This window comes from Sorex araneus, chromosome X (assembly GCF_027595985.1).
Source record: "Sorex araneus isolate mSorAra2 chromosome X, mSorAra2.pri, whole genome shotgun sequence".
Classification (NCBI taxonomy): domain Eukaryota; kingdom Metazoa; phylum Chordata; class Mammalia; order Eulipotyphla; family Soricidae; genus Sorex; species Sorex araneus.
In genome coordinates this window covers 108,133,266-108,205,354 of record NC_073313.1, presented here as the reverse complement: position 1 = coordinate 108,205,354, position 72,089 = coordinate 108,133,266, and the positions used below count along the sequence as shown (strand labels likewise).

The window sequence follows — 72,089 nt, the reverse complement described above, 5'->3', positions numbered from 1 at the left end:
TTTCGGATTGTGGTATATGGCTTTGACTATATTGAGGAAAGTTCCTTCAAAACCCATTTTTTAAGCTTTTTTTAAAAAATTTTTTATTTAATCACCATGTGGAAAGTTACAAAGTTTTCAGGTTTATGTCTCAGTTATACAATATGAAAACACCATCCCTTCACCAGTGCCCATATTCCACCACCAAAATCCCCAGTAAACCCACCGCCACCGCCCCCCCACCCCAAACTGTATAAGTGAAGAATTTCACTTCATTTTCTCTTTACCATGATTACGTTCCATATTGCAACACAAAACTCACTATAGTTGTTGGAGTTTCCCCCAGAGAAAGACAGCCCTACAAAGGAAGCATTTGAAAATTGGTTTTCCATTAAAATATTGCATGTTTTCAGATTTTAGAAAAGGTCGCGCGGCCGCATTATTGGTCGTGCAGTTCGGATGTGTCCCAGTCCCGCAAGCCGGAGCCGTGTTAGTTGCTGCTCAGTGTCACCAGGGCTCCATCTGGAGAAGGTGTTGTCAAAAGCCATTTTGGTGAGAGTTTTCATCATGAATGGGTGCTGGATCTTTTCAAATGTTTTCTCTGCATCTATTGATATCATCATATGGTTTTTATATTTTCTTTTGTTGATATGATGGATTATGCTTATTAACTTCCGAATGTTAAACCACCCTTGCATCCTCCGGATGAATCCCACTTGGTCGTGGTGTCTCATCTTTTTTGAGTTGTTGTATTCTATTTGCTAATATTTTGCTGAGGATCTTTGCATCCATATTCATCAGAGATATCAGCCTGTAATTTTCTTTTATTGTGGTGTCTCTGTTTGCTTTTATTATTAGGGTGATGTGTGCCTCATAGAATCTGGGAGTGTTTCTTTTTCCTCAATTTCCTGGCAAAGTTTGAAAATAACTAGCAATGCATCCTCTTTAAATGTTTGGAAGAATTTGCTAGTGAATCCATCTTGACCTGGACTTTTGTTTCTGGGGAGACTTTTGATTACAGTTTCAATTTCCTTGATAATAATGGGTCTATTCAGGCATTGGTTCAGTCTTGGGAGGTTACAGGAATCCAGGAATTTATCTATTTCTTCTAGATTCACTTGTTTCGTGGCATACAGACTTTCCAAGTAGTCTCTGATGATTTCTTGAATTTCTTTGGTTTCTCTTGTGATGCTCCCCTTTTCATTTCTGATTTAGTTTAGTAGGGTTCTATCTCTCTTTCTTTGTGAGTCTTGCTAGTAGTTTATCAGTCCTATTTATTTTCTCAAAGAACCAGCTCTTAGTTTCATTGATCTTTCGGATTGTTTTTTGGGTTTCCATGTTATTGATTTCTACTCTAAGTTTTATTATTTCTTTCCTCCTGCCTGGTGTGGGATCCTTTTGTTGGTCCTTTTCTAAGGTCTTGAGCAGTGAGGTCAAGTTATTTATGTGGGCCCTTTCTTCCTTCCTGAGATATGCTTGCAGAGCTATAAATTTTCCCCTTAACGTGGTGTTAGCTGTGTCCCACAGGTTCTGGTAGCTTGTGTCTTTATTCTCATTTGTTTCCAGGTACCTTTTGATTTCTTCCTTGATTTTCCCCCTGACTCACTCATTGTTCAACATTGAGTTGTTTAATTTCCAGGTGTTTGATTTGGTTCTCTATGTCTGTGTATAATTAACTTCTGTCTTCAGAGCATCGTGGTCTGAGAAGATAGTTGATACAATTTCTATCTTCCTGATTCTATTGAGGTATGCTTTGTGGCCCAGTGCATGATCTATTTTGGAGAATGTTCTGTGTGCACTGGAAAAGAATGTGTATACTTTTTTATGGGGATGCAAAGCCCTGTATAGATCTATTAGCCCTCTCTCATCTATTTCTTACTTCAAGGCCTGTCTTTCCTTGCTGAGTTTTAATCTTGTTGATATATCCAGCGGTGATCAATTGGTGTTGAAGTCTCCAACTACTATTGTGTTGTTAGCAATGTCCTCCTTAAAATCTGTTAGAAGGTTTTTTTTAAGTATTTAGCTGGTCCCTCATTAGGTGCATATATGTTTAGGAGTGTGAATTTTTCCTGCTGTAAATATCCCTTGATTAGTAAAAAATGGCCTTCGTTGTCTCTTCTAGTCTTCCTCAACCTGGAAACTATGCTGTCCGATACTAGTATTGCCACCCAGGCTTATTGAGGTAGTTGTTTGCTTGAAGGATTGTTTTCCATCCTTTGACTTTGAGTTTATGTTTGCTCTGACCATTCAGAAATGCTTCCTGTAGGCAGCAGAATGTTGGGATCAGGGGCTGGAGCAAAAGCACAGTGGGTAGGGCGTTTGCCTTGCACGCAGCCGACCTGGGTTTGATTCTCAGCATCCCATATGGTCCCCCAAGCACCGCCAGGAGTAATTCCTGAGTGCAAAGCCAGAAATAACCCCTGAGCATGCCCGGGTGTGACCCAAAAAGAAAAAAAAAGAATGTTGGGTTCAGTTTGCGAATCCATTTTGCCACTCTGTGTCTCTTGATTGGTGCATTTAGACCATTGACGTTGAGATTACTGTCACTAGGTTTTGTTCCATCTTTCTGTAGGATTTTTTGCGCTTGTAGGGTTTTTTCTTGTCTTACAGTAGTCCCTTTAGTCCTTCTTTAAGTTTGCTTTTGAGTCTATGAAATTCCTGAGCTGTTTTTTATCCACTGAATTGTGTATGGTTCCTTCAAGTTTGAGTGAGAGTTTAGTTGGATAGAGTATTCTTGGTGAGGTGTTCATTTCATTGAGTTTTTTCCACTATATCCCACCATTGCCTTCTGGGTTGGAGGGCTTCCTCTGATAGGTCTGCTGTGAATCTAAGAGGTTCTCCTTTGTATGTGATTTCCTTCTTTGACCTTGCTGCTTGCAGTATTGTGTCCCTATCCGTGGCATCCATCATTCTGACTATGATAGTCTTGGAGTCTTTTTATTAGGGTCTCCTCTAGCTGGCACCCTTCGGGCTGCTAAGATCTGGACGTCTGCATTCTTCAGCTCTGGGAACTTTTCAACAGTGATTTATTTAACTGTGGCTTTTTCATTAGGGCTGCCTCCCTGTCCTTCCAGTACTCCGATGATTCTAATGTTATTCCTCTTGGAATCATCCCCCTAGGTCTCTTTTGAGGTCTTTTTCCATTGTTTGTTGTTGTCTGTGAGCTTCCTGCAGCTCCTCTTCAAGCTCAGTGATTCTGTCTTCAGCTGTGGGGCCATTCTATTATTAAGGGTACCCACTGTGTTTTTTATTTCATGTACTGAATCTTTCATTCGTGACATTTCTGAATGTAGCTTTCCTATTTTGCTCTCAAATCTTCCCATATTTTCTTCGCTGACTGCTCTACTGTTTCTTTAAGTTCATTGAACAATCTCAGCATATCATCTCTGAATTCTTTATTGGAGATATCATATTTGTGGGTAACTCCTGCTAAGGCTTCTGGACTTTTTTCTTCATCTTATCCTTGCAAGAAATTAAACCTCAATCCATATCTCACACCTTACACAAAAGTTAACTCAAAGTGGATCAAAGACTTTGAGATCAGACTTGAATCTATAAAGTACATTGAGTAAAATTTGGGCAGAATGATCCAAGATCTAGACCTCAAAGGAGTTTTCAACAATATGATGTCATTGGCAAAGGCTTCAGAATTAAAACTAAACAAAAGGGACTACAACAAACTTAGTTTTCTGTATGGCAAAATAAACATGTACTAAAACTAAATGACAGCTAACTGAATGGGAAAAATATTCTCACCCAGCACATCAGATAAAGGGTTCATATCCAGGGATCTATAAAGTACTCACAAAGATCAACAAAAAATCTAAAAGTCTCTTAAAAAATCAGGGTGAATGGCCAAAAAGCACATGAAAAAATGTTTATCATCACACGATGTTAGGGAAATACAAATAAAGGTGACAATGAGATATCATCTCACACCAGTGAGACTGGCAGATATCAAAAATATTGAGACTAGGAGTTGGAGAGACAGTACATGCCTTGCATGCAGCTAACCCAGGTTTTATCCCCACATCCCATGTGGTTCCTGAGCACCCTCAGGTATGCTTCCTGAGAGCAGAGTCAGGAGAAACCCTTGAGCACCGTGGGATATGACCTAAAACAAAAAAATACTGGAATCAATCTCTGTTGGCAGGGATCTGGTGAAAAAGAAACTGTTATCCATCCACTGCTGGTGGAAATGTTGTCTCATTCAAGCCCTATGAAAAACATTATGGACTATACTCAGTAAACTCAGAATTGAGCTCCCATATGACCAAGTAATTTCACTTTTGGATATCTATTCTCAGGACAGAAAAACATTCAATTCAAAAGAATGTGTGCACATCATTGTTCATTATTTATATTTGCTTCAGTTTTCTTGGTCATTGGTACTTCATCTTTGAAGATTCATTTGGCTTTATTGTCATGGAGATTCTTTCTACATTTTGTTCCATGAACTTTACTGATTCAGATCTGATATTGAGTCTTTAGTTCATTTTGATTTGACTTTTGTACATGGGATATAAAGAGGTCTGAGTTCATTACTTTTTTTGCATGTAGCTTCCCAGTGTTCCCAGAACAGAACCACTTGTTGAAAGAGGCTTTCCACTTCATTGCTTTGCTTATTGATCAAGTATTTAATGATCATACATTTGAAAGTTGGGCTGGAGTGATAGCACAGGGGTAGGGCATTTGCCTTGCATGTGGCCCACCCGGGTTCAATTCTTCCACCCTTCTCAGAGAGCCCGGCATGCTACCGAGAATATCTCGCCTGCACGGTAGAGCCTGGCAAGCTACCTGTGGCGTATTCAATATGCCAAAAACAATTACAACGAGTCTGAGAATGGAGATGTTACTGGTGCCCACTCGAACAAATCACTGAGCAACGGGATGACAGTGACAGACAGTGATATTTGAGGGTCTGTCTCAGTATATTCATTTCTATTCCATTAGTCTGCAATTTTCTCTTTATTCCAATACTGTGCTATTTTAATTACTACTATTTTGTAGTATAATTTGAACTTGGGAAAGGTGATGCCTCCCATTGTTCATTGTAGCACTCAGAACAATAGTTAAGTTTTGGAAGAAACCTTAGTGCTCAAAAACAGGTAAGTGGATCATGAAGATGTGTTACATATACATATACACAAGGGAAAACTACACAGACATAAGGGATGATGAGATAATGCTATTGGCTGCACACTTTATAGTAGCAAAAATCTGGAGAGAGCCAAAGTGTCCAAGAAGAGGTAACTGGATAAAAAAAAACATAGTACATATGCGCCCTGGAATATCACTTGGCTCTAAGAGGAAATAAAATGGAATTTGCCATTTGAATGTGCCTAGAGTGTCATGTTGAGTGAGGTTATCCAGAAGGGGAGGAGAAGACACCGAATGATCTCTCAAAAGTGGGATATAAAGAAACATAGTAGAGGAATAATAGATGCACAGAGGAAGTAGAAATTGAGAACTGGTTTCCACTAGGAAGTTTACTACAGGGAGAAAGGGTAGGGCGTGTCTCGTGTGGACACTGGGTTGATAGTGGAAGAAAGAAGCTCCCTGGTGAAGGATGTGGTGTTGGAGTTTTATGTATAAAATCATACCAAGTAAAAGTTTTTAAACCTCAGTGTTTACATTCAATTTTTAAAAATAAATAAATAAAAGCTGATACAATTTCGACAAAAACAAAACTAAAAAAAAAGAATACTAGTTTTGGATGCTCTTCCTGATTCTACTTTTTTTGTTCCTATTTGGACCACATATAATATTGCTGACGGATTACTCCTAGCTCTGTATTTAGGTATTATGCTTGGTGGTGCTTGAAGGACCATAGGAAGTGCTAGGGATCTAACCCAGGTCAGCAATATATGAAACAATCACCTTATCCACTGTATTCTCTCCAGTCACCAGGTTCATTGGTTGATTGGTCATTTAATTTTACCAACTTTCCTAGACCTAATGGCAGCACCTTTATGTTTTTGGTATCATTTTATTTTTATCTACTTATTTTGTTATTTTATTATTGTACTGGATTGATAGCACAGCAGGTAGTGCATTTGCCTTGCATGCGGCCAACACGGGTTCAATTCCTCCATCCCTCTCGGAGAGCCTGGCAAGCTACCGAGAGTATTCCGTCCACACAGCAGAGCCTGGCAAGCTACCCATGGAATATTCAATATGCAAAAAACAGTAGCAACAAGCCTCACAATGGAGACATTACTGGTGTCTGCTCAAGCAAATCGATGAACAATGGGACAACAGTACAACAGAGCTATTTTATGATTGAATCACCGTGAGATAGATCTTTACAAAGCTGTTCATAATTAGGTTTCAATCATACAGTGTTCCAACACCCATCCCTCCACCAGTGTACATTTCCCAGCACCAGTGTTCCCAGTTTCGCTCCCATCACCTGCACCCCACTCAACCTACCTCTATGGCAGGCATTTTTCTTCGCCTCTTTTTCTCTTTAGCTTTCTCTCTCTTTTTCTTCTCTTTCCTTTGTTCTCTCTCTCTTTATCTCTCTCTCTTTCCTTACCAGCATTGTGGTTTTCAGTACAGATACTTAAAGGTTATAGTGTATATTCCTTTACATACTTTTACTTATATGCAATACAGGTACCAAGAGGCCATCATGTTTGGTCCTTAGTCTACTTTCAGCACACAACCCCTATCCCAATCTTCAACCATCATTGACTTAGTGGTCACTTCTCCATCCCAACTGCCTTTTCCCCCAAATATTGAGGCAGATTTTCAACTATGGAACAATCCTCATGGCCCTTGTCTCTACTATCCTTGGGTATTAGTGTCATGTTATTTTATATTCCACAAATGAGTGCAATCATTCTATGTCTGTCCCTCTTCTTCTGACTAATTTCACTTACCATAATGCTCTCCATGTTCATCCACTTATGAGCAAATTTCATGACTTCATTTTCCTAACAGCTGGATAGTACTCCATTGTACAGATGTACCATAGTTTCTTTAGCTAGTCATCTGTTCTTGGGCACTTGGGTTGTTTTCCAGATTCTGGCTATTGTTAGCAGTGCTGCAGTGAACATACAGGTTCAGATGTCTTTTCTACTGTGTTTTTTTGCATGCCCCCCACCCCCGGATATACTCCTAGAAGTGGTATTACTGGGTGATATGGAAGATCAATTTCGGTTTTTGAGGAATGCCCATATTGTTTACTAGAAAGGCTGGAACAGTCAGTCAGTATTCCCACCAACAATAAATTATATTCCGTTTCTCCCCACATCCTTGGCAGCAATGTTTGTTCTTATTTTTGATGTGTGCAAGTCTCTGTGATGTGAGATGATATCTCACTGTTTTGATTTGTATCTCCCTGATGATTAGCAATGTAGAGTATTTTTATGTGCCTGTTGGCCATTTGTATTTTTTTTTGAGGAAGTTTCATTTTTTGATCGGGTTGGAGGTTTTATCTTGTAGAACTGATCTGATGGGTAATGGGTAATTTTTCCCTTCTATGGGCTCTCTCTGTGTGTTTGTCACTGTTTCCTTTGAGGTGAAGAAGCTCCTTAGTTTAATGTAGTTCTATTTGTTTCTGTTTGTTTCTACTTGCTACGTCAGTGGTGATTCTTCCTTAAAGATGCCTTAGGTTCAATATCATGGAGGGTTCTGCCTACATTTCCCTCCATGTTCCTTATGGATACAGGTATAATATTTTGGTCTTTAATCCATTTTAATCTGACCTTTGTAGCTGAATTTAGACATAGGTCTCAGTTCAATTTTTTTGAAAGTAGCTGTCCAATTTTCCCAGAACACTTGTTGAAGAAGCCTTCCTTGCTCCACTTCACAATTTTTTCACTTTTGTCAAAGATTAAGTTATCATATACTTGAGGCTCCGCGGCCCTGAGCACCCCACGCTTCCCTCTCCTCCGGACTGCCGGCCGAGTGGCCGGCATGCGGACCCCAGCCCGTTGACCGCTGCCGGGCTGTGGGAAAGGGGCGTGGCCTAATAGGGGCGTGGCCTACAAACGTGGGCGTGGCCTCATTACCAGCCGGCCAACGCTAACGCAGAGGCAGATAGTTTCCTCAACATCCTATCCAAGACTAACATCCTAGCTATTTGCAAGCAGTAGGTCAATAAAACACAAGACTTCGCATAAGAATTGAAGGAAACATCTCAGTAGGAGACCAGGTTCTACAACCAGCAAGTAAAAGGGCAACCACTATTAACTGAGCCTATCCACAATCCTTTTTCGCAACTAAAGGAAACAGGGATACTCATCTCAAGGGCCCTCTTTCATACCACAACAACAACATGAAGAAACAGCGAAAATCCCCAGTGCAAGCAGAGGAGGATCAAAGGAGTCTGGAAACCTCAATGGGCGTTTCCTACAAACTTGACCTCTCTGATCAAGAATTCAGAGTTGAATTCCTCAACATGTTCAATGAACTCAATGCAAAGATGGACAACTTCAAGGAAGACCTCGCAGAAACAATATAACAGACAGCCGACAAAATACGGAAAGAAATGAGAGCAGAAATAAAAAACCTTCAAAAAGAAATGAAGGATTCGGTACATGAAATCAAAAACTCTCTGGCTGCCCTCAACAATAGGATGACTGCAGCCAAAGACAGAATCAGTATGCTTGAAGATGAGCTGCAAGAGGCCTACAGGCAACAACAAACCATGGCAAGAGACCTCAAAATAACTCTAGCCAGAATCAGAGTCCTAGGGGATGATTTCAAGAGGAACAACATTAGAATCATTGGACTACCAGAACCACAGGGAACCAACCCCAATGAAAAAGACACAGTCAAACAAATCATTGCGGAAAACATCCCACAGCTGGACAATGCGGGCATCCAGATTCAAGGTGCCCAAAGAGTGCCAGCTAAAAGAGATCCTAACAGAAAAACACCAAGACATATCATAGTTACAATGATGGACATCCTTCAGAGAGACACAATACTGCAAGCAGCAAGGTCCAAGAAGGAAATTGCATACAAAGGAGCACCCCTTAGACTCACAGCAGATCTATCAGAGGAAACCCTCCAAGCTCGAAGGCAATGGTGGGATATAGTGAAAAAACTCAATGAAATCAACACTTCACCAAGAATACTTTATCCGGCTAAACTCTCATTCAAACTAGAAGGAATCATACACTACTTTGGGGATAAACAACAGCTCAGGAACTTCATATACTCAAAACCAAACCTAAAAGAAGTACTAAAGGGTCTATTGTAAGACAAGAACAACCCCTACAAGTACAACAAACACTTACAGAATGATGGCACAAAACCCTATGACAATAATCTCTCTCAGTATCAATGGTCTTAATTCACCAATTAAGAGACACAGACTGGCAATATGGATTCAGAGACTTAACCCAACATTCTGCTGCCTGAAAGAAACACATCTGAATAGCTAGAACAAACACAGACTCAAAGTCAAAGGATGGAAAACAATCCTGCAAGCAAACAACTCCCTCAAAAAAGCTGGGGTGGCTTTACTAGTATCAGACAACATAGACTTCAGGTTGAAAAAGATTAGAAGGGATAGTGAAGGCCACTTTTAATTAATCAAGTGATATGTAGAGCAGGAACAAATCACACTCCTAAATGTGTGCGCACCCAATGAGGGACCAGCTAAGTACCTACAACAGCTGCTAACAGACCTTAAGAAGGACATCTCGAGCAACAAAATAGTAGTTGGAGACTTCAACACCGCACTGTCTCCTCTGGACAGATCAAGAAGATTAAAACTCACCAAGGAAATACTGGCTTTGAAGGAAGAAATAGAAGAGAGAGGGCTAATAGATCTATACAGGGCTTTATATCCCCCAAAAAAGGAATACACATTCTTTTCCAGTGCACATGGAACATTTTCCAGAATAGACCATGCGCTAGGCCACACAGCATACCTCAACAGAATCAAAAATATAGACATTGTACCAGCTATCTTTTCAGACCATGATGCACTGAAGATAAAACTTAATCGTGGACAGATGCAGAAAACCAAATCAAACACCTGGAAATTAAATAGCTTGATATTGAACAATGAGTGGGTCAGGAAGGAAATCAAGGAATGTAAAAAACTAAAGCTCGCCGAAGGGCGCGTGCACTCGCGGGCTCTCAGGGCGGCTGTGCCTCACCGCCCGCATTCGGTGCTCTGGAACCTCGGTGTATGGGCTGGATCGGGACGGCCGGTGGTCAAGGACAGGCGAAAGAAGAACGAGGACCAAGCTAGTTGCTGATTAGTTACCGTTTATTCAATCTTCCATCTTTCTCATCTCCCGCACTCCCTGCTCAGGCCTCTCTCTGGATCCACTGCTGCTTCTTCCTGGCTTCTCTTTCTCCTCCTACTTGTCTCTCCCACCTTGCCCTCTAGGCTACAACCAGCCAGTAGCAAAATCAACATAAGAAAGCCCTTCCTGAGGGCAGGGCACTCCAAAGCCCTTCTTAACTCTTAAGGTTTTTTTCTTTTCCTTAGTCCAGGAACTTATTAACATCTTAATACTAGTTATTTTTGTATGGACATAGCAAGGGATACATTGAGGCTTGCAAGGCAGCACTCCTGGCAACATCTTGCCACAGGCTCAGACCACAGCACTCAGGCCAGATTAATCATTCCTCACCCTAGCAGGGTCCGAATCTAGTTATCACTGTTTGGATCATGACAACATTTGTCCATGATCAAGCTCTTAACTTATAGTTAAGCATTAGGCACTTTGGCCAGGCCCATCTCGATGCCAGGGTAGAACACAACTCACCGCTTGCCCTGGGTCCTTCTTGTCCCTCGTTGGGACCGTGCTTTGGGGGTGCTAGGAAGTAAGGGCAGCTGAGGCTTAGGTCAAGAGAACAGATGCCCTGGAGGAAAATATCATGTAGAGTCAAATGACTCCCAGGTTACAAAAGCATAACATTTGTTAAGTCTTCCTGTGTCCATACAAAAAGGACTTGCTCTGAATAAACTATGCAAAGGACTCAAGGAGAAGAGAAAAACATTATTTACAAGTCAACAGAACACTAAGAAAGAAGCTACAAATAAACAAAGAGGAATAGGAGCACTGTAATGGGAGTAACCCAATAAACCTAAACTACTTAGGCTATGTTATCCTACAAAGGAAGAAATCAAAAGGTACCTAGAAACAAATGAGAATGAAGGCATAAGCTACCAGAACCTGTGGGACGCAGCTAAAGCCGTTTTAAGGGGAAAATTTATAGTTCTGCAAGCATATCTCAGGAAGGAAGAAAGGGCCCGCATAAATAACTTGACTTCACAGCTCAAGATGTTAGAAAAGGACCAACAAAAGGAGCCCAAACCAGGCAGAATGAAAGAGATAATAAAACTTAGAGCAGAAATTAACGACATGGAAACCCAAAAACAATCCGAGAGATCAATGAAACCAAGAGCTGGTTCTTCGAGAAAATAAACAAGATTGATAAACCACTAGCAAGACTCACAAAGAAAGAGAGAGAGAACCCTTATAAGCCGAATCAAAAATGAAAAGGGGGACATCACAACAGAAACCAATGAAATTCAAAAGATCATCAGAGACTTCTTTGAAAATCTCTATGCCACGAAACAAGAGAACCTAGAAGAAATGGATAAATTCCTAGACTCCTGTAATCTCACAAGGCTGAACCAAGAAGACCTGGAGTACCTGAATAGTCCAATTAACATCAAGGAAATTGAAATGGTAATCAAAAGTCTTCCCAAAAACAAAAGCCCAGGTCAAGATGGATTCACTAGCGAGTTCTTCCAAACATTTAAAGAGGACCTTTTGCCAGTCCTTCTCAAGCTTTTCCAGGAAATTGAAGAAACAGAAACCCTCCCAAACAGCTTATATGAGGCTCATATCTCCCTAATACCAAAAGCAAACAAAGACACCGCAAAAAAAAAAAAACTACAGGCCAATATCCCTGATGAACACAGATGCGAAGATCCTCAACAAAATATTAGCAAATAGAATTCAACAACTCATCAAAAAGATCATACACCACGACCAAGTGGGATTCATCCCGGGGATGCAAGGATGGTTTAACATCCGGAAATCAATCAACATAATCCATCATATCAACAAAAGAAAAGATAAAAATCATATAATCATATCAAAAGATGCAGAGAAAGCATTTGACAAGATCCAGCATCCGTTTATGATGAAAACACTCGCCAAAATGGGCATAGAAGGGACCTTCCTCAATATAGTCAAAGCCATTTATCACAAGCCTATGGCAAGCATTGTCCTCAATGGGGAAAAACTAAGAGCCTTCCCTCTGAGAACAGGGACGAGACAAGGATGCCCACTCTCTCCACTTCTGTTCAATATAGTACTGGAAGTACTTGCAATAGCGATTAGGCAAGGAAAAGATATTAAGGGCATTCAGGTAGGAAAGGAAGAAATCAAGCTCTCACTATTCGCAGATGATATGATACTATACCTAGAGAACCCTAAAACCTCTTCCAAGAAACTCCTAGAAACAATAGAGTTGTATAGTAAAGTTGCAGGCTATAGAATCAATACCCAAAAGTCCATGGCTTTCCAATATGCAAATAATGAGAGAGAAGAAAGTGACCTGAGAAAAGCAATCCCGTTCACAATTGCGCCTCAAAAAATCAAATACCTCGGAATAAGCTTAACAAAGGAGGTAAAGGACTTGTATAATGAAAACTATAAAACACTACTTCAGGAAATAAAAGAGACACGAGGAAATGGAAAGACATCCCCTGCTCATGGATTGGAAGAATTAATATTGTCAAAATGGCAATTCTCCCCAAAGCATTGTACAAATTCAATGTGATCCCTATAGGAATACCCTTGACATTCTTCAAAGAAATGGAGCAAGCGCTCCTGAAATTCATATGGAACAATAAGCCCCCACGAATAGCTAAAGCAATCCTTGGGAAAAAGAAAATGGGAGGAATCAACCTCCCCAACTTCCAACTCTACTACAAAGCGGTAGTCATTAAAACAGCATGGTATTGGAACAAAGGCAGAGCTGCAGACCAATGGAATAGGGTTGAATACTCTGACATACACCCCCAAATATATGATCATCTAATCTTTGATAAGGGAGCAAGAAATGTGAAGTGGAGCAAGGAAAGCATGTTTAACAAATTGTGCTGGAAAAACTGGACAGCTACATGCAAAAAAATGGGCTTAGACCTCCATCTATCACCATGTACAAAAATCAGATCAAAATGGATTAAAGACCTCAACATCAGACCAGAATCCCTAAGGTACATTGAAGATAAGGTCGGCAAAACCCTCCACGACATTGAAGCCAAAGGTATCTTCAAAGCTGACATGCCACTGGCCAAGCAAGTGAAAACAAAGATAAATAAATGGGACTATCTCAAACTAAGAAGCTTCTGCAACTCAAAAGTGACCAAAATACAAAGACAATCTACAGAATGGGAAAGGATATTTATGCAGTACACATCCGATAAAGGGTTGATAACAAGGATATACAATGCACTGGTTGAACTCCACAAGAAGAAAACTGCCAAACCAATCAAAAAATGGGGTGATGAAATGAACAGAAACTTTTCCAAAGAAGAAATCCGAATGGCTGAGAGGCACATGAGAAAATGTTCAACATCACTAATTATCAGGGAGATGCAGATAAAAACAACAATGAGATATCATCTCACACCACAGAGACTGGCCCACATCCCAAAAAACAAAAGAAACCGGTGTTGGAGTGGATGTGGGGAGAAAGGGACTCTCCTTCACTGCTGGTGTGAATGCCAACTGGTTCAGCCCTTTTGGAAAACAATATGGAGGATTCTCAAAAAGTTAGAAATTGAGCTCCCATTTGACCCAGCAATTCCACTCCTGGGAATATATCCCGGAGAGGCAAAAAGGTATAGTAGAGACAACATCTGCATTTCCATGTTCATTGCCGCTCTATTTACAATAGCCACAATATGGAAAAAACCAGAGTGCCCGAAAACAGATGATTGGCTAAAGAAACTCTGGTATATTTACACAATGGAATACTACGTAGCTGTCAGAAAACATGAAGCCATGAAATTTGCATATAAGTGGATCAACATGGAAAGTATCATGCTGAGTGAAATTAGTCAGAAAGAAAGAGACAGACATAGAAAGATCTCACTTATATGTGGAATATAAAGTAGCTGAGAGGTACAAGCTTACAATGTTGCAATTCCTGGCAGACATTTCTCTGGACTTAGTTACTAAAATACTAAAATACAGAAATACAGAAATCCAAAACTATGATGCTGCTAGTGCGGCCTCCTGACCTCATATCTCTTCATTCTCAGCAATGGAAAACAAATTACCAAATGCTTTCTTTTCAGCAGATTGACTATAGGGGGGAGAAACTCCAAATCAATAATAGTGAATTTTTTGTTTAAATATTGAATGTAATCAAAGTAAAGTGAAAGTAAAGTGATATTTACCAGTTACACATGCGGGGTGGGGGGCTGGGGAGGTGGGGGGAAGAGGGGAGGTATATCGTGATTCTTGGTGGTGGAATATGTGCACTGGTGAAGGGATGGGTGTTTGAGCATTGTATAACTGAGACTTTAACCTGAAAGCTTTGTAACTTTCCACATGGTGAATCAATAAAAGAATTTAAAAAAAGAAATAACATAACTCGGGGCCTGAGCAATAAAAAAAAGTTATCATATACTTGAGAGTCTGTGTCACAGTATTCCACTCTGTTCCATTGGTCTGCGGGTCTGTTTCTATTCCAATACCATGCTGTTTTAATTAGTACTGCTTTGTAGTACAGTTTGAAATTGAGGAAGGTGATGATGCCACTCATCTTTTTTCCCAAGGATTGCTTTAGCTATTCACGGGGGTTTATTGCTCCATAGAAATTTCAGATGTGTTTTGTCTATTTATTTGAATAATTTCATGGGTATCCTTATAGGGACCACATTGAATGTGTATAATGCTTTGAGGAGTGTTTCCACTTTGACAATGTTAATACTCCTAATCCATGATCAGGGGTTGTGTCTCCATTTCCTAGTGTATTCTTTTGTTTCTTGAAGTAGTGTTTTGTAACTTTCTTCGTATAGATTCTTCACCTCTTTAGTTAAGCTGGTTCCAAGGTAATTGATTTTTTGAGGCACTATTATAAACAGGACTTTTTAAAATATCTCTTTCTTCTTTTAATTATTTGTATATAACAAAGCCATGGATATGTGGTTGTTGATATTCTTTACTATGAAACACTTTACTATAAAAAACTGTTGTTTCTAGGATCTTTTTTGTAGAGTCTTTATGACTTTCTAAGTATGGTAACGTCATCCGCAAGTAGTGATAGTTTGAACACTTCCTTCCCTATCTGGATGCCCTTGATATCTTTTACTTGTCTAATAGCTAAGGCAAGAACTTCCAGTACTATGTAAAAGAGAAGTGCTGAAAGTGGGCCTTGATTTGTTCCTGATATTAGAGGAGAGGCTTTTAGTTCTTCCCCATTGAGAATAATAGTTGGTGTGGGCTTGCAGTAGATGGCTTTGACTATGTTGAGAAAAACTCCTTCAGTTCCCTTTTTTGAGATTTTACAATGAATGGTGCTGGATCTTTACAAATGCTTTCTCTGCACCTATTAATATGATTATACGGTTTTTATATTTTCTTTTATTGATATGTTGTATTATGCTGATTGACTTGTGAGTGTTAAACCACTCTTGCATTCCCAGGATGAATCCTACTTGGACATGGTGTAAGATCTTTTTGATGAGTTGTTGGATTCTGTTTGCTAGGATTTTGTTGAGGATCTTTGCATCTGTGTTCATCGGGATATTGGCCTGTAATTCTCCTTTTTTGTAGTTACTCTGCCTTTGGTAAGGGGGTGATATTTGCCTCATAGAAACTGGAAGTGTTTCTGATTCTTCAGTTTCCTGGAAAAGCTTGAATGGGATTGGGAGTAAGTTCTCTTCCAAGATTTGGAAGAATCAAAGATTTGGAAGAATTCACTAGTTAATCCATCTGGGTTAGGACTTTTGTTTGGGGGGAGACTTTTTAGTACCATTACCATTTCAATTTCCCCGATAGTGATAGGTCTGTTCAGGTAGTCCAATTCCTCTTGGTTCAGCCTTGAGAGGCTATAGGAATCCAGAAATTTATCCATTTTCTTGAGGTTTTCTTGTTTTGTGGCATAAAGATTCTCAAAGTAATCACTGATGATTCTTTGAATTTCTGTTGTTTCTGTTATGATGTCCCCCATTTCATTTCTGATGCTGTTATTAGGGTTTTATCTCTCTCTTTTTGTGAGTTTTGCTGGAGGTTTATCAATTTTTTTTTATTTTCTCAAAGAACCAGCTTTTGGTTTCATTGATCTTTTGTATTTTGGGGGGGTGGCTTCCATCTTGTTAATTTCTGCTCTAAATTTTATTACTACCTTTGGATTTCTGATACTTTAGCTCAGTTCACAGTCTAGATGCATTTCTGTAAGAAGTCACTCTAGGTGCCAAAATGGGTTAGAAGACCTCTCAGATCATAGTCTTTAAGAGCAGAGGGTCCATATCGTGCACGGCAGCTCCAGATCTTATCTGGGTGGAGAGCGACTCTGTGTCTTTTAACCAGTGAGTTTTTTCTATTGACCTTGAGAGACATTATTGTTATGTGGTTTTATCCCATCTTTCTGCTGAAGTTTGGTGTATTAGAGGGGCTTGTCTTTTCTTTAAGTAGTCCATTTTTCTTGTAACCATAGTTTTGAGCTTATGAAGTTCCTGAGTTGTTGCTTGTTTGTGAAGCTGTACGTCATTCCTTCTGAGAGTCTAGCTGGGTAAAGTATTCTTGGTGAGGCATTTATTTCATTGAGTTTTTTCACTATATCCCACCACTGTCTTTGGGCTATAAATGTTTCATCAGATAAATCTGCTGTAAAACTTAAAGGTGCTCCTTTATAAGCAATTTCTTTCTTTGATCTTGCTGATTTCAGAATTTTATCTCTGTCTGTATTTTGTCATTCGGATAAGAATGTGTCTTGGAAAATTTTTATTTGGATTTAGCTGGTACCCTTCAGGCCTCCTGAATATGTTTGCATGTGCTCTTCAGCTCTGGAAAAATCTCAGCAATGATGTCTTTGACAGTTTCTTCTTCATTGGGGTTTTCTTCCTGTCCCTCTGGGACTCCAATGATTCTTTTGTTATTCCTCTTGACTTCACCCCAATTTTCTCTTAATATCTATTGGTTTATTTTGAGGCTCTTTTCCACTTTCTGCTATTGTCTGGAGATTCTCTGTACCTCATCTTGGAGTTTACTGATTCTTCCTCAGCAGCTGTTACTTTGCTGCTGAGGTCTTCCACTGAATTTTTCAATTGACCTACCATGATTTTCAATCTGTCAGTTTTGTTTGAATTTTCCTCATTTCTGCTCTCAAATATTCCTATATTTTATTGGCAGAGTGTTCTATTGTTTCTTTTAGCTCCCTATGCATCCTTAATATCTCCCTTCTAAATTCCTTGTCAGAGGTTCTATTAATGGTTCTAATAATGGTTCTATTAATGGTTAGTTCACTGTCTAAACCTGGTAGGTTTCTATGTTCCTATACTTATAAACCTGTGCGATTTGGACTTTCACGCTCACAATTACTATAGTGTTTTTGGTGTAGCATTAATTGAGGTAGGGTCTAATGAATTATCAGCCTAATGTGTTTTTGGTGATCAGGCTGCCCTAGTGAAAGTTCAATATAAGAGGCTAATTTATGGTTCTTTTGAGCTATGGAGGGAGAGATTAACAGCTCCTGACACCAAACCCACCAGGCCTCTGACCTGGGTTAGGAAAAATTGGGTTCTTGCAGCTCAATCTTTACCTACTTATAACAGTTCTTGTCCAGCGTGATCATTTCCAGCTATTATTGTTATCCCATTCCCTTCTCCATCTTACCTACCCTCCACCCCAAAGACACTTGTGGTTGATTCCAACCACTAACCAGTCCTCCTAGAGTCATTCCTTTCACTTCTCTATCTTACATACCCTCCATCCCAAACACACTTGAGGTTGATTCCAACCACTAACAATCATCCTAGACCATTTTCCCTGGTTGTGTGTAAATCTTTTACTATATATATTTTATATACCACAAATGAACACAGTAATTCTGTGTCTGTCCCTTTCTTTCTGACTTATTTCACTCAATATTATACTCTCCAAGTAAGTCTATTTATAGGCAAAATTCATGACCTCACCTTTTCTAACAGCTGACTAGTATTCCAATGTGTAGATGTGCCATAGTTTCTTTATTCATCTGTTCTCGGGCACTTAGGTTGTTTCCAGATTCTGCCTATTGTTAATTGTGCTGCCATGAACATAGGAGTGCAGATGATATTTCTTCTAAGTGTTTGGTGGCCCTCAGGTTATAATCAGAGAAGTGATATTGCTGAGTCAAATAGGAGCTCAATTTCTACTTTTTAGGAATGTCCATAAAGGCTGAACAAATCTGTATTCTCACCAACAATGAAGAAGGGTCTGTTTCCTCCCCACATCTGCATCAGCACTGGTTTTTCTTATACTTTTGAATGTGTGCCAGTCTCTGTCTTGTGCGATGATATCTTTTTATCGTTTCAATTTGCATCTCCCTGATGATAAGAAATATGGGGCATTTTTTACTTGCCTTTTGGCCATTCAGTTCTCTTCCTTGAGAAAGTTTCTGTTCATTTCTTCTCCTCATTTTTTGATGGGTTTCAATTTTTTCTTGTAAAGTTCAACCAGTGCCTTTGATAGCTTTGATATTAACCCCTTATCAGAAGGGTATTGAGTGTATAATTTTTACCATTCCATGGGCTGTCTTTGTATCTTTATCACTGTTTTTTAAATTTATTTATTTTTAATTAGTGAATCACCGTGAGGGTACAGTTACAGATTTATACACTTTTGTGCTTATGCTTCTCTCATACAAAGTTCGGGAACCCATCCCTTTACCAGTGCCCATTCTCCACCACGAGTAAACCCAGCATCTCTCCCACCCTCCCCAATCCCATGTCCCCCCACCCCACCCTGCCACTGTGGCAGGGCATTCCCTTCTGTTCTCTCTCTCTAATTAGCTGTTGTGGTTTATCACTGTTTTTTTAAGGTGCAGAAGCTTCTTAGTTTAATGTAGTCCCTTTTGTTTATCTTTGCTTCCACTTGTTTGGTCAGTGGTTTTTCATCCTTATAGATGCCTTTAGTTTCAATATCATGGAGTGTTCTGCTTACATTTTTCTCCATGTACCTTGTGAATTCAGATCTGATATTGAAGTCTTTAATCCATTTTGATCTGATGTTTGTACTTGGCATTAGAGGTTCTAGTTCAATTTTTTGCATGTAGCTCTCCAATTTTCCCAGAACACTAGTTGAAGAGGCTTTTCTCGCTCCACTTCACATTTCTTGCACTTTTGTCAAAGATTAAGTGATCATATACTTGAGAGTCTGTGTCACAGTATTCCATTCTGTTCCATTGGTCTGTCGGTCTGTTTCTATTTCAATACCATGTTGTTTAATTAGTACTGCTTTGTAGTACAGTTTAAAATTGGGGAAGGTGATGTCACTCATCTTCTTTTCCCCAGGGATTGTGCTAGCTCTTCGTGGGGGGTTATTTCTTCATATGAATTCCAGGAGTGTTTTGTCTATTTCTTTGAAGACTCTCATGTATATCCTTATGGAGACTGCATTGAAACTCTATTGCCATTTTGAATTATGTCCAGTTTTGATAATAAGAAACAGAAGTCCTGAGAGATAAACTAGCTTGCCTAGAATTAAAGAAAATGTTAGGAGAGGCTGAATTACTCAAGGTTAGATCTTTTCCAGTGATCATTTAAAGTTCCTGCAATGTCTCTTCAATCCATGAATCCTCCATTAATTCAAGGGGGGATCTAGCAGCCTCTGCTATCCCCAGTCTCACCAAAATTCAACACTTGCTTAAGGTTCCAAAGCTTTCATATGAGATGAAGACAGAAATATATTATTTTATACAGATCAAAAGGTCTTAAGGTCACAAAAATTATTTTATCTAAAACACTGTCATTGATGGATGAGGTTGAGAGTCCCTCAGGGGACTATTAGAAGAAACGAATGTAGGAAGTTCCATGTTTGATCTTCTAAACTAGTTCAATGCAATGGGGTCTCAGTGGAAGCCAAAGGGGCATTCAAAAATATCTGGAACTCAGGCAATGGTTGTTTGGCAGCAGCCATGCTATCCTTGTGTGGAGAGAGTACTCTGTGGAAAAGCTTTCTGTGCAATTGGTCCCTGAATAACAGAGTAGAAGACCAAGTGTGGCTGGGAGGAGGAGGAAGAATTGTCAGATAGGTAGAAAAATAAGACATGGTGACACGATTCTCTACTTGGGCTCCTAGTACTGGGTTTGTGAATAGAGTTTTTCCTTTTAAATGGAGGCAGAATGAGAGCATAGTGGATAGGGAGCTTTCCTTGCACATGGCCTCCCCAGCATCAATCCTCAGAATCTCATATGGTCCCCCAAGAACCACCGGGGAGGTTCTGAGTGCAGATCCATGAATAGCTCCTGAGCTGATGTGCCCTTCCCCAAAAAAAAATTCTTTCATGGGAAAAAGACAGTGGTTTTCAGTTGAACTTTCAATACCCTTTTGTACTAGAACAGAGACCCAATAGAACAAAACAGAAATGGGAAATCTAGAGAGAGGACTGGACGGCTTTTATTCTTCAGGCAGGGGATAGACAATGGAAGGAAGAAAGAAAAACTTTCTATCTCTCCAATGTTATGAAAGTGGAAATAATGCTGCTTCATTGGCCAGGTGACAATGCATGGCTCAGAATAGTGAGGGTAATTGCTCCCTGGCCCCTGTGAATACATGGGTAGCTTCACCTAAGCTTGCCTAAATGCACAGATAAATGGAGGATACCTTCAAGTATTTTGGGTGCTGAAACACACAGGTAGAAACAGTATGTTTGTGACACCTACAATTTTGCTATTCAAAAAAACTTATTTTTACCCTGGGATTAGTGGGGACAAAAGAAACTTGAAACACCCATCTTGCAGCATATGAAATTGTCTCCTGTATTTGAGGATATGATACCCCAGTTCCATGTAGATAATGAGTAGTTCTAGACACATTTCTAAATATAACCTTTGGGCTGGGTAGAAGAGCAAGGGGTGACCTTTAGGCTGGTCTAATCAGACTTCATGCATTCTGTTTCACTCTAGTGACATTATCTTAAAGTCAAGTACAGGCAAAAGAAAAAGAATGGGGAGACATGGGGAAAGATAAAATTGTGCAATTTTCTGAAATACATGGATGTATCTGAAGAGCATAATACTGAGTGATGTTACTCCAAGAAGGGGCGATGTAGATACAGAATGATCTCTCTTATATGTGTAATATAAAGAAATACGGTAGGGGAATAACAAATGTCCAAAGACAATAGAAACAAAGAATATAAGAACTGGTCTTCAGTAGGAAGCATACCACTGGGGCAGAGGTAGGATGAGGAGGGAAACATTATGACAATGGTGGAGTGGGTACTGGAAGATGGTAAAGTGTTATGAAGCCATATTAGTAACTGTATCACAAATCACAGTGCTTAAAAGGTGGTGAAAGTTGCCTGACATAGAAATAGGCAGTGGGTGGGAAGGAAACTTGGGACACTGGTACAGGGAAGTGAAGACTGGTGAAGGTATTTGTGTTGGTATATTGTATGCCTCCATCTCTCATTAATAGCTTTGTAAATCACAGGGCCTTGGTGAAAAAGAAAAGAATTGTTAGAAGGAAAAAAAGAAGAGTTATGGTTCTACATAGTTTTTGCTAGAAGAAAACCAGTTTGGCTTTGGTTTTGATTGATAGGGACAACACGGTAGATCTGTGGTGGGTTTGAAAGTGTGGAGTAACACCTTGTAATTCTCAGCCTGGAGTTGTGTTGCCTGACAGTTTTCTGTTCAGGCACAGCAGTGTAGTGCTGCTCAGTTCTGGTGGTTCTGGGGGCTATGAGGTCAACACTCAAGGGTCCTAGGAATACCAGGCAATGTTGGGAATAGAACTCAGTCAGTGACTTGTATGTACCAGGCATGTGCTCTACCACTTGCACTATTTTCGTGTCCACATCAGTTTCGTTTTTAAGATATATTTTCCTCCCTGTGTCAAAGTTCCAGAGACAAATTATCATTCTATATCATAAATTTATTTTTCAGTACAAAATGAAGCAAGAAGTACTTTCTCAGGCTATGAGCCACCCCAAATGAACAGGGAGATCCAAACTCCACTTGAGCTTGGACAGAGAGAAAATCTGGGTCCCCAGAGACCCACTGCCTCCTTGCCTGGAATTTGAGTTTCTCAACTTATTGCACCCTGTTCTTCCCCCAAAGCAAGAGCATTGGCTATAAAGGCAGATGACAGAGCCAGACTTTTTATCTGTATCATCATGGGACTGCCAAATTGTCTGCCAATCTTTTTTTTTCTGAGAAATAGCTACCTCTTCCTGGTATCAGACCCAATATTTAGGGTATTGGAGCAGCAGACTTAAGTCCTCAGAGACAGTCTGTGTGCATGACTTTCCATTTACACTTCCATAGCCCAAGATTTAGTCACTGGACAAGTCAATCACCTTCATTATTGCAGTAGGGGGCTCACAATTACTCTTTGACACTTGCCCCATCCTAACTCCAAACTGTTGCTAAGTTAGATTTTTGAATATATTTCTAATCATGTGGCTCCTATTGCTATTAATTTTGAGGGGTGTTTCCCTTTTGGACCCTCACTCCCTATTCTTGTGGGGGTGTCTTTACTACTTTCTCTATTCCTTAAATAGATACTGCACTTTAACTGCAGCTGGGTGCTAGTTTCCTTTTTCTTGAATAAATTCTTGCTTAAAGAACAAAAATCTTAAATATCTCTGACTTTGGAAAATAAAATGAATCTGGAAGCATTAGGAGGAAGGAGGGAGACCTCCTAATGCAATAAAAATAAAAACAGATGTTCAGAGATATATTACAACAAGGAGGATATTTGCCTTGCACATTGTTGACCTGGGTTCAATTCCAGCCACCACATATGGTATCCATAGCACCACCAGGAGTGATCCTGGATACAGAGCCAGGAGTAAGACCTGACCACTGTTGAGTGTGTCCTACAATAATTTTAATAATAAAAAAACAAATATCTTTGAGTAACCAAATTACAAGGATTGTATTAAATGAATTACATGGATCAACTAAATTGAAAAACTAAATTCTCCAGTCACCATGCTTTCTTGTATTCACAGCCTTTACCACAATTTAAACCTATCTTCTATGGTTTCTTACTTATTGTCTGTCTTCCCATTCCATTGGAATGAAGATTATTTTGATTGAAGTTGTTTGTCCTTCCTTCCTTCTTTCCTTCCTTCCTTTCCTTCCTTCCTTCCTTCCTTCCTTCCTTCCTTCCTTCCTTCCTTCCTTCCTTCCTTCCTTCCTTCCTTCCTTCCTTCCTTCCTCCTTCCTTTCTCACGCTTTCATCTTTTTTCTTTCCATTTCTTTCTTTTTAAATTTTTTTTATTAGTGAATCACTGTGAGATACTGTTACATACTTACAAACGTTCATGTTTGTGTTTCAGTCATACAATGATTGGTTACCCATCACTCCACCAGTGCCCATTCTCCACCACCAATGATCTCAGTATCCCTTCCATCCCCCACTCCCACCCCTTCCCCACTCCACCTCTGTGACAGGGCATTCCCTTTTGTTCTCTATCTCCTTTTGGGCATTTTGGTTTGCAATAGAGGAATTGAATGGCCATCGTGTTTGGTCTATAGTCTATTTTTGGCAGCTCCCAACCCAAGCGGGTCCTCTGAGCACCCTTTACTTGGTGTTCCCTTCTCTGTCTGAGCTACCTTTTAGTCCAGCATGTGAGGCCGGCTTCCCAGTCATAGGGCAAACCTCCTGGTCCTTATCTCTACCATTCTTGGGTGTTAGTCTCCTATTCTGTTACTTTATATTCCACAGATGAGTGCAATCTTTCTATGTATGTCCCTCTATTTCTGACTCATTTCATTTAACATACTTTCCATGTTGATCCACTTAAATACCAATTTCAAGACTTAATCTTTTCTAACAGCTACATAGTATTCCATTGTGTAGATGTACCAGTTTCTTTATCCAGTCATCTGTTCTTGGGCACTCATGATTTTTCAAGATTTTGGCTATTGTAAACAGTGCAGCAATGAACATAGAAGTGCAGATGTCATTTCAACTATACTTTTTTGCCTCTCCAGGGTATATTCCCAGAGTGGTATTGCTGGGTCAAATGAGAGCTCAGTTTCCAATTTTTTGAGAAGCGTCCATACTGTTTTCCAACAGGGCTGAACAAGTCAGCATTCCCATCAGCAGTGAAGGAGAGTCCATTTCTTTCTTTCTTTTCTCCTTTCTATTTCTTTCTTTCTTTTCTTTTCTCTCTTTCTCTCTCTTTCTCTCTGATCTTTCTATGTCTGGCCACACTCAGTGGTACTTAGGGTTTATTCCTGGCTTTGTGCTCAAAGATCACTTTTGGTGGGGCTGAGGGGACCATATAGATTGATTTTCAGGGACCAAACCTGGGGTGGCCACATGCCCTACTTGCCGTACTATCTCTCCATTCCCAATTAAGTTTCTTTTCTGTGTGCCCCCAAAACTGTGCTTAGCACATGTTAAATAACAAATATTAACTAAATTAAGCACCTGATAAATTAAATTGTATAAGTCAAAGTTAACTCTTTTTTTCACAAATAACTTTATTTACTTTTACGTTTACAAATTCAATACATGCTTACTGTAGAGAATCTGGAAAGTACAGGTAGAAGAAAGAAGAAATAGACACCCACAATATTATCACCTGAAAGCAAACACTGCTCACATGATATTCTAACCATCTATGCCTTTAGAGTGTTGACTGTGAGGCACAAAAGCCAAAGGGAGTGAGAGCAATTTACCACTGAGGGGGTCACCACCTAGAGGTCAGAGCTAGATATTTGCTACTGAGGGATAAAATTTATAACAACACATCAAGAAGTCAGAAATTAACAACACAAGAACACACCAGGTTATAGTAATGATAAAGTGAGATGGTACTTGTCAAGAGTTTAACCCAGTACCTTTTGCCTAACACATAATAAATAGTAACCACTATTATTATGACTATTCTAAGCCAAAACAAAGGGTTCAAGGTAGAGACTATAAATAGGGTATGGGCCTAGAGTCCCATTTAGGGTCTATTAGTTGAGACATACAAGGAACAAGGCTAGTGGGTGAAAAGGCTGATATAGGAGTGGGTTTCACTCTCCTTAAAGGCTCCCATGCCAGATGTAATGGGACAAAGACTTCCTCGAGTTTGGCTGATGACATGTGGCAAGTTATTCTAAGGCCATTTTGAGATAAATCGTGACATGTCTTCCTAGATGTCTCTCTAGACCAAGAACTAAGACAGGCCTCAATGGTAATGGGAACTCAGGACCGCTACACCAAACACTTGAATTCTACACTCTGATTTAAGAGCGAATCATAGGCATATAGGGTAAAAGACAAGATCAAATCTGACAAGTGGCATTTTGTGTGGGGTGTGCCTGAAGGAGGAGCTAATGGGGAAAGGCCACAAGGTTTTTGATGTATTTGAATGAAATGGGTTCAGAAACCAGTCCTCAAGTTAGCAGCTGAGCCACATATAACAGGAGAAGAATTCAGAGGTCATTTCTTGTCAGGATCCCCGCTTTTTCGAAGATGTTCTTGCAGACTCTTGAGGGGATCTTCATGCTCTCTCAGGTAGAAATAGCGTCTAGGAACATTCCGGTTCTAGGAGTGAAAAAAAGGAGCAGAGATTTTTAAAAAAAAGAACTACACTTACTATGACAATGACTTTTGTGCTTGGAAATTTAAATTTCTTAGTAGAGCAAGTAACATGGCTACTGCATCTTACTTTGACTGTGACTGAGGAATATGTGGATCAAACTCCCTAATGTCCTGAAAAATGACACACATGACTACAGGTGGTAACCAGATCTCCCAAACAATACTCCCTTTAGAAATAGAGTTGAGACTAACCTGTTCCCTCTGACAGAAAACTTAATTCTTCCAACCATCCCAAGACCTTAGTAACTTGGGGAGATAATTGCTACTCAAAATGGTTACTACAACCCAAATAATTGCCTAGCCAAGCCCACCTTTGATTCCAAGTAGATTTTTCTATTCTACATCACTAACTCAATACTTCTCCTTGCCTCTTTCTTATTCTACTCTCAGGAACAGAGAATATTTCCCACCTTCTCTTTACCTCTTCATTTCTCTGCTCAAAAGTCTCGAATACATTACCCCATAATTACCTCGTCATTCTGCTGACGAGAACTCGGATTACCATTTGGTATCTCTTCATTAGCATGGTTACGAGCTGATCTGAGATCCTGATTTGAATTGCCTTGGGAATTCTTCTCCTGAGCCAGCTGGCACTCTATGTAGAGAGACCTGTCTATCAGTTCTTTTAGGCTGCCAGCAACCTTCAAGAAGATCTGGCTCATTTTGGTGGAAACAGCTTCTGAGAGTCCTTCCAGAAACCTGGTCTGTAGAATGGCTTCAGACCAAGACAAATGTCGGGCCAGCAGTAGGAAGTCAGTGGCATACTGCCTGACGGACTTCTGGCCCTGCTTTGGATGGCAAAGAACAGCACTGAGGATGTCCATATTAGATAAAGAGTCATATAAGTACTTTGATCTTCTCAGGAACAATGCATTTTTACCCAAGACAGTGGCTCCTACTTCCATCTGCAAAATAGACCACCTCTCTGCTCCTCCCAGAAGAATAGAGATTAGAAATGCCATTTTTTCTGAATTATTCAAAAATACCCTAATTTGTTTCTCTTTACTTATCTCTGCTTCCTCCTCTTTAGTGCTTGGATTTTGAGCTCCGTAGTTTTCTAGGAGGCGCTGGAGACTTGGGGTCAGCATGCCTAAGGATGGTACTTCCTCTGTCGGAGTTTTTTTTTTTTTGGCCGTGGTCGTCTCATGTGGTGTGGACTTTGATTCAGAGGCTGTGACATTGATGTGAGAGGCAGATGTTTCTCCAGCGTCTGTGCCTTTGGTTTCCAGAATGGACATCATTCCAGACATTGTGGTTGTCACTTGTGGTGTGGACATGGTGCCCAGGTTTGGGTTCCTTTCTGGCAGCATGCATGTTTCAGCAGAGGATGTGACTTTCATCTGTGGCTTGGACATCCCTCCAGAGGTTGTGGCTCTCAGAAGTGGCTCAGATATTTCAGAAACTGAGGATCTTATCGGTGGCACAGACATCCCTCCAGAAAGTGCATATGTCATTTGTGGCACAGACAGGGGGCTAGAACTAGCAACTCTAGTCTTCTGTGCAGACTTTGCTCCTGAGGCCATTTTTTTTACTAGTGGCACTGATATCTCTCCAGAATCCATGGCTGACATCGACAGTCTGGGCATATTTTCTGGGGCTATACCTCTCCCTACTGACTTGGATATCTCCCCAGAGGACCTGGCTCTCTTCTGTTCAGTAGACTTCTTTGTGGGAACTGTGGACACCACTTCAGTGGCAGTGCCTCTCTTTAGTGTTGCAGACATCATTTCAGAGACCGGGGCTCTTACTTGTGGTATGTTCAATATTCCAGAGGCTGGAGCTGTTATGGTTGATGGACGCATGTCTCCAGAAGCTGTGTTCCTGTGTTGTTTGGAAATTACAGGTGATGTGAAAGGTGCCCCAGAAGATGAGGCTCTCATCTGTGGTAAAGACACCCCTCCAGCAGCTCTGGCTGTCACTGGAGGCACAGATGTCATCGTTTGAGAAACTTGTGGTGTGGGCATCACTGTATAGACTGAAGGCCACATTTGTGGCATGGGCATCATTCCAGAAGCTGTGACTGTCATCTGGGGAGTTGACATTTCTCCAAAATCTGGGGGTCTTGGACGTGTAGCTATATCTTCAGAGTATGGGAATCTCACTGACGGTGAGGTTATCTCTCCAGCAGACAGTTCTGTCGTAAACAGTGATGGCATCTCAATGGAGTGTTGGGCTTCCATTAATGGTGTGGACATCATTCCAAAGCTTGGGTTCCTCATTTCGAGTGTAGACATGGTTTCAGAGGCTGAGGATCGCATTTGCAGTGGAGGATTCCCTCCTGAGTGAATAGATCCCATGTACAATGCGGGCATAGCTTCAGAGTCTTGGGTGCCCATTGAATGACTGGGTATATTTCCAGAAGCATTGGTTATCATTGTTGCCATAGGCATTGCTCCAAGGCCAGAGGTTCTCATCAGAGGTGTAGACATACCGGCAGAGTTGGTGTCTGTCATATGCAGCATGGATATGGGTCCAGATGCTGTGTCATTCATTATCATTGAGGGTATCTCTCCAGAAGCTGCAGTTGTCATGTGCTTCATGAACATAGCATCTGGGGCTTTGGAACTCATTGGTGCCTTCGGCAAGGTTGTAGAGGCCAGAGTTCTCATTTGGGGCATAGACATTGCTTCTGCTGTTGTGTCTCCCATTGCCAGTGTGGGCCTGGCTGTAGAGGCTTTGGCTATTTTGGGGGGAGTAGACACTGTTGCAGAGGCTGAGGCTCTCTTTCTTGATTCAGCTGCTAATCCGGAGCCTGTGGGTCTGTATTGTGGCACAGATATGGCTCCAGAAAAAGGGTTTCTTGTCTTCAATGTGGACATTGAGCCAGAGAATTGGGTTTTCAGTTGTGGTATAGAAATGGTTTCAGAGACTGAAGCTTTAACTGGCTTTCTGGATATTGCTCCAGAGACTGAAGCTCTCCTTTGTGGTGTGGACGTGGTTTTAGAAGCTGATGATCTCTTACAAGATGTGGACGTTCCCCTCTTGGCTGAAGATTTTGCAGGACCTCTGGAACTTCTGGCATTAGGGGACATTGAGGGCATCTCTGTAGAAGGTGCAGTTGACATCTGTTCCATCATCACTGGTCCAGAGGTTGTGGCAGTCATCATTGGGGTAGATGAGCAGGCTCCAGAGAACAGAACCATATTTGGCAATGTAGACATGTTTCCAGAGGCTGAGGCACTGATTTGTGTCGACATTGACCCAAGGTCTGAGGGTCTTACAGGCAGTGTGGACATCACCGGAGATGCCGTTGCACTCATCAGTGTAGTAGACCCAAGCCGAGAGTCTCGATTTTGTGGCAATTGTTGGGCCATTACTCCTGATCCTTGTACTGGCATCAGCTGAGTGGGTCTCACTCCAGAGGTTAGAGCTGAGAATAGTATTGGGGACATCACTCTAGCATCTGGAACTTGTCTTGGCAATGTGGACATTTCTCCACCATCAGAGACTGGTACGAATGGCGTAGATGTCATTGCAGAGCCTGGATTTGATATGAGTGAAGAAGACACTACTGCAGGATCTGGGCCTGACATTGGCTGGGTAGACATTTCTCCAGAGGCTTGTGTATGCACTTGCTCAGTTTCTGTTGCTCCAGAAGCTATGGTTGATGCTATCATTGCAGACATTGCTTCACTGTCTGTGCATGAACTTATCAGTGAATCTATATCTCCAGACTCCACGGCAGCTAATAGCACGTATGACATTGCTTGCATGTCTTCATCAGTAACTTCCAAATGTGTCAATTCTACAGAGACTGGAGCTGGCATTGGCTGTGGGGAGGCCACTTCAGAGTTTGCATCTTCTACTAGTAGTGAGAACAGTTCCCCAGGATCTGAGGGCTGCATCAGTGGAGCTGACACCATATCAGAGGACGAGGTCGCCATGTGTGCTGTAGGCATTACTCCAGAGGCTGAAACTGGCAGGGCCAATTGTGATGTCTCTGTAGAATCTGGTGCCTGGGACATTGGTTCAGAGTTAGGAATATTCATCAGCCCTGGGTATACTGATCCATGGTCAGGAGAGTCAGGAGAGGACAGCAGTGGTGACAATGGTCCAGAATCCGAGACTGGGATCAACATTGAGGAGAGTGTCCCAGAGTCTGGGGTTGGCATTGGCAGTGGAGCTAGTGCTTCTGAATTTGAAGCTGGCAGCAGCAATGGACACAGTGTCTCAGGGTCTGAATTTAGCATTACCGGTGGAGAGTTTGGTGCTCCCATTAGAGGTGGCATCATGGTGTCATAATCTGGGTGTGTCAGTTGTGTGGACACGCCTGCAGGGTCTGATGTTGAAGTTGAGGCTGTAGACTCCGCATGAGCATTTAGCATTTGGGTATCTTCTCCAGTGTCCATCATTGGTCCAGGGAAGATGGACTCTGTGTTTTGGGAGTCGGCATTTTCCTCCTCTGGCATGTTGCTCGGTGAACTTGAATGGTTTGACATGTTTGCCATGATCACGATAGGTTGTGTGGAGGAAATTGAAGTTCTTTAAAGGTGGGTTCTGCTGAAGGACACGTGGCAAGAAAATCTGTAAACAGGACACAGTTTAGCAATGAAAACCCAAAGTCAAAAAGATTGGGAACCAGACAAATTATTCATAAGAAAAAAATTGTTTCCTCTGTGCATCCAGCTATGTGGTATTGGCTAAAGAACTTTCAGGTTAAAGAAGTTATGTTGCCACAAACAAATGGAAGTAGGATCAACTATTACGTCTGTCTCTATGCTTTTCAATCCAACCCACTCACATAAATCAGTTTCTGAGATTAGTAATACTATAATGTCTGTTAATAAATTACAATATATATATATATATATATATATATATATATATATATAAATGTGTGGTGCTCTATTTATATGTGATGCCAGCCAGCTGTAGTCAGAATTTACTGAGCAATTCTGGATCAAATGAAGAAGCAGCACCACCTTCTGGTCAACTATGAGATGTTCTGGCTATGGGTCTCTGTCCTATTCCTAGCAGTGTACTAGAGAGAGAGAGAGAGAGAGAGAGAGAGAGAGAGAGAGAGAGAGAGAGAGAGAGAGAGAGAGAGAGAGAGAGAGAGAGAGAGAGAAGAAAGAAAGAAAGAAAGAAAGAAAGAAAGAAAGAAAGAAAGAAAGAAAGAAAGAAAGAAAGAAAGAAAGAAAGAAAGAAAGAAAGAAAGAAAGAAAGAAAGAAAGAAGGGAGGGAGGGAGGGAGGGAGGGAGGGAGGGAGGGAGGAAGGAAGGAAGGAAGGAAGGAAGGAAGGAAGGAAGGAAGGAAGGAAGGAAGGAAGGAAGGAAGGAAGGAAGGAAGGAAGGAAGGAAGGAAGGAAGGAAGGAAGGAAGGAAGGAAGGAGAGAGAAAGGAAAAAAGAGAGAGCCAAGAATTGGTGGGATTGGATAGAAAAGCCCTTTGCCCTGGGATAATAATTAGTATCTAGGTCTCTTTGATTCCTGCCAGTGGCTTAATTCTCAATGTTTTACTTAGGCAAAGAAAGACATTGATCTGCTTAGTGACTGACTAGAAACAGCATTCTTTGAACTGAAAACCCTGATATTATTACTGTTATTATTATTATTATTATAAACAACAATAACAAAACACCATACAACAAACAATGATTGTTCAGTTAGTGTTGCCCACTCATGGTATTTTAAGTTACTGCACTGTACTTTAAACTGTCCATAACTAACACAAGGGCTTAGCAGGCATTGATCTTATAATGCCGTACATAATAGGGACTTTTATTATTTATCAAATTTTCTCAGAGTAATGAGGCTACAACACCATCAAACTATATGACTTTGACTATTACCCCTTCCTTGGGGTTGCCCGCCCCTTGTCATCCTTAAGATTGTATACAATGATCTCTCTGACATTACAGAACTTGATTCACTCAAGATTTCCCTAGTCTAGGATGCCTAGATCACCCTTGACCCCAGAGTTCAGGGAGAAGAAGGACCTAGAAGAAAATACATCGAGAGCATAAGGAAAAAAAACTAAAAAGGGACATAATGCGGGAACCAGGGTCAGGGCTTCATTTATACTTGTAACATAGAGAGTGGAATAGATATAAATTCAAAGCACAGATTCAACAACACTGAAAACATGAGGTTTAAGCTGCTACCGCCAAACTTTCTAATGTTCCTTACAAGGTGGCAGGCAGGAGTGGGGGAGGGGCTGGTGGATGAAGTATGAGAACACTGCTGGAGGGAAGTTGACGCTGGTGGCGGGATTAAAATATTATATGTCTAGGGGCTGGAGCAATAGCACAGCGGGCAGGGCGTTTGCCTTGCACACAGCCGACACGGGTTCAATTCCCAGAATCCCATATGGTCCCCTGAGCACCGCCAGGAGTAATTCCTGAGCGCAGAGCCAGGAGTAACCCCTGTTCATTGCCAGGTGTGACCCAAAAAGCAAAAAAAAAAAAATATTATATGTCTAAAAACAACTATCAATGACTTTGTTCTTAAATTAAATAAAAATGGTTTTAAAATATTTTCCCAGTCTATAATATGTTTTATGTTTTTGAAAAAATAATTTTCATGTTTTTGATGATATGTGAAGATCAGTCTAGAGCTTTACCCCTCTAGTTCACCTCACTTAAAAAATTGCCTGCAGAAATTCAGATTGCCAGGTCCCTCCAACTCCAGAATCTCCTCCTTTTCTCTACTGTGCTATAATGTTACATCTTGTCTGCCCTATGTTCATTGTACTCAATCACATTACCAAGACCCCCATCACCAACCCCAGGTAGAAAAATAAAGGCAGATACTAAAACAAATACTGGTCTTCTGGCACCTTGGTTACTAGTAATTGGTATGATGGGAAAGATGAATCAAAAGCACAGTAACAGATGTCCACTTCCCATATTCAGCAAAGCCCCTGAACATGTCACGTTTTCCCACTAACCAAAACCCAGGAAGATCCTACCTTGCAAGTTAGAAAGAGGAGGAGGAATGTGTCTTTTGTGCTCCAATTCTTTGAGTCTAGCCATTTTTCCCCATACCCAGCCAGTTCATTAAAGCCAGACCTAACACCAGCAGCTGTTCTCTGCAATCTCCCTTAGTTGTCCCCTACCACACCCCCCTCCTGCCAGCCAGCCAGCCTTTCCGCCCACCTGCCTTGCCGCTTCTGACTTGCTACTGCTTGCTCTGTCTCTCTATTCCCAGAGTCCTGCCTCTATATAGGCTCTGACATTTGCCTCTGGCTGCCTTTCACTTGACAGCCCTCCAGTGGCTCTGCGTTAGCACTTGCTCCATACAACTCCACCCCAATGGTTGCACCAGTCTTCTATGCCCGTCTCTGGCTCTTCCGAAGAAAATATATTCACACAGTTCAAGGAATGAATGTAGAAGTCCTCTGTATCAAGAAACAGCACAAAGGAGAAGACTTGGGAGTCTAGAGAACCAGGCACTATAAGAAATAGGGCCTTGAAGCACAAATGGGGCTTCCTATGAAGGAAATAAGGCCTGGAGGTCAGGTAGAGCAATTAGCATGAAATGCACCCCCGCCTTGAACATACTAGGCAGGGCTTGCTCATAGATGCATGACTTTCGTCTCCTTTCTAGAGCTACTTTCTAGAACTTTCTAGAACTGCACAAGGTCAGAGGAGAACTGGAAGAAAAGTTATTAGAACTCTCTAACCATCTCAATGATATACCTTAAAATCTCAAACTAGGGACAAGAGTAGTTCCTAAATCCAAGAGACAGAAAATCCTTGAGGCCTTTTTGAGGTTCAAGCAGCCTAAAAATTGGGATCCAGAATCTAGTGATTGCCTGGGGAGTGCATCCAGGTCATTAAAAACCTCCTCACACTCATAACTAACAACCAACAATATCCTAGCTCTTGGGCTACAGCACTATCCTTACATTAGACATGATTCCCTCTTTAACAGTGAGGAAGCAGCCTTGAAAATAAAGTTCTGAATAGCAACTCAAGACTAGTAAAGTGACAAAAGCCCAGATTGTGGTCTGGTTCATTCTAGATCTGAAATCATTTTCTCTGTGAAATTTGATAAGTAGTTAAAAAAAACACTCTAAAGTTCTCTATTCCTTGCTGCCTTCCTGCTCCTGTATCTACCAATAACTGAGTCACTCTAGAACCATTATCATTATTATTAACTCTTTGACTGAGATCTTTCCATAAGAACTGTGCTAAAGGGCTGGAGCAATGGTAGACTGGGCATTGTGCTTGCTTCCCACGCAGCCAATCCAGGTTTTATTCCTGGAATTGCATATGGTCTACTGAGCTCCAACAGAAATGATCCTTGAGTAAAGAGCCAGGAGTCAGTACAGAGCACTGCCAGGTATAGCCCAAACTCCCCCTCCTCCCAAAAGAACTGTACTTAGGAAATTTACAAGCATTCTCTCATTTGATTCTAAGAGCAACCCTGTGAGTTGAGGTCCTTTCATGTCCAGTTTACAGGTAAGATAAATGCACTTCAGCAAGGTAAACTGGCATGACCAAAGAGCATAGCTCTGATTCCAGAGCTTACTACAACTAAGTACTCTAAAGTGAAAAGAATCATTGATCTCTCCCCTTCAATAAACAAAACAAGTCACAGGAAACACAGTTATGACAAATATTAAATATTAATAATGATAAAAGTTACCATATACTCTATTGGGCATTATTACAAGATTTACATACCTGATCTTACTCAAATAAGGATTATCATTCAAATACTTTTACATACATGATCTTATCAACCCTATATAGGAATCACTGTTCATTTCCAGACTAAGAACCAGAGGCAGTAAGAGGTTATCTGGCATTCTGAAGGTCACACGGCTAGAAAGCATGTTCTTTATAAAAAATGCATCTCATAGTGAAATGAATAACTGTATATAATTATGTAGCAGCTATAAAAATGTTAATCTTACTAAAATGCGTATGATTTTGCTTGTGGGAAGATTATGGGAAAATGGTAACAGGATTGAATGAGTGGTAGAATTAGAGGTGGGGGTTTACACTTGCTTTTAATCTGTATTTTCTTGGTATGGAAGGATAGTACAGCAGATAAGGTACTGTCTTGCATGTTGCTAACCTGGGTTAAATACACTGCACCACATATGATCCCCCAAGAACTTCCATAAGTGATCCCTAGGCACACTCAGGAGTAAGTCCTTAGTACTGCTGAGTGTGGCCCAAATCCAAGATCTAACCCTTCCAAATTTAGATCTGTGCTTTAATATTTGTTTATAATGGGTTCTTATCATTTGTACTAGAAAAAGTTGTGTATTCCCCAGGATTCTATCTCTGGTCCTCTTCTGGCCTGCTCTCTCTAAGGGTCTTCAAAATATTTCCACTCAGGCAACTTTTTTCCTCAGCAAGCTTAATGGTTTCACCATGCAAATATTTGGCCAATCTCTACAAAATGTCTCTAGTGGTTTGCTTTTTATAATTTTTGTGGTTATTTTGACTGTATTTTTAAATGATTTCTTGTTTCTCTAACTCTCATTTATGTTTAATTATTGCATAAGTAATTAGAAATATATTCTCAAGATCCAAACTTGAAATCCTACGTAAAGATAAAGCAAATCCTGTACCTACCCCACCCCCTATTCCCTCAAGTCCCATTACTCTGTCTGTTTGCAGTTGGGTGTGTCTCCCTCCAAATGTTTTCTAGCTGCAATGGCATTCAGAGTTCATATCATGAAATTGCTTGCAAAACCCAGTGTGTGCAAAGAGCTACAGTAAGAAAACCATTCTGTGTCTGGTCACTCCTGGATTCCTGTGACCATGGTCATCAGGCACCAGATTTTAAGGAGACTACCAGGGAGTTCATCAATGTTCAGCCAATTTGGGTCATAGATTGACACTTTACACCTGACAGTGTTCCTACAAACACAGAGAACAGAGACCTTTTCAGCAAGGAAAAGCTCAGGAATTGCTGCTTAACATCTATCAGGTCTTTCATGTCCTTCGCAGCCTATATTGATCAGTACATCTAGGAGGTGTCTTATTCCCATCGCCTCACAAAAGGTAATTGAGTAATTGAGTTTGGGGGACTGCATGGCTAACTGCACTGGTAAATAATAATAAACAAGATATTGTTCAATATGTCAATAAATAACTTTCAAACTCCTGAAAAGAAACTCTTCCTGGGTTCTCACAATATCCTCTCCCCCAGCTCTAGCACAAAAAAAGTTCTCAATGAACTGAAAATAGAAAACTTCAGGATAAAGAGACATCAGTTACTGTAGGGTCCTCTGCATTCTCTAATTAATCATGGAGACAGAACCCCTCTTTACCTCTTTGATCCCTAACATCCCTGAAAATTAAAATACCCACCCTACTCTATATAAGTACAGAAGTAAATAGGAAGCACTTGAGGAGTAATCTCTATGCATGGAACTATGTTCAGTGTTGTACATACACTGTGTATCACACAATAAACCACTGAAGTGGTAGGGGATGAGACAGATTTTATAAATCATCTAAATAGACGAAGTAGAAAGAAAAAAAATCAAGTAACTTACCTTGGCTCTCACAGCTGGGAGAAAGTGAAGCCAGGCTTGTCACTCGTGTCTGTCTGACTCAGCTGGTGCTCTTAACTCACGAGAGGGTCACACACTGTCTTCAAATCTCTGAAGGGCTGTCATATGGAAGAGAGGGGAGGTGTGTTCTGGTTAGCTCCAGAAGGGTTTGACTGTTAGATGGGAATTACGCTTTCATTGGATGGGCTTCAAATTCCCCAAACAACATGTACATGCATGCCCAACTCTATAGGGAAAAGAACAGTATAAGAAGTACAAACAGAACTGCCTTGAATTAGGTTCCATACTAAAGTATCTGTGGAATTGGGGAGAACAGGACGGATAGGGAAGGAATGAAAATGGGCAGTGTCCCAATTTTCTTAAATAGGGAAAGTACGAGATCTGTGTACTGTAAACCCCAGAGCTGTAAGCTTGATGTCAATCCTTGGAAGGATTCTGCTGCAGATTATGAAACAGGTAATTTATACGCACTTCGGATATAAGTGGTAATAAGAGGCACTGAGAGATAGGAGCAGAATTGTACAAATTGGACCAGGTTTCTGGACCAGGTTCCCAGACTTACTGTTACTGCAAGATAAACAAAATGGGGGTCTAACAATTAGGTTATTAGACTTTTTTTATTTTACCAAGCAAAGACTTTAAGAAATAAAACTGACCCAAATAATATTTTATAAAAATAAGGGTTTTCTTTGAACACCAAAAAAAAGGGAAGCATCTGAGAGTTTAAGACAGTCCCTTAAATGCAATCAATTTTGCTTAACAAAATATGAACTGTATAGACCTAGGTCATTCTCATTGCGCTGTTGACTGCTGCAAGTTTTATGGAGGATGGGCATTTGTCCAAGGACCTGCTTAAAGGAATCACTCAGGGTTAAAACAGCAACACAGATACGATCAGCCACCTGTGCATCAGGAAGTCTATCTGGCCAGATGATTAAAAAACAGACATCATCAAGGCCAAAGTGAGAACATTAACACAGACAAAGAAAGTGTCTACAGTAACAATTATAAGAGAAATGAAAAGTTCCAAGTGCAGATTCAAGCCATGCTGAGGCGGAACTTGGCCGAGCATATGACCTATGCCACCCCTTGGAAAACAATGCCCTCTGGTAGGAATACGTGCTTAATGCCATTAAGCATTTGGATCAAAAATCAGTCTTTGACTTGTAGCTTTCCAAGCAGACTATTTCTTGTCTTCCCAGGAAGAGTTCCTAATGGCAGAATAATTCAAAACTGGTTCCAGGCGGGCAGGGACAGGGGGAGCGCTGCAATTCTACAATGACCTAGAAAGAGACTGCTAGCCTTGTTCAGGTCCTAGTTTGTGTTGTTTTCATCAACAGTGAAAATAAGGGCATGAATAGAACTCTCATATAATTATTCAGGTCAGAGAAGACCCTCTATGATTAGCTTAGAAATTTAAGTTACTTTTAAAATTCTATGATTTTCAGTATAACTTTCTGCCTTTAGTGATATTTTGTCTGTTACCAATCAACTGAAATCTGTGCTCCTCGTAGAAAGTGTTCAATGAACACATGTTGTCTAAGAGTGTGTCATCCAGAAGAGAAATCAGGGTCCTCTATACCAACATTCAGCTCAATGCTGTCATGTTCCCTCCATAAAAGGCACCAATACCTACTGTCTGGATCAGAAAAGACGGCAAAACAGTGCCCAATTTGAAGAATTAACTCTACCTCTAAAAGAGTTCATATTTGGCGTTGAAACACATCTATTGACTTTGACCTTGTTTCTGAGCCATATACTGTCTGCCTTACTCTCTCAAACTGCATTTCTCTAAGTGTAGCTAGGAAATGCATGTGCATCAGTCATGCACTAAGAGGTTCATAAAGTGCAGGTGTGTGCAAGCAAAAAATTCCCTCAAGAAAGCTGGGGTGGCCATACAGTATTCGACAACATAGATTTCAGGTTGAAAAAGATTAGAAGGGACAGCAAAGGTCAATTTTTACTAGTCAAGGGATATGTACAGCAGGAAGAAATCACAGTCCTAAACGTGTACGTACCTAATGAGGGGCCAGCTAAATATTTAAAACAACTGCTAACGGATTTTAACAAGGACATTTATAACAACACAATAGTAGTTGGAGACTTCAACACTGCCCTATCGCCTCTAGATAGATCTACAAGATTAAAACTCAGCAAAGAAATACTTACTTTCAAGGAAGAGACAGAAGAGAGAGGGCTAATAGATATATACAGGGCTTTGCATCCCCAAAAGAAATAATACACATTTTTTTCCAGTGCACATGGAACGTTTTCCAAAATAGACTATGTGCTGGGTCACAAAACATACCTTAATAAAATCAGGAAGATAGAAATTGTACCAACTACCTTTGCAGACCACAATGCACTGAAGATAGAAGTCAACTACGCACAGACTATTGGTGGGAATGCCAAATGGCTCAGCCCTTATGGAAAATAATATGTAAGCTTCTCAAAAAAATAGAAATCAAGCTCCCATTTGACCCAGCAAAATCACTTCTGGGAATATATCCCGGAGATGCAAAAAAGTATAGTAGAAATGACATCTGAACTTACATGTTTATTGCAGCACTGTTTACAATAGACAGAATGTGGAAAAACCCGAGTGCCCAAGAACAGATGACTGGTTAAAGAAACTTTGGTACATCTACACAATGGAATACTATGCATCTGTTAGAAAAGATGAAGTCATGAAATTTGCATATAGGTGGAGCAACATGGAAAGTATCATGTTAAGTGAAATGAGTCAGAAAGAGAGGGACAGACATAGAAAGATTGCACTCATTTGTGGAATGTAAAGTAACAGAATGGGAGACTAACACCCAAGAACAGCAGAGATAAGTACCATGAGGATTACTCCACAGCTTAGAAGCCAGCCTCACATGCTAGGGGGAAAGGCAGCTCATATAGAGAAGGGAACACCAAGTAAAGGGTGCTAGGAAGGCCTGCTTGGGATGGGAGAGGCGGGCTGAAAGTAGACTACATACCGAATATGATGGCCACTTAATACCTCTACTGCAAACCACAACACCCAATTGGAGAGAGAGAACAAAAGGGATGCCCTGCCACAGAGGTGGGGTAGGGTGGGGGGGTAACAGAGTGGGGTGGGGGGAGGGATGCAGGGATCTTTGGTGGTGGAAAATTGGCCCTGGTGGAGGGATGGGTACTCGATCATTGTATAACTGAAATGCAAGCACAAAAGTTTATAAATCTGTAACGGTACCCCCACGGTGATTCACTAATAATTTTTTTTAAATAAAGTGCAGGTTTGGGTTTGGAATGGGAACTCCACTTTCAAAGACTCATAAACCTAGGTTTGGTTGTGATCAAGGAATCTGAATTTTGACCTAAAAGATTCTAAAATAGTATATAAGGTTGGGAGGGGCATATTTGGTTTAGTTTGGGGGCACACCCAGCACAACTCAGGGGCTGCTCTTAGGTCAGTGCTCAAGGCTCACTCCCCATGGTGTTCAGGGAATCATAAAGTACCAGAGATCAAAAAGAGTTCTCCACAACAGAAGAAGCATGTGCCTCTCTCAATCCACTGTGTTCTCTCCCAGGCCCAAGAAATAATCTACATATTTAAGAACCAGTGACTTACTAGAGCCAGTAAGATACCTTGCCTTGCACATGACTGACCCAGTTCCCCAGGCACTGCCAGGAGTGATTCCCGAGCACAGAGCCAAGAGGAAACCCTAAGCACTGACACATGTGGCCCCACAACAAAACCAAAAAAATCACTGGAGTAGGGGTTTGTAGACCCTAATTTTAAAACCAAAAGAGAGTAGTCTCCAACCCTAGCAATTTATTACTTTGCCTTAATTTTCTGGTCAGTGAAACAGGTATAATAGCAATGCCTACCTCACTGGCTCTGTGAGCATTTTTTAAATAAATGGTATGTAACGAATCTGGCACCTAGTTGAACCTCAGGAATCTTTCCTGGTCCTGCTTATTCATGTTCCCGGCAGCCTGCCTTCTCTATTCAGCTTCCACCCTGTTGCCAAATTACTTACTCTATGTCTGTTATTCAAACTCACAAAGCCAGAGACCCTCACTGGTTCAAAATCAGCCACCGTTTAGCTTGTTGTGCAACGTTTTCATCCTGAGTTCCTCCATTGGCTGCTTGCCAGCCTATAGAGAAACTGCTGTGGGATCATATGCCCTCTTCTGGCTCAATAGGCTATTGCCAGCGGAAAGCAGGGTCACGTGGTTCTGAACATAGCCACCTATTCATAAGAAGCTGCTACTTCCCTCCTCTAGGGTCTGTGGATGGAAACTCCTTAGAAGGGGACCGTGGGTGTGGCAGGAATTCTGAGGCTTAGCCTGTCCAGTACACCTAGGCTTCTCATTTATCCAGTCTGCCAAAGGAATGAAGTGTTCAAGTTCACTGAAGTCTCTATTTAGTTCCGACTTTTCATCTCCATCAGACCAGGAACACTCAATTTCAAAAAAAAACTATCCCACAGTCTGGGACAGGAGGAGGCGATCACCTTGACTTTGAAATAAGATGGTGTTTCTAAAACACATTTTTAACATTTCAAAGCACTTTTACATCTATTTCCTCCTTGCAGAGCAGACTGGCTGCCACAGGCTGGATCCAGATGGTAGACGGGTTTATTTGACCCGTACAATGTGTTTAGCAATTTTAAACATTGTCAATGTTTAAAAGTCAGGAAATTTTACATAAAAATACTGGAGAACCTTGCCTTCTTCCCCCTCCAAAAAATTAACCTGGATCCTCCTTCTGCTGTGGCAACAGTCAGCTGCAGCTGAGCTCGTTCCTCCCTGTTGACGGGCACTAACTCGCCAGCTCCCTTTAATACCCATCCACCACCTTCACACTCACAGTGTCTTTCTTGGCTCCTTAAGTCATTTGGAACCTCATTTTAATCTCAAAGCATAAGTAGACATGTTGCATAAGAGCACAGACTCTGAAGCGAAATTGTCTGAATTAGAATCCCATTCCTACCCCTTCCTGGTTTTGGGATGCTGGGCAAGTGATTGAACCTCTCAGAACCTCAGTTATCTCGTCAATAAAATGGAGGTATCCTCATAAGTTTCTTTACCCAACTATGTGATCCAGGACACTATGAATAATAAAACAATACCTAACACATGGCAAACACTAAATAAGGATTAGCATCTTTGCTTGTCTCTAATTCCATATCTGGCTTTTCTAATATTCACAGGACCCTGAAAACAGAAATATATTTCACTTGGTGGCCAAATTGGGCCCGGGTTAAAATGAGGCTGTTTCTTTATTCCACTTAGTATTGATTGAATATATAAAACAGCCTCAAATTTATTCAGACTCTTACACAACATACATTGTGTTCCCTGTATTGCTTTTCTTTTGTTTTTAATTTTATTGAATCACTGTGAGATAGTTACAAACTTTCATGTTTAGGTTACAATCACATAATGACCAAACACCCATCCCTCCACCAGTGCACATTCCCCACCACCAATATCCCTGGTATACCCTCCTTTCCCACCCTCCCCCTACCTCCATGGCAGACAATATTCCCCATACTCTCTCTCTAATTTGGAGAATTATAGCTTGCAACACAGACACTGAGAGGTCATCATGTTTGGTCCATTACCTATGTTGCACATATCTCCTATCCCGACTGATTCCTCCAGGCATCATTTTCTTAGTGCAGTCATTTGCAGTGCTTTTCTAGATTCCAAGAATTCTAAACTCCAAAACACATCCAAACCCAGTAGTTTCAGATATAGAATAATGGATCTAAGCTATCAGTTTGAATACCCACTTGGCAGATGGGAAAACCAAGCTTCTAAGGATTATTAATGCAACTGACCAAAGATCCCATACATCTAGGAAGCAGAAATCGCATGGACCTGTAGGCATGAAGTTCAAAATGCCTAGAACTGAGGTCTGTACATACTGGGCATATCATAAACATGTTGATGCAGAACACTCGGGGCTGCCAGTCCAGGTCCCCTGAAGGTGCCATCACTTAATGAGAGTGACAAGCCCTTCCCTTAGTAACATTCTTGTGGCTCTTTTCATTAATCTTTGCTATGTACAGTTAGATTAGGTTCAGGAAAAAAATTATTATCTTCAATTTACAGAGAAGGAAACTGAGGCACAGAGAAGAGAAATGACTTGCTCAAATTAACAGAGTGAAAGCAGCACTGGAACAAATAACCAAATTCTGTGATTTTTCTTATTAAACCCCAACATTAGTCCAAGAAAGGCATATGTTGAACGTTCTACACACTTACCCCCACTGTCTGCAGACAATTCTAAAATTTTCAAACATACCTGATGAAAGTAGAGTGTCCCAAGAGCTCAGCAAATACCACAGCGAGACAGCGCGTCTGCATATACCTCATCCTTCCCAGTACCATAGGCAGCAATGTACAGACACCATCCAGTCAGAAGCCAGGGAGGGGAGATTTCTCAAAACCCGAGAAAATCACAGAGACCCTACTGTTTGCTCTTCTCTGTTGATTTTTAAGAAGCTGACATTTACTTATGCCAAAGGCCAAAAGAAATGAAAAATCTACTGGAAAGGGAATTTCATCAGTTATGAAGCAATATCTTAAAGAAACCTTTGCACAGTGTCAGTTTCCTTATTTGAAATGCAGCAAATAGAGCCCTGCTGTTTCATATTGTTAGCGCATCAGAGAACTAAAAATGCAAACAGCATCCTCAGAACCTCTTGGCAACCCCCTGCCTCAGCAGAATGGACCCTTCTGACACTGCCACCAAATTAAGCAAGTTGGGAAATAGAACATAGGATATGACCCAGGTGACCTGGCGTCTTTCCTAAGCTCATGGTTTGAGTTCCTCCTACCAACGAATCTGCACTTTGATCACACACCCACAGCGTCCCAGATCTTTGAATTCAGCAAATCTTTCTCAGGTTTCAGCAAAGCATTGGCAGCCTGTGCTATTTTGGGACACTTTCTCTGCTGTGGATGTCACTTTTGGAATATGCCAGGAACATGCTAAGGACTTGAAGCTTTCCGCCCTGGACCTGTTTTCGGATTTGCTTGCTCGCTTGCTTGCTTGTTCTTTTCTCTGAGAGGACAGTCATTCCTTCCAGCCAAATTCCATGAGCCTGACTACCTTGCCGGCCCACAGGCTCCAAGAGGTAGAGTGGTTGCCAGCACCCTCCCGGTAAGGGACCACGGGTGGGGGGGGGGGCACCAGGGGCCGGCAGCCTAGGACAGAGACGTCCTAGGGGGTGGTCTGAGTTTGTATGTGGGCTGAAAGGGGGAGGGAGGGGCAGAGAGCTTTGCCAAACATCTTATTCTCACAGTCATCGCATCCTAATCTGATGCAACTGACTCGGCAGGCAGGCAGGCAGGCATCTGCGCTCTCCATTTTCCTGTCCTAAAAGCCTCTAAGCCTCTGCACCTGTAAGTACCAGGGCTCACTGCTGCTCATGCTGTCTTTGGCGGGGGGGGGGGGTGGGGGGGCGCGGATGGGGGAGGGTAGGGGATTTGTGGGCAGGGCCTGGGAAGGTCATCAATATCGACTCAGGTGTGGGCAAACCCATGGCTTTCAAATTCCAGATTTTCCACTCCCCTCCCCCCAAAGGCTTCTTAGTTTGGGAAATGAAAGCACCTCATTTTGTTCTTTCCCAAGCTCCTAGCATACGACAAACTCCAACTGTCCTTCTAGGGCTTTAGTTCGTCAGTGCTATGCACACCTGACTTCTTACTTTAGACTTAGTGGTATAATCCATTGTACCCCGTGCATTTGCATTACTCAAATGCAGTCACAGGCTCATACTATGGGCACAGCATCGTCTGCCTTCTCCATATTTTAGACAGCAATTTGCTGCACCCGTGAAAGATGTGGTAAACAGGAGGGTATAAATGGCAACTGAGAAACTCCTCCATGGTAAAAAGAAAAACAGCCAACAGTGGAGTTTCGGTAGACTCAAAACGCAGTTAGAAATACTGCCACAGTGGGGAGGCTGCATGCACTGCAGAGACAGGGCTCTCTGTTCAGTGCTTTCCTCTGTTACTGGGAGGAAAAGACAAAATATTGGTTGCCCAGGGAAGAAGCAATGGTGCTTTCAGTTACCACTTTGAGAGATTGAATATTGTCTCGGGTCTCACTGTCAGCTCCTTAAGTAGCTCCAAAGGGGACATTCAACCATTTTCGTCTCCTTTTGGGGACTGCCAAGTTCATTCAAAATGGCCCAGGATAAGAAGGCCTGGTTCCATTACCTGCCTTATCCCCTTCCTGAAAATTCAGACCAAACCATTCTTAGGGTAGAGAATACATCCAGAGGCCAGGATGAGGAATAAATTTTGACAGAAAGTACTTTAGAAAACTTGCCATGACCCATACTTTCCAAATGCCTTCCTCAGCCATGAACAAGGACAGGATAAGACTGGCATGTTCCATCTTTTGAATCCCACAAAATACTGCTGTGTTGTGTATTGCAGATAAAAGGCATGAGCTATTTATTAGACCAAGGATGGTTACCTTCAATTTCCAAAATTGGAGGAATGAGCCAATTCTTGTTTGTATTCTCCTCAGAGTGCTGGGTGTGAAGAGAATTTTGGGAGGATGTTATTAGTAGTACAAGATAAATTTAAAAAAGGGATAAATTCACCTAATGCCTGGTGCATATTAGAGTCACTTGTAGACTATAGAAAGAAATGAGTCTAGAAATTTGTTTTTGCTTTGATTGCTGCCTTTGTTTGAGGTCTTGGATAATTCACCAAGTACCCCAGCCCTCTTCCTTTGAAAGAGTTCTGAGGATTTTAGACATTCATTTTAAGGAATACTTCTTTGTCTTGGGGTTGGGTCTGGGGATATGGTCACCTCATGTGATGGATTATGACCATAAGCAAAATAATCTAGGTTCTGGCTTAGTGGTAGCCTGAATTTTGTGGTATTCCAAGAAGATGTTTCCCGGTCCTTCCAAAATGGGTTATCTATCCCCATGTTTTGAAAATTCTTAACTACATAATTACTTTTACTCAGAACTTGGGCATCCCTTAAAATGATAATCTTTTGGTGTGAAGTGTCAACCTGTTAAGGATTTATCCCATCCTGACAGCATATTCTGATAGAGGGGATAACACTGTATCACTGTTGTCCCGTTGTTCATCGATTTGCTCGGGCACCAGCAACATCTCCATTATGATACTTCTTGTTACTGTTTTTGGCATATCAGATATGCCACAGGTAGCTTGCCAGGCTCTGTCGTGCGGGTGGGATACTATTGGTAGCTTGCCGGGCTCTCCAAGAGGGATGAAGGAATCAAACCCGGGTTGGTCGCATGCAAGACAAATGCCCTACCCACTGTGCTATTGTTCCAGTCCATTATGCATCGTATATACTGTAAATTATATCATCTGGTATTTGTCTTTCTTCTTCTTGGAATAAATCACATGATATGAAGTAAATTGCATGATTTTAGCCCTCCTTGAAACTGCATAGTATTTCATTGTGATATATAACATACTTTCATAATTCACTCATCTCTCATTGGACACCTAGGTTTATTCCATACCTGAGCTGTTGTACTAAATGCTGCAATGAATAACTGTGCCCATATAGCCTTTGTGTCCTGGAGGTAGATCAAGAAGTGGAAATGCTGGATCATATGGTAACTCGATCCTCAACTCTTTTGCTTTCCATTTTCCCTAGATGAAAGTGTTCCCAGGCCTTTCCTGCTACTAGTTGTGTATCCACTCCACACCCGCTCTGAAATGAAATAGATCAAGTCAGAATATTCTGCCCTCAGTTTACCCCAGCCACATACTTAGCTCCAGTACCCACTCCCTAGAGACAAAATGGAATTATTCTAGGAAGTCAGGGTCCCAAAGAGGGCAACTCCTAAAGCCATAGCTTCTTAGTCTGTGTGTCACAAGTCCATGTGGGGGTAATTAAACAATATCTGGAGGTAACAAAAATTTGTCTGAAAGCTATGATTTATTGTCAGAAAATATTTGGGTTGTACTGGGGCTGGAGCAATAGCACAGTGGGTAGGGCGTTTGCCTTGCACGCGGCCAACCCAGGTTCGATTCCCAGCATCCCATATGGTCCTCTGAGCACCGCTAGGGGTGATTCCTGAGTGCAGAGCCAGGAGTAACCCCTGTGCATCGCCAGGTGTGACCCAAAAAAGCAAAAAAAAAATTGGGGTTACACGCCTGTATTATAAGCCAGGGTTTGTGTAGGATATCTGAATGAACAGGAGTCACTATGGGGACCTGTTTATGAATTACTGTCCTTGGACCAGAGAGATAGCATAGGAGGTAAGGCACTTGCACTGGAGGTGGCCAGTCTGGCTCTAATATCTCTCCCCACATATGGTCTCCCAAGCACTGCCAGGGGTCACTCCTAAGCCTGAGCACAGAGCCAGAAATAGCAACCTGAGCATTGCTGGGTGTGTTCTCCACAATTTTTTTTAAATATAAGTCCTATCCTAAAGCACTACCAAAAAGTGAGCCGTCTCACCAAAACCCTTGCCTCTCCTTATCACTAGAACTTTGAATTGACAATGTGGAGAAGGTATGGAGGGATCTTGGGACAGAAATAGGGTGGATCTTAACAATTCAATGGTGGAAATGATGTTAGCAGCACCACAAATTTACATTGATAATCTCAGTACTATTAGAAATCATGATGTTTCAATAAAAATTACTGAGTTTTGGTGCTGGAGAGATAGTACTTGCAAGGTGTCCTGAACCTGGTTTAGTCCCTGAACTCAGCACCACATGGAGTTCATCCAAGTACCACCAGGACTGCTCCCTGATTGAAGAGCAGATATGAGTCCGGGCCCCACCAGTTGTGCCCCCTCCAAGAAAAACAAAACCTGAAAGAACAGAGTTTTTGAAAGGATTCAAACTTTCATAAAAATCTTATTCAACTGATGAAGTCATTAAGTTGCTTTTTTAAAAAAGGTAAAGAAAAGATCTTGTGTCTATTTCCTGTGAAGCTCACTGGAGTTTTGGCTTCCCTAAGTCAGCTCAAGCAGGTGCACTGTAACTTCCTGCCACTGGGGCTGCTAGGCCACCGGTTCCTCTCTCTCCCACACACTCTCTCCTGCCCTCGGGACTCTCTCTTATCTGTGGCTTCCAGAGGCTTTCCTCCACTTCCTCTTTCTCCCACTCTTGCCCTCTCCTGAGAAGCCTGAATTCATCCTCCTTTGAGGGGTGTGGTTGCAGGAAGGAGCTTTGCTTTCTGGGCAGGGGTGCCCTGAGCATGCTCTCTGAATTTTCTCACAGCTTCTGATCTGTAGAGGGTGGCGGAAAATAGTCATATGCAAGGGAGTTTATGGTACTTGTAGAATCCCAAGACAGACCGCTATCCTCTCAAACATGAATCAAGGGTGGTCCTCAAACTGTTTTGGGCCAGGAACTAGTTGAAATACATATTTCCATTCTCATCTCCAGAGAGGTACAAAGAGGATCTGGCTTGGGGGAAAGGGGGTTTCTCTGAAACATGCATGTTTAAGACAATCTTGGGGCCACACCTTCAGAAAGAGTGATCTCCATTTTAAAAAATAGGGCCAGGATTTGAGGTAGAAAATTGCAGGAAAATTTCTTATAAATGAGCCTTATATTTCTTCCTGGTTTTCTCTGGGAGTATAATTACCTTCATATTCTTGACCTGCTCCTGTTCATTCAGCAACTCCCAGGCTGTTACACAAAGATTTTGAGCTGAAATACTGAAATATTTGGACAACATGCCAAAACTCAAGGATATTCCTAGTCTAAGATACAAAATTAACAGAGGACAGAGAGATACCTAAAAGGATACAGCACTTGTTGTGTATGAGAGAGGTTCAGGCTCAATACCCAGCACTGCATGTTTCCCCATGCATACCTAGCAGTGAGTCCCAAGCACAGAGCTGGAGGAAGTAACCACTGAGCACCCTCTTGGTCTTAACCCCAAACCAAAAGAGAGTCCTCATGTAAAGGTACTTTGAGGGTCTGGAAAGAAAACACAGTGGGTAGAGTACTTGATTTGCCTGCAGCGGACAAAGATTACATTCCTGGTACCTATATGCTCCTCTGAGTACTACAAGGATTTATCCCTGCATGGAGAGCCAGGAGTAAACCCTGAGAAAAGCTGCATATGTCTCCAAGACCAAAAAGGGAATAAAGGAATAGGTTCTTTGAGCTAAGGGACTTTACAGATATTTGCATGCAGAAGTCACACAGATAGGCTTTATCTCTCAGCCATTGCCTCTTCTGATGTCTGTAAACTTGGACAGCTTACTAAATCTCTCTGGTTGGTTTCTTCATCTGCAAAATGGAGCTTAGTAATAATATATACCTTCTAGTGTTGTCCATGTAGAATTAAGTTATTTTTTATTTTATTTTTATTTTTTGCTTTTTGGATCACACCTGGTGATGTACAGGGGTTACTCCTGGCTCTGCACTCAGGAATTACTCCCAGCGGTGCCCAGGGGACCATATGGGATGCTGGGAATTGAACCCAGGTCGGCTGCGTGCAAGGCAAACACCCTACCCACTGTGCTATTGCTCCAGCCCCGAATTAAGTTATTTTATATAAAGAATTTAGAATCATGCCATGTGTACATGAGGCACTCTGTAAAAGTACTATGGTTGCTTTATAGTTATTAATTGTTAGATAGATTAACTATCATATTCATGAAGAATAAATAAGTACATGTATATAAAGCAACCGTTGTCCGGAGCCATTATTGTTGTTCTCCCAGGGACTTTAGAGAGAAATCAGTAGATGCCTAAGGGATTTAAAGAGACCAAAACCAATCTACTTAGACAAAACTAAGGGAGCAGGTGGTCAAGGATCATTCAGAAGGTCCAAACGAAAATAGTTATTTAGGATGACTTACATTCAGATTGTGCTTAAACTATCTTGACCTATTTCTATTACAGGTTCATTTATAGGGCTATGAGATTTGGCCATGGAACCTACTAGATATAATTATAGTTTTAGGAGTCCTAGGAAACTGGACTGGGTTAAAGCATATTGGATATTTAGTATGGCTTATGAATAAACTCAGGCTAAATAACACTGGGAAAGTGCAAGTCGGTTGCCTGCCCTGAGTGCCCCAAAGAACTGGATAGCTGTGCTATTTCTCAGTCTATCCCAAATCACACGACATGATTGCTTGGCTTTCATTAGCAGACTACCCTATGGGAGCCATAGGCCATAGGGACTATCCCCACTTTGGCTCACAGCCCCAGCTGGATATGACTTCTGCCCACAGAACCCCCCACATCACACATATACACTGCCCTGGGCAGGAGCACAGGCCTGAGAGGTAGGGAAAGGCTTCTAGGGGAAGCTAGGCAATTGGGTGTCTTATCACTGCAGGCAGAGTTGTCCCAACCCTCCCATTGGAAGAGCTAGGATTTACAAGTTCTGCCCTCATTCCCTACCCTGCCTTGCCTTAGGGAGTCAGTGAATACCACTCAGATCCTGGGAACTCCCAAGCCCCACCCAGCCTGGCACTCCCCGAACTGTAGCACTATAGCACTCTCGTCCTGTTGTTCATTGATTTACTCGAATAGGCACCAGTAAGGTCTCCATTGTGAGACTTGTTGTTACTGTTTTGGCATATTGAATACGCCATGGGTAGCTTGCCAGGCTCTGCTGTGAGGGTGGGATACTCTCGGTAGCTTGCTGGGCTCTCTGAGAGGGACGAAGAAATTGAACTCAGGTCGGCCGCATGCAAGGCAAATGCCCTACTTACTGTGCTATCACTCCAGTCCCCCAACTAGTATCCCTATCTCTCATGTGTCAACCTGATACCCTTCAGGACTTTACTGCCATGCTCCCAAAATCAAGATCAACACAGTTCTGAATAATCCAGTTGAAACAACCTCCCCCACCTGAATCTGCTTGCTGCTGGTCACACGCCCACCATCCACTGTCCCACCCTGAAGCACAGCCCTTTTCCATTTACATAAATTACTGTTGCCTCCACTTCTGCCCAAACCTCAGGATCCAACTCTGGTAAAACCTCTTGATACCGAGTCATTCATCAGCACAGCTCAGCTATGGCCTACACAACTCCAGGGGTACTTATGCCTCACTGCCACCAATGGAAGGCAGAGTCTCCAAAGACTGCCTAGTACCATATTGGGTTCACCCTGCTAGTCTCCACACTCCACACTAGGCTATAGTGCATTATCGGCATCCTCATTTATCATTTGGAGATGTAATTAATAGCTTCCACTTCATGGGTTGAGAAGGATAAAAGGTACTACTTTGTATAATATCCCTGTTGATAATGGTATTGAGAAGGCAGACGATAAGAAGGAAGATGGGTGAGTAGCAATTCAGTCTGTTCTACGTGACAGACACTGTACTGTTCTCTTTCTCTGAAGGAGAGTCCACGGAAAGTGATTATGTATGCTTATATATGAGTCCACATATATTATAAATATAAAATACATAACATATAGTATATGGCTATGCATAAATATATGTGATATGGTATATTAGACATGATAGAATCATTATCTATAAAATACATACATAAATATATATAGTATATACAAGCCACAGTGTACCTGACATTTAGTGAGAACTCTAGGCTTTCCTTTGTACACCTTTTATTTAAAAAGAATTATTGTATCACCATGAGATACAGTTGCAAAGTTGTTCATGATTGGGTTTTAGTCATACAACCTGTGGCTTCACCAGTGTCCACAGTTTCTCTCCCGCCACCCCCATAGTCTCTCTCTCTCTTTATCTCTCTCTCTTCTCTTGGGCACAATGGTTTGTAACACAGCTACTGAAAAGTTAGAATGTATATCCCTTTACCACTTTTCAGCACTCAGTTCTTGTCCAGAGTGATCATTTCGAACTATTATTGCTATCGCTATAGTGGTCTCTTCTCTGTCCTGACTCCCAACATTCCTCACCACTTGTGGAAAGCTTCCAACCATGGATCTGTCTACACCACTCTTGTTTCTACTCTCCTCGGTTATTAGTCTCATGCTATGTTTTTAATATGCCACAGATGACTGCAATCAGTCTATGTCTGTCCTTCTCCCTCTAACTCATTTCACTCAGTATGTCCACTCATTTATAAGTAAATTTTTTATTTCATTTTTTTCTGGTGGCTGTGTAGCATTCCACTGTGTAGGTGTACCATAGTTTCATTAACTAGTTTTCTGTTCTCAGGCACTTGGGCTGTTTCTATATTCTGGATGTGAACAGTGCTGCAATGAACACAGAAGTGTTGGTGGCTTTTGTGCATTGCACCCTCTTAAACCCTTCATCGCAAGCTTTCTCTTACTGATTATTCCCAGATCAAGGAGAAGATAAGGGCTAAGAGATTGCAAAGGGTATCCTAACACCACCTCACTCCGCACCTCTCTTATCGACTGTATAGTAGAAATGAGCCAAGCTCTTGATTGCCTGTGTGCATAAGATATAAGTTTAATCTCCCTATTCAAGTTGTCATTTCTCTGATGACAAGGGTTATGCTCTAAGCTTATCTCGGGCACCCCTCCTACATGCACTGACATGAGTGGGAACTTCTAGCAGGCCCTAAGTGAGCTTAAGACCGGACTGACATTTAGAAGACCTGGTAGTCAGCATCATCACCTTTTTGCAGTGATTTCCAAGACAGGTCATGGAGTTTGGGCTCTTGGGCTCTCAGGAATGCAGAAAAGGCAGAGGCATTCCTGTTGGCAGCAGTCGAGTGCCAAGACAGAAGGCCTGTATCCTTGTCGCACACTGACACAAACCTGCCTGGGGACCTGGTGCAAGTCTCTGCTTGCCTGCATATATGGTTCCTCACCTGTACCACACGGGCTCTCCAGGATGACTGAGGATGCCTGGCATGGCAGCTGATAGAACTACGCCAAAAGACTGTGAAGAGGGGCTGGAGCAATAGCACAGCAGGTAGGGCATTTGCCTTGCACGTGGCCAACCTGGGTTCAATTTCCAGCATCCCATTTGGTCCCCGAGCACCACCAGGAGTAATTCCTGAGTGCATAAGCCAGGAGTAACCCCTGAGCATCGCCGGGTGTGACCCCAAAAAGCAAAAAAAAAGGCTGTGAAGAAATGAGATGCTATGAATGTAAAGGACTGGAGTGTTCTTGGCGGGAAGAATTCCCGAAGAGGGAGTGGCAAGTGAGAGCAGGGGCTTGTGTATCCAGGACAGATGGGAGCCTCTATTTGTTGTCCTCCTGCTTAGCAGCATTAGTGATTCATGCTGGTGCTGCCTGTGGAACACTCTGTCCTTGGGGATCCTCAGGGAGAAAAGAGGTTGCAGAGCAGTGAGGCTAAAGCCAACGCTTAACACAGTGCAAAATCTGCAAAATCGAGTGATAGCAATGAGGCACCACCCACACCGGTTATTATGCATGCAGCCACACTCCTGACTGCCCCAGCACTGCCTTGCAATAGCAGCTGAAGCTAATTGCAGACCAAGAGACAGACAGCTCCTCTGTTTTATTTTCTCTCAACTGTCAGCCCTCACCACCACCACCACTACCCGCCCCTGCGGACTGCCTGAGCTCTCAGAAGGGGTGTTTCTGGCGCCAAAATTAAGTGCCTAGAAAGAACATGGAGGAGGGGTGTACAGGAGTCTAGGAAGCTGCCATGTGGTTCCCCATCTTATAGGAATGAAGGGGTTGAGAGCTGTCTGGGATACAGATGTGGCTTTGTATTAACAGATGTGCTCTCCTGGCAAGACAGAGCCCAGTTACTCAACTCCTCCCTTATCCTTCATCTAAACTCACTAAGGGACCCCACTCTCTTAACCCTTCTCACTCTTAAATCCCTAATTTCCTCTTAAGACTCTGTATCTGGCTAAAAATCACTAGGTGTTGAATCAATGGATGAATAAATACATGAACCCTCATCCAAGCCACGCAACTCCCAAGCCTCGTTCCCACCTCACAGGCCATAAGAACTCTGTAAGCCCTTTCCTCTGCTTTTTATTTACTCCCTTTGGGCTATTTAAACTCTCACCTATATGCTTCTAACTCCCATATCTCTCTTTGCAGTCCAGTCCTTGCCAGCTGACAATGTTCCTCATGATTTCAAATCAAACATACCCCACATAAATTCTTTGGCAGTGACGTCTCCAGGAAGTTTTCAGAAGCACATGCTGATATGTTGCAGAATGGTGTAGTGGAGGGAGGAGGGACCCTTGCTATGCCCCTTTGTAGGACAAGGGCCAATGAGTCTATTAGCAGAAGCATTTGGGCTAAAATTTTAATCCCAGAGCCTCTCTTCATGCCAGGACACCAAAGCACTTTCACCCTCTTAATCCTAATTCCTTACCCATAAGGAAATACAAATTGGAAGTCCATGCGTGCTGACTGTCCAATCTGAGCTTCTCCGTCTGAACCAAACAAGTCGTTTTGGCAAAGAGAAGTCCTTGAAAGGAAACCACTGTGTGTTGGGGCATCATTTCTTCTTTGACACTCTCCCTCCTACTCTCTTTGCAATTTTGATACCCTTTTACCTCCCATTGCCCCACCACTTCTCACCACTCCTCATCTGAGAATTTATGCACTCTCTCACATACAGACCTCTGCTGACTCTCCAACTCTATTCCTTTTCATTCTAGAGCCCTGTACTAAGGCTCCTTGAAAATCTGCCCTTGCCAGGTAAATATTGAACCAAGATTGCTGGAAACTGGTAATTTCATTCCGTCAGGGCAGTGCTGGAGGGAAGAGCCACAATGTTTATGGAGAGTCCTCACTCAAATTCTTTCCTGGCTTTGGCAAGGATAAGAGCAAATAAAGTCCCCCTCTTCTTGAAGCCTCCTAGATTTGGACAGTAACCAAAGGACTCGATTACAGAGTAGCCTTTGGTTCCTGACAACCTCAGGGCCTGTGAAGGCAGAACCTTTCTTTCTATTCCCCAGGGCTTCTAAGTACATATATAGGGACACATGCAAGGTTTGATCTTAGCATGCCAACTGTGGTATAGCCACATCCACACCTTTTCAGGTTTAAAATAAAAATGATACCTTTATCACAAATTTGTCTGACACATAAGATGTGAAGTAAATTATTTAAAGTACTCATGTATTTAATTTCAATAACACTCCTTTGTTTCTTCAGAAAATATACATGTATATATGTACATATATATCTTTCAAATAACTGTGATTTATGGTCCCTGCTCTTGAAATGTGCCTATTATGGGGTTAAAAATATCCTCTGTACAGGCTGGAGATATTGTTTGGCAGTAGTGAATATTTGTCTTACCTGTGTGAGGCCTTGGGTTCAGTCTCTAGCTCCAAAGAAAAAATCCTCTATGTATAGACTGTCAACTGACTTTATAAGGTCCACCAATTATCTTCTTATGTTTAGTGTGGCCTTTTGTAGCCATTGTCACTCCTTTATCAGTATTGGAATTTTCTACTCTATTGCTATTATCATTGTGGTTACTCTCTTCTCCAGTAGAGGATGATAGAAGTTTCTGTAGTATACCTGAGTTCATATCTGAGTTCCCCCATTCACAAATTTTGTGAACTTGATATTGTTCAAGGTGCCAATCTGTCAAAACCTGGAGCTTCATGGATAAAATCAAGACAATTAAAGTACCTACTTTTCAGAATAACAGTGGGAACTGAATTCTCACATGTGGCATTAAATGACAGTAGGCACATAAAAAGCTCAATTAATGTTAGTACTCATAATTTTCCTGATGTGCTTATCATACTTTGTTATATTAGAAATTATAATTCATATTGGTCTTCTAAGAGAAGAACTCTGATTATTCTTTATATATCTATTGCAACTAAAAATACATAGAGCATGCTAAGTGAAATAATTCAGAAGGAGAAGTACAAACATAGAATGACTGCACTCATTTGGGGGATATAAAAATATTATGAGATTAACACCCAAGGACAGTAGAAGCAAGGGTCAGGACAAATGGCCCACCATTGCAAACCTGCTTCAAGATCAAGGGCTGGGGAAGAAGTCAGTTGGGATAGAGAAGGGACCATTAAGACAATGATGGTTGGAAGGGATATCACTGGATGGGAGATGTGTGCTGAAAGTGGGCAAAGGACCAAACATGATGCCTTCTCAGTATCTATTTTGCAAATAATAATGCCCAAAAGAGGAGAGAGAGAAAGAAGAAAAGTCCCTGCCATAGAGGTAGGCTGGGATGGAGGGGTGGCAGGAAGGATAGAAGGGATATTGGTGATGGGAAATATATGCTGGTGGATGGATGGATGTTGGAACACTGTATGACTGAAACTTTATCAAGAAATCTTTGCAACTGTATCTCACGTTAACTCAATGAATAAAATAAAATAAAAATTCATACAGAATATCTGCATATTCCTGAAGTAAACACAGATCACCTAAACAAATATGTCATGGCTTCTATCTTTGGGACTAAAAAATATACTCATAGTAGTTCTGGATTAAAACTCAATTATCAGAAACTTTGTAAATCACAGGTATTTAATTCAATTAAAATTATTTTTAAAAAGTGTCCCAGGGTTAACATTGCTATGAAGGACCCAGATAAATGAAACAAATCCTCTCTGGAGAAACACACCCTTAATCTAGTTTTCATAGGATAACCACAGATAAATTCTGGCTGAACATGAACTCATAAATCAAAATATCAAAGCACACAATCCAGAAACAAAAAAACAGAATTGGCTCTACAAAGATTCAGATATTTTCAATTACGTGACACATAATATAAAGTGAGTTGTAAGTGCATTAAACAATTTTGAGTACACTAAACAATTTTAAGAACAGGGGACTTGCAGAAAATATACAGGGAAGGTATCTTTGTGCCAAGCTGGGGCCCAGAGAAGGAGTGATTCCTATGATGTTATAGAGCTAATAACAAGAGACCTAAGTCAAGTGCTGTGTTGAGATTTTTTGTTTACGTGAAGGCTTTCCTTGAACATACTTGGTTACTTTGGATATGCCATTTTTCTCCTCTCAAATAAGTCAATGGGTTATATGAGTGCAAAATAATATCTGTATGAACTATAAATATGAAAACAGAGTATTTGCCCTCAAGTAGTTAAAAATCTGTAGAGACACAGGATTGCACACATATAAAAATAACTCCTGATGGAGTGGCCCCGGAACTTTGGTAAGAATGAGATGAAAATGATACATGTAAAGGATGGGGTGTGAAACTAATTTCCTAAAATTCAATATATTATAAAACAACAGCAATATGAAAAATACATCATGTTATTATATTGTGTGGTTACAAACTACTGTGATCTGGAATGGTTAGGAAATAAGACCTTGAATGGATTACAGGAAAGGTGGATCTATGAGAAGTAATTTATAATTGGCGAAAGAGAGTAGAGGAAACTGGGAACAACATGACCAACATCCTGGAGACAGTAATGTACCTGAACAGTTGAAGGAATGGTGAGTTCACCTGACTAGCACACTGAATATATGTGGGGGCAAGTCTTTGTACACATAGGACTTTGCTCTAACAGGGACATCTGTTTTGTATAATGCACTTCTGTCACCTTGTTTAATAGTCTAAATTTAGGGCCAGAGATATAGTACTTTCCTTGCTTTCAGCTGACCCAGGTTCCATCCCTGGCATCCCATATGGTTACCTGAGCACCACCAGGAGTGATTCCTGAATGCAGAGCCAGGAGCTACCCCTGAGCATCTCCATGAGTGATCCAAAATAAAATAATAATAATAATAAAAGTCTAAAATTTAAAAATTATTATCATTTAAGTAACATGATTTCAGTGGTGTTAACATTTATGATATTGCTATACAAACTTACTTCACTTCACTACCACCAAAGTGTCCAGGATTCTCCACCAATGTCCTTATATTGCTCCATATTTTCACTTTTCATTAGAATCCACATATTATGTAGTTATTCCTAACAAAGAATGGCACGAAGTATGATTAGAAAGGCATGGTCACTCTTGGAAAAGATGTTAACTGTCACTTTGATAATTTCTATACAAATAATGAGAAAGAGAGAAGAAAGGATATGGTGACTATTGTTATAGAAAGCCACATCTGAAAAGAAAGTTGGATGCAGATGGATTGGATAAAGAAAAGAAAGTGATTAGTCAAGAAGCTACTATGAGGGGCTGGAGCAATAGCACAGTGGCTAAGGCATATGCCTTGCACACGGGCCGACCCGGGTTCGATTCCCAGCATCCCATATGGTCCCCTAAGCACCGCCAGGAGTAATTCCTGAGTACAGAGCCAGGAGTAACCCCTGTGCATCGCCAGGTGTGACCCAAAAAGCAAAAAAAAAAAGGAAGCTATTATGATAAATCAATGGAGGCATAGACAGGAATCACAGAAGGTATGGAGTAAAGTACAAAAAACTTCATTTCATTCAGCTACCCATTCTATAGAAGTGTCTACTGTCTACTTTGGGGAGTCATTTGGGAGCCACATATGATGGCACTCAGTGATCACTCTCAGCAGTGAACCAGGGACTATATGCAGTGCCAAGGATTGAACCAAGGTCAGCCACATTCAAGACAAGCACCTTAACCCCTATACTCTCTCTGGCTCCATTATAGAGAAATGTGAAGTTGATGTTTACTGAACATCTGATATATACTAGACAGTGTGCTAGGACCTAGGACTCAGGTATGCACAAGACTCCATCCCTGAGGTTGTGACCAACAGTATTAGAACCCAAGTTATATGGAACAGTCATTCTCAGTCTTGCCTGCAAATTAGAATAAACTGAGAACAGAGAGTATAGTGGGTAAGGCATTTGCCTTGCATGTGGAAGATCCCAGTTCAATTAATAGAATTGCATACAGTATTCTGAGTACCGCAAGATTAATCCCTAAGTGCAGAGCCAGGAGTAAGCAGGTGGTGTGATTCTCCAACTCAAAAGAAACAAAAAGATGACCAGATCCCACCCTACTCCTGGAATGCCAATTTAGTCATGAGGTAGAATTCTTAAAAGTTCCCCCAGCCAAGACTGAGAAGTTTAAGTTCAGCATTTATAAATTTGACTGATCATCAGAATCATCTAGAAGGCTTATTAAATACAAGCTGGAAGAGCACTCTCAGAGTTTAACTAACACCTCCTCTAAAGACTGTTGAGGAGCAGGTAGGGCATTTGCCTTGCAAATGGCTGACCTGGTTTTTAATACCTGGCATCCCATATGGGCCCCTGCACCCAACAGAAGTAATTCCTGAGTGGTGCGCTCAAGGTAAGCACTGAGCACCACCGAGTATGGCCCAAAAACAAACATAAAAATATTCAGGGATGCTGGTGCTCCTGACCCCCAAAATATACTTGGACTGCCTCTAGTCTCAAATTTTAAGTCACTTACACTTAAAAGGAGAGTGTATGAAGTGATCCTATGTGCATTGTCAAAAGGACATTGGGCCACATAGGACAATGGTAGCAGAAGAGCAAGAGAGAGGGGAGGGGAGGAAACAGAAAGCTACTAAAGAAACCAAGTAAAGAGAACATGGCAAGCAAGTTTTCAACTAAAGTGGTGTCCTCAAGGGTGGAGAAAAAATGGTTCCAATTGGATAAATGCAAAGGAAGTAGGCACAGCATGGCTTTGTTTCTGAATGTAGAGATAAGTAATAAAGATACGGAAAAGATAATTTTTCAGGCTTACATTGGGCAGCTGGTGATGCTGATTACACCAGGCATGTTAGTTACCAAACAAATGTTAATGATGTCACTAAACTAGAAGGTGGGAACTGTTAGCATTGGACATTTCTGTCCTCAAATCCCATAAGTCCCAGGGATTCTGACAGGCAGGCATGATTCATTCCCCCATTCAACCCCAACTTTCGGCAGCACTAGTCCTAGCTTAGACCCAAAGCAACTTGGAATTTTGTTCCAAATAATGAAAAGGCAGATAATGATTACCATAACTTGATGATCCTATGCCAGAGTCCTGGGTACAAGGCTCATTCTTCTATTACCCCAGGTATGTTTATTTCATTCAGCAGCGATTTCAGTAATTACACAAATGATGCCTAGAGAGTGTTAGACATATTCATAAGGTGTGTCTCACCTGAAGATAAGCAATTCATAACCTGCTTATGTATAACCAGAAAACAAATGCAGCTTAAATTGCAGTCTATAAAGGCGTTTATTCTATGTGGATTTCAAATGTGTAAAAATGAGCAATTTTCCAGGCACATCATCAGTTATGACTATTTTCAAGTTTCCTCTGTGGGCAAGTAGATTGCCAGTGATCAGCAAGACCAGGAAGATGATGGATGGCATAATTGTCCATTAGAGTGCAGATAACTTTTTTAACCACGAGATGGTTCGACAAGATACAGACATGATAGATAGAAGAGTTAGCTAATGTGATAGTAGTTGCCACTCCATTTATGACAGTAACTATTCTCTGACTGAATCAATGTTTAATCAAAGACATACTCTCTTTCAAAATTCTTTGCTCACTGGTGCTCAGTCCCCACTATGGGTTAAAGTTAATGGCATCATTATAAACCACTCTTCAAGAAACTTAAATTACTTTTCCTCGGAAGAAATCATGTCACCCTAGAGAGTGCTTTTGTAAGCTTGTAGTCAGGGGCCTTTTAGGGAGTGTGCCCGTGTTTAAATGTCTAACATTTGAATCCTCAATGTCTAGAAAATGGACTGACACATACAGTGCATTCAATAAGCAGTAAAGTGACATGAATTAATACATTTGTCCATTCATTCATCTGTTTATTCCTTCAACAGACATTCATTAAATACAGGAATTTAATCATTAAATACAGCTATGGTCCAGGAACCAGAGGCTTCAGGCTTCAAATTCCAGCTCCAACCAGCTGTATGAACTTGGAAAAGTTAGTTTGCTCTCCTAACTTAATGCCTTCTGTGTACAATGGGTCAAACAATAGCACTTTCTCTAACAGAACATGTGCTTAATGAGTTAGCATATGTATTTAATACAGGACCCAAGCGAGAGTAAGTGCTGAAATTTATTAAAAAGTAAATATTAGCAAGTTACATATCAAGTTTCTTAAAAGTAAGTTATTACTGTTGTTGTCACTACCAGGCTAGGCCCTTCTCAAGTAACTTGGTCCATGGAGAAGGCACAGAATATCTTAAGAAATGACAAGACTCTTAGTCAAAGCTGTTTTTCATTAAAGTGGTTATTTATGACTCTCAGTCCACAGCCCTACTGCCCTACATGTATCATTCCTGGCCTATTGCCCTCCTGTGGCAGTTCAGGTCTTTTTAAGGTGGTCTGTGCCCTCTAGAGAGGCCTGAGAAATTGCCTGGCAGGATAGAGCTGAGTTTTTTCCTGTGTTTTTGTGTAGTTCTTCCTGGCAACATTCTTACGTACTAATTGCTATTTCTAATGTTTATCATCTTAGCTCTATGGAACAAGATAGTCCTCAATTTTAATTTTAAGGCAATGTAGTAGATAACACATGGCTTGAAATTCAGTCATCATATAAGAGAAATGCTACAATTTAGTGGCTATGAGAGTATCTATAGGTAGAAAACATTGACCACTAAAGTGCTGTGTGACTTAGGGTACATGATTTAAAGTCTATGAATCGCAACTGTAGAAAAGGGAAAGTAAGAATAGTGGCTATCTAGACTAAATGCCAACCATCTAGTACAGTATCTGGTACCCAGTAAAGGGCTCAATACATGATAGCTTTAACTGGAGTATGATCCTGGGGTTGTGGATATCAAAGTTAAGGAGATTCAACTAATGCAGCTAGCCACACAACATTTTGCCCCTTGTTCTCAGTACTAAACTAGACAGGTCTGTTTCAAACCCTTTACAGTAAGTACTACAGCAAGAGCATCGTTTAGTTTACTGTTATTTTGTTAGAATATTAATGAGAAACAAAATCTGCTCCCAGTATAAGGGTCACTCTGTATGCAGTTTCCAAGTTTTCCTGTGTCTTTGATGAGTTTTTGGCCCAATATTCAGTTTCGTCCTTTATCCCAAAGCTGTGCCCCATAGGCTCATTTCATGTCTAGTTATCCCACTCTGAGTAAGTAAGGGTGTCTGTGATCGAAATATTACTCTGTGACAGAAAGGCATCCTGTCCAGTCTGAGTTCCTGCATTGCACCCTAAGCTGCCAGGAGAGGCTCTGAGCTGCTTGGGAACCTGAACTGGAACAATTCAGAGAGAAAATGAATAAAGGAGTGCCTAGCAGTGGATGTTTCTTTGATATTAGAAGCCTTGAGAATCTTTATTGAAAAAATTGAGGCGGGTCAGGAGCGATAGCACAGTGGGTAGGGCATTTGCCTTGCACGCAGCCGGCCTGGGTTCGATTCCCAGCATCCCATATGGTCCCCTGAGCACAGCCAGGAGTAATTAGTGAGTGCAGAGCCAGGAGTAACCCCTGTGCATCAACAGGTGTTACCCAAAAAGCAAAAAAAATGAGGGATATTTTTGCAACCAGAAATATACTCTAGGAGCTGAACTCCTGTTTACAACTATTAGCCTCTGTAAAATTGGTTTCACTAGATGCTATTTCACTTAAAGTTGCAGCTTTTAAGAACATATCTGTGATGGTAAATGAAGACTCACTGTACTCTAGGACACTAGTAATTGAATAATTTTTATTTGTATGGAAGGTCAATTTAATTCACTTGAGGTTATTTCACTCATATCTGTCTAACTGGGTGGTCTTATGAACACTCTACTGCAAGAGTTATACATTATAACATTATTCACCTAATGTGTGTTTAGTAAGAACTTGGTGAATGTTGGTATTGAACTTGCAGTCAATAAACTAACCAAGGTCCAGAGAGACAGTACAGTGGGTAGGGTAACCTTGCACACTGACAAGCCATGTTCAATCTCCAGCACCACATATGGTTCCCTGAACCCTGCCTTGAGTGATCTCTGAGTGCAGAGCACCAACGGGTGTAGCCAAAAAGAAACAAAAATATATAAGTAAACTAATCAAGTTCCATATGTCATAAGTTTCATTAACAAACCATAGAAAAGGGTTGAGTTAGATCACAAAATTATACATTTCTGAGCATGAAGTATATAATTGATATCTAGTGTAAAGCTCTTATGAGTCTTGTAAAATGCAGTAAAGAGTACTTGATGAATTGTAATAGTAGTAGATGTAGTACTAGTAGTGGTGATGGTGGGTGGTGGTGTCAGCGGAGGAAACAGAAACAACAGTAGCATTATCAGCAGTTATAACAGTAGTAGTGAATATTACCAAATATGGAGGAGGAAAAGTTCCCCCTCACTTGTTGGTAGAGTGTGTGCTATTTGGAGGATGTATAGTGTAGTTGAATGAGATCAGCCTACGTTTGAATCCCAGCTCCTCGTGAATTGGATGTGTGATCTTTCACTATGTAACATGGTCCTCTGGTTCTTCATTTACAAAGTTAAGATAATGACAATAAGTGTCTCACAATTGTATGATGAGGTTGATATAAGATATGATATGTAAATTACACCACATAGCACAGTACCTCACACACAGTAAGGACTGAAAACTTATGTTGTGAATTAATAAATGTGCATTTCCAATAATACGGCATGAATGGAACTCTCAAATCCCTTTTGCATCTGTATGAGCTGTGTCTAGAGGAATAATAGGTAACTCTTAGTAAGAACAGTAAACCACCTGTCTCTCTAATATGTCATACTAGTTCTGGAAGCACTAAAAGTCAAATTTATCAGAACAAACTATTGCCAGTAGATTAATAGAATGAAGTCCCTGGTTCACAGCATAAGCACATAGTTGCTAGAGTTCAAAAAAGACACTTAGAATGTGGTTAAATGTAGAAAAGGATAAGTCCAACATGTAGAGTAGTTATCATGTCACCATCTACAAATAGGTGGAAATAAATGCACTAGTACCTGGGAATTCCAAACCAAGGAACCTAGTCAAAATGGTTGATAAATAATCATGGCAATTACATCACTGGACAGACACTTCACTCTAGACCCTGGTGTGGTCTGCCATACTGGCAAACTCAAAGACTGAGACATTGACCTTGGCAGAGATGTCGGCCCTAACGATGTTACCAAGATTCTTCTATTCTCTAGGTGAAAGGCATAACAGGCATGAAGGGAACGAGTCCTACCTTAGGAAGGAAAATCCTGCCTTTTCTCCTCTTTCTGTTGTGACCCAACCCCATTCCATAATTCTTGCTTGGACATGTGCTGAGAATAGACTCAGGATTCATGAATTCTCTCTTTTTTAATGTATGCATTGGCTGTTGGCCAAGGCAAGTGAATTGCATTTTCAAAGAGCCGGTGAGTTTAAGGAAGATCTCTTATCTTCAAGAATGTATTAACTCCCTACAAATGAAAGCAGCCAAAGGACCCCTTCCCACCAAATAAAGAGTTTAGGAGTGCTCACAGGGCTTCCAAATTAAAGTCCCTATAAGACATCCAATCAAGTGGTCATTTTCAGGGAGAATTACCCAGGTGTGGTAGCTTTGAGAAAAATCTAAGAGGTGTCTTGCGTTTCCATATCTGAAGTGGAAACCACTTCATGTTCCTTATTAGCAACTGTTTGATGTGTGGCATAACAGTTGTATGTGTGTGTGAAACATCTAGTTTTCATTAAAATGTGAGTGAGTTACAATTGGGGAGGGTGGGTAAATATGGCTTTGTCTCCTGGTACTGTATCTGGCCCAGACATGCAAATTCTTGTTTGCCAAATTATTCTTTTCTGTCAGAATTCAATGTGTTAATGTCAGCAGTTTGCACAGGTATGCCTGTTGCTGTGTCACGTGGCAACAGGTGAGGGTGATAGAAAGCTACTAGCAAAGGAGCCCAGCTTGCCACCAGATCAGGTGATCTGGTTTACCAGTCAAGGGAGGGAACAGGACTAAATACAAGCAAATAATGTAAGTTCAAAGAACAGAACTAGAAGCAGCTTGAAAAGGGGAAAAGGAATGATGACTCCCATTTGTTGACCACTTCTGCTCTGCCAGGCCTATGTCAAGTCTGGGTACATTGTCTCACTTGATCCCAGTGAGAGTCCCAATGCATCAAAAAGGGAAACTGTAGCCAGAGGGAAACGACAAGATAAAATGCAGGAATCAGGACCAGAAGAAATGCTAAAACTTTCACAAGGCAAAAGAGTTGAGACCGATTGCCGTGAAAAATTCAAGAACCTGCATTCTTTATGGTCATGGGAATTAGGATTAAAAACTTTGTGTCTAATTTAGAATCTGTTCCTCCCCCATTTAAATTTTCTTTTACTTACATTAAAATTCATTTATTTTAATTTGGTGTTGGTCCAAAATCAAAATTTTTGCTGTATGTTTTTCTCTACCCCATGTTTTTGTCATTTGGCAACTTCTAACCTATGAATTATTGTAACATAAGGAAAGATTTAATTGTACTCTATTAGTAGTAATGATTACACCATGCTTTGAGGTTTTTTTCATATACTGGCCTTTAAATAATTAATGGACAATTGGCTTTAAAGGTAGGTCTGTTAACTCTCTTTGTGTGTTCCTGATGGAATTCACCATAGCCTTACAGCTTTTCTCAGAAGGTGACTTGTTAGAAGAGAAGTGGCATCTGCGTGTTCCAGAATCTGAAGCTGGACAGTATATAAAGCATAAAAACCTGGAATTTGATTTTAGTTCACCACGTTCAAGGATCCAGGATGCCAAAAATATGTGTGAACATTTGAAACATTTTTCATTTGCTGCTTTTTTCCCTTTGATCTAGTTAAAAGAATGTATTGTCAATTGGCATACAGTACTGCCTTTAACAGAAAATATAATACTGGGATACATTTCACATATTGACTACCTGAGAAATTGTTTTGTGTCCCACTGTTATTAAAGCAAAAAGTACAATGTTCTTCACTTGAACTAATCAAATACAATAGATTATAAATTGTGTATTGTAAATAAAAGTTCACTCTGTGAGTGCACATTTTGGTAAATATTTATTTATGTTAGCATTTAAAAGTTTAAAAAATATGCATTTGACCAGGATAAATGAGGTATGTTGATCATGGCTTTGCTTTATACCTTGATATTAAAGCTGTTTTTTCATCCTGGTATTTAAAAACAAAAAAAAACACTTTGTGTCTAACTGCTCCATCTTAGGACTATTGTACAGTGGACAGGGCATTTGCCTTTCATACAACTGACCTGGGATTCTATCCCGGCGTTCGCTATGATACCCTGAGCACCACCAGGAGTGATTCCCGAATGCTGAGGCAAGAGTTAGGCCTGAGCATCAATTGCTGTAGCCCCAATATAAAACTAAATAAATAAATAGTTGCTTCATATCTCCAACTGAGCCCAGGTACCTGTAATACCTCGACATATCTGGCAAGGATATGCCTGCTTTGGGTAGGTACAAGACCAAAAAAGGATAGACAGATGTTTAAATACATTTCTTAGAAGAATACAGTATAATCAGACATGATAAAACTCTGATTAGCATGTTAATGAGAGAATTGAGTTGCTAAATTGCAATTGAAAAATAGGCACATGAGAAAGCCAGGGAGATAATATAAAGAGTAGGGCACTTGCTTTGCATTCAGTCAACGCTGGTTCCATCCTCAGCACCATATACAGTCTTCTGAGCACTGCCAGGGGTCATTCTGAGAACGGAGTCAAGGAATAGCCCCTGGGCACTGAAAGGGTGTAATCTATACCTCCAGAAAGAATAGGCACATAAATTTGAAGCTATTGATACTTTAAAAACCATGCTAATCATTTGCTTGTTTGGAAATGAGCTGTTCTTCCATTATTAATACCTTTTGAGAAATGCAAATATGCCTGAATTCCATCAACTGAGCCCTATGCTTAGACAGACTGACAACTACAATCAAAGCACGAGTCCCACTGCAACTAACACACAACAGAAATCACAATAGGACTCTGATTCATGAATCAAGTAAATAGTCTTCCCCCACAGACAACATTAGCCCTTGTTTGTTCTTGAGCCAAAACTGTCCTTGGCTCAGATCAGCAGTTAGAGAACAAATGTCACTGCATTACAGCATCCTGCCACTAGAGTGTACAAGTACCACACGAAAGCAAGCATCTTTCACCTTGAGAACCGCGGTGCCTATGAGCTGGAAAGTCCAAGAGCACTAAAAGAGATCCTGCATGGTCCTTTGAAGGGTTAGGAAACATTTTAAAGGTGACATACATCAGAGTGATCCATTTACACTGGTTGGGCTGTGAAACAAATCAGAGGGTTGTACACGAACCTCAAACAATGACAACACAGTTGCATTCCCAGCTGTGTTAAATGACCGGCATATCATCATTGCCTTTTCACTCAAATGTCAATGACATAATCCTAATAGGCTTGCAACACTCTCACTGGTGGAATAGAACAATGACCCGGTTATTTTTGAGGGCTGAAGCAGCAGATGTGATGACTAGGTATGTTGTGCAGGGTGCTGTGTGTGACGGACAGGGCACAGTAGGGCAGCAAACTGTATTCTGAGGATTTAAAACCCTCCGCCTGAGCCAAAACTCCTGCCATTCATCTGGGCCGGCTGGGGAGAGAGGGTGGGGAATAAAGCTATTCAGTATGAAAGTTCCTACTTGTTCTCATGACGGAGGCCAGTTGGGAAAATGTGGTGCAGCACTGATGGAAGCAAATTCTGTTTAAAAAGTCAGCCAGTTTGTGGATATTTGTTTATTTATAAATTCCCCCTCCTCCTCCCCCCACACTGCCTGGTTCTTCTAAGGATTTGAGACAGGATTTAAACACTGGAAGTTTGTTTAAGTCCTAAACAGGTCCCGCTACTTTTTAGATTGACAACAAACTGAAATGAATCTTTGAAGCAAGCTCCTTGCTCTCTACAAAGGCCTCAGAGTTCATCCTGCATATTGTATCTCCTTGGACCAATCCACCTTTGTGACCATGTGGCTAGTGGAGACCCAGGAAATAACCACAGGCCCATAAAGCCAAAGCCTGAAAAAGGTAATAATGGTACATGAATTCATTCATTATGTAACTAGTTTATTCATTCATCCCGCAAATATTGATTGCCTCTATTCTAGGCACAGCAAAAGCAAAAATGAGAGTGGCCTCGTTGTTGCCCTTGAAAGAAGTTGCTTATCCAGGGAGTAAAAGAAATAGTAAAATGAGCCCATATATTAATGTTCTCGGTTCTGTGGGAGAAATACACCCAAGGATGTCAGGGAGGCATAGGTGTGTTAGCGAGACCCAGGCTCAGCATGTCTTGTGTTCAACTTTTGCTTCTGCCTCTCAGTAGTTGTGTGCCTTAGAAAACCATATTTCCCGGGTTGTTTTATTTATGTCAGCCTACTACGTAACAAGCACATAGTTGAGAGGGACACTGCTAAATACAAAGTCCCTGGCCTCTTGGAGTTTACATGGTTTCACAGATCAGACCCCCAGTTCCCACATATGTAAAATGAAACTAATAATAGAACTGATGCCATTATATTTTAATTAGGATTAAATGAAGCAATCTCTGGGGCTGGAGCAATAGCACAGCGGGTAGGGCTTTTGCCTTGCACGTGGCCAACCCGAGTTTGATTCCCAGCATCCCATATGGTCCCCTGAGTATGGGGTAATTCCTGAGTGCAGAGCCAGGAGTGACCCCCTGTGCATCGCTGGGTGTGACCCAAAAAGCAAAAATAAATAAATAAATAAATAAATGAGGCAATCTTTGTAGAAAACGTCAAACAATTTCTGACACATAGTTTAGCACCCAGTATAAGCCCCATTTTCTGCTTTCTCTTCCTTTTGTTTGATTTTTGTAAGACTCTGTGTCTGGTGATGAGACTCCAAGGACTGGTTTCTCAAACAGATCTGCCTTCAAAAAAAACTCCTCCCTTTAGCCTGATTTTTTTCAATTAAAATGACACAGTTCTGTCATGATTTTCCCCTTCCACAACCATATGTTTGGCAAGAACCTCAGGGAGAAAATATTTCCCAGATGATTTTATTTATGTCAGCCTACTACGTGCCAAGCACGTAGGTGAGAGGGACACTCTGCTAAATACAGACAAAGTCCCTGTCCTCTTGGAGTTTACATTCCAGTAGGGGAGACAGACCATAAATAGAAAAACAGAAACAGACATAATTACTGAGAGAGGCAAGTGTATTGCCACTCAAAGGAATATTAGGAAGAACCGGGGGGATACAAGCTATGGATTGATATAGAAGGATTATCCCAGGAGGTGATAGTTAAACTGAAATGGAAGGGTTCCAAGGAAACAATGGTCCAATGAAAATCAAGAGCAGAGGTAGTCCAGGCAGAAGTTGTTGATTGTGCTAAGGCCCTGGGGCAGGAAAAGATTTTGATTAGTCCCATTCAGTAATCAAAAGAACAGCAGTGTACCTGGGATCTAGATCCCTGGCAGAGAAGTGAACAGGATTGTTTGCATCCATTTTTTCAATTATTATTTTCAATTTGAACTTTTTAAATGACATGCATTTGAAAATGAGGAAATGGAAAGTCAGAGAGCTCAATGCACTTACCTGTAACGTCTTGCACACAGTAGGTACTCCATATGTTGTAGCAGGCTTAGTAAATAGGGCGGAGCTGAGGCCCTCGGCTTTCCAAATTCGGCCTGAGATCTCCCACCGCAACTAAGAATCATCTAGCCAGGGAGACCGAAACACGCAGTGTTTTTTTATGGATGAGTCATAGGCAACGCACATTAGCGTGAAGGGTCGAGTGGCCCCAGCTGCCGCTGGAGCGCAAGAAGGGAGGGTGGCGTTGGGCCCCGGCTGAAGCCTTTTAGCATGTTTACGATGAGCGGAAAGCACTCAGGGTTTAATTTAAAATACCACTCACACATACACGTACAATACAGAAGCAGCTGGAGGGACTGCCAGAAATTGATGCTCAAGTGTAGGAAATTAGAGGATCGAGAATAGTGGGTACCCGGGACCGTTTCCCGGCTCTTTTGGGATATTTCAGACCCCATAGGTCCCATCTTCCCTAATGATCCACATAAGGTCCTCACATAGTGGGGGGGGGGGGGGGCGCAGCCGCAGATTAAAGAAGCGGATTAATTAAACCCTTCTGAGCCCCAGAGCTAGCAGCACCGATCACTGTACGTGCCCTTGCACTCTGCTGTCTGCCTTCCTCTCCATCCACAACTGTCAGAAATACCCCTTAGAGCCCTAACCCACCCTCCCAGTGAAGTATCCCTTTGCAGTCCTCAAAATATTCCCCCCTTCGGTATCTCTCCCCCGACTCCGCCTTCCCCGCGTCTTCTTGTTTCTGGAAATCTGACAGTTGGGAAAACTCATTTGGCTTCGATCACAAAATCACCAACTGCTTGCGCCGGCTTGCGGCTTTTTTCCAGCGTGTGTGACTTGGCCCAGCCACACGGGGGCCCTCAGCACACACTCGAGAATCAGAGCTGCTTTCTTTTGTCGCTCCCCCCGCCACAGCCCTCAGCACAGTAATGTCTACACAGGCTGCGTGTGTGCTCTTGGAGTTACATGCTAATACCGTTTGAAAAGCCTTTTGGGTAGGGGGTCTGCTCTTAACGGAAAAACAAGACCTTCATCTTAATCACAACGTGAAAATTGTCAAGCAATCCAGTTTCTTTCCCTTGCTACCCACGGAACCCCTGCCCACAAACGGGATGTACCTATACGTAGACTTTTCAGTCAAAATAACCCACAGTTCATCTCGTGGGACCCTGTTCTCAGTACATACACTCTGAGACATCTTCTCTCCCAACTATCCCTATACAAAAATCCAAATATCAAAACCCCAACTCACTCTTCCAAGGAAAAATCCAAAAGTACTTCTTTGCATCAAATCCTTCCAGGCCTAAGCAATTGCCGTGTTCCTCACCCCTCACAGTATCCTCTACTGATGTAACCTATGTTCAAATTTTAACTCTTACTTCCCAAGACAACATCAGTGTTCTATCCTGGAAAATGGGATAACAACCAACCTCAGATGAAAATTGAAAGTTAAGGATGAAATCTCATTGACAGTTCACTCAGTTTGCATGTTTTACGGCCTAGGCCTCCAGAGAGAAATAAGTATTCCTCCTCGTCATCATTTGAATCATCTTTGGGAAGCAGGGGGATGTAATGGGTAGGGGGGTCCAAATCTGTTTATAGAACATTCTACCCATGTCACCTTGAGCCAGACACTTCCTCTCTGAGGCTCAGTTTTCTCAGCTGTAGAATGAAATAATAATTGCGCCCCCCCCCAAACACACATATCACAGAATCTACTGAGAAGGTCCCAAAACATAAATAGACACAAGGCAAACCCCAGGGCCCAGGAACTTGTCACATAAAAAAGTGTTCATTCAGGACTCCACACCCCTACAACTCCTTTAAGGGCATAGACAATATTTTATTTATCTGTGCATCTCTCCCTGCCTAGCCTAGTCCAGAACCTCTGCAGCTGGCAGGCCCACAATAAATCATTGTTGAGTTCAATTGAAAACCCAAACCAGATGTGCCTCCTCCTCTGGCAAATGAAGCTTTCACGCTGGTGGGTTGGGCCTGCTACGCCCCCACCACGCTCCCCTCCCACCAAGCTAAGCAGCCTCGATTATTTGGACCAGACTCTAGGGAGGGAAGTTCAGTGGGAAGGGAAGGGAAGTGGGGAGAGCAGTGGAACGAGGTAGGGAGGAGGAGAGTGCCCTTTCTTGTTCCTGGTGAATCCTTTCAAAGGTGTGACCCTGAAGTCTGTAATTTCTGTAATCATACATATCCAAAGCCTCTCACTCCACCAATGACTTGCGGCTGAGGAAAATCCCACCCCCAAGTCATGACAAAAGGGGGGTCTATGCATGTATAAGAAGACTCTCTTGACTTTAGCAGAGAACATGACCTTGAAGGTTGGAGAGTTTTGAAATCATGAGTCTCTACTGAGATCTCAACTGATGCCACTGGGAAGCGCTAACAAATAACTTGCCCCCCCATCCCCAGCCTCTGAGTGAGTCTGATTCCACACCCATAATATGTCAAGGAGCAGAACTAAGGTCTTTACTGGAGCATAATACTCTAAAAAGGCTGCTGGAATGGTAGTACAGAGGGTAGGGTATACCTGTGTCTTGCACTCAGCTGACCCAGGTTAGATCCCCAGCATCTCATATGATTCCCTGAGCTTGCCACGAATGATTCCTAAGAACAGAGCCAGGAGTAAACCCTAAATGTCAGCAGATGTGACCCACAAGCCTAAAAGCAAATAGTCCAAAAAGCACAAATTTGTTTTTGAATGACAGAAACGCTCTCTGTTCAGGGTTTGTGAGCAAAGCAGTGCAGACAGGGATATAGAATGCTATGCTGTCTCATGCAATGTCAAGAACTAGACACCAGAACATGCCGACCTGGACTGTAATTTTGGCTTGGTCCCAGACCAACCGGCACGACCTGAGGCAAGTGAGGGTTATTATTATTTCATATTATTTCACCAGGCTTCAATAATAATACCTCCTCACACTGTTGTCCACGAGAGTTCTAATGAGCTAATGTTTGTAAAGCAATTCCCATGGGTCTAGTACCTGATTAACAGCATGTGACTGTTTAAAAAAAAGATACATAACACTGTCCCTCGGCATCAAAACTACCCTAGAGGCAGGATGTCCTAAAGGTTAGAGTTTGCAGGCAGTGCCAGCTGTATTCTTCTGCTTCCAACCCCAGTCCTATGATCTCAGAGTTGAATTTCTTTGAACTTGTTTCACCAATTCGAACATGGGGCGAGGACATAGTCACTTCCCTGCCAGCTGTTGCATGTTGGAACTGAGCTAACTCCACAGTCTTGAACACATTGTCTGATCCACAGCACCCAAGAAAAGCAGAGCAATTTATCATCTGGATCTTGCCCCCCTCCCCTGCCTTTTGGGGCCTCTTTTGGGTTAAGTTAACACACGATATATAGTTTTGGCAATCCTGAAGTAAAGGAATAATTTCTTTGTTTTGCCAATGAAATTTCTGAACATTTTATTCAAGAGCCAGAAAAGGGAAACAGTTTGAGGTCATTTCTAAACCACACAAGCATGGACAATCAGCTTCCCCCATCACAGCAACCCTG

General features: G+C 41.5%; 1 protein-coding gene across 3 annotated transcripts; it reads right to left on the bottom strand.

The window, feature by feature from the left end:
• Nucleotides 1-24,612: 24,612 nt before the first annotated feature.
• On the bottom strand, nucleotides 24,613-68,643 carry RTL9 (retrotransposon Gag like 9). Of its 3 annotated transcripts, none has more exons than XM_055119726.1 (4): nucleotides 68,552-68,643; nucleotides 36,197-36,312; nucleotides 26,207-30,260; nucleotides 24,613-25,679 (listed from the first exon to the last, which is right to left on the bottom strand). In XM_055119726.1, the coding sequence occupies exons 3-4, from the start codon at nucleotides 30,182-30,184 to the stop codon at nucleotides 25,575-25,577; spliced, it is 4,083 nt and encodes a 1,360-aa protein (XP_054975701.1). In that variant the 5' UTR covers nucleotides 30,185-30,260; nucleotides 36,197-36,312; nucleotides 68,552-68,643; the 3' UTR covers nucleotides 24,613-25,574. The 3 variants fall into 3 exon arrangements, with proteins under 3 accessions (XP_054975701.1, XP_004606439.1, XP_054975700.1); XM_004606382.2 differs by lacking the exon at nucleotides 68,552-68,643 and adding an exon at nucleotides 56,922-56,957 and having other exon boundaries at nucleotides 36,197-36,304; XM_055119725.1 differs by lacking the exon at nucleotides 68,552-68,643 and adding an exon at nucleotides 42,501-42,537.
• Nucleotides 68,644-72,089: the final 3,446 nt, after the last annotated feature.

What these genes read in the sequence shown, in the direction of transcription:
- RTL9 (XM_055119726.1), bottom strand. Translation starts at nt 30,184, where the DNA reads ATGGCAAACATGTCAAACCATTCAAGTTCACCGAGCAACATGCCAGAG. An exon ending in CTCGTCAGCAGAATGACGAG is followed by an intron (nt 25,680 to 26,206) that starts GTAATTATGGGG and finishes TTTCACTCCTAG; the next exon opens with AACCGGAATGTTCCTAGACG.